Raw genomic sequence first — 72,089 nt, forward strand, 5'->3', positions numbered from 1 at the left:
TAAAATAAAAGATATTTTATTTTGTCTCATCATGAAGGTTAGTCAAGTAAAATACAAGTAGTCATCATATTAATATATCATTTTGTACAGTATAGTCACTTGATCCACAGATTTAAATTATATCAATTCATCTGTCTTTGACAAAAGGAGAGAATAAGCAAGTCAAGGAGAAAAGGAAGAATGGTTAAATAACTGTAGAAGATTCTTGCCACCATTCCAGTAGAGGAGTATGAAATGTCATAACTAGCTAGAGATGAGCAGATGATTTGGCTCTCCATTCAGTCATGGCCCACCACTAAGTGAAGCATGATTTTCTCATTTAAAGATACTTGTTTTCAGTACAATATGCCCTCTAAATTCATGTCAACCATTTCATCTGAAACTCAACCAAGGAAACAACTGTTTCACTGGTTCACAAGTCTTCAAAATGACCTTCCCCTAAGAGATTATCAATGGCTATATATATATATATATATATATATATATATATATCTTTTACATATATATATATTTATATATATTATATATATATTTTATATATTTTTTATATATTTTATATATTTTTATATATATATATATATACAAAAATATATATAATTTTCTTCTCAGTGACTTTAGAGCTTAACATATTTAATTTGTCACTGTGCTATAAGATTAAAGTATGTAACAGAAGACAACATTGTGTTATTGTTAAGAACATATAAGACAGGGAAAATGCTTTGCAAGTAGTATAAATACATTCAAACAATTTTTACTTATATTATGGAATAAAGAGTGTGGAAGAGAATTTTTTTCTGATGAGTGGCCAAATTTGTTCAGTTAAATAAATATTTTCAATTCAATAAAAAATAATTTTTTATATTTGTGGGTTTGGAATTAAAATTGGAGGAGAATGTAGTTATTGAAAGTAAGTATTCATAAACATGTTAAACTTAATTAGGAATATGCTGGTCAACTGAGAAATTTCTGGAGCAAAATTCAAATGTATTTACGTTTATAGGGGAATGGGAAAGCAAAATAATATGTGCGACTTTCAAAATGAATGGTTAAAGAGGAAAGCATAGAAAAATACTTGGAAAATATGTTAACAAAACAAATCACCCCATATATACATATGCACATCCCACACCCACATAGCCACATTACTCAAGTTTTCAGAACTATAAGTAGCTAGACAATAAAAATAAATAATAGTGACAAAGATAATACTATTGGAGTAGGCCAAAGGTTAATTGAGTTGCTTGAACTCAATAATCACTCTGAGATATCAAGACCAAAGATAGACCTTCCCTTGAAGTTTGTTATCTGAAGAACCAGACAAACCTTTTGCTTTTCTGGGAACCATGTTGCAATTTATGACAAATGCCATTAAATATAGTCTTAGCCCATTCTGGCTGCTATAACAGAAGTTACATGATTTGGTGGATTAAACAACAGATTTATTTCTCACAACTCTGTAGGCTAGGAAGGCCAAGATCAAGGTGCCAGCAGCTTTGGTGTCTGGTGAGGACGGACTTCCTAGTTTATAGACAGCCATCTTCTTGCTGTATCCTCACATGGTGGAAGGGTGTGAGGGAGCTCTCTGGGTTCTCTTTTATAAGGGCTTTATCTACTAATGAGGGCTTTGTGACCTAAACACTTCCCCAAATTCCCACTTCCAAATACCTTGGATCAGGTTTTAACATTTAAATTTTGGGTGGAAGACACAAACATTCAACCTATAACAGTTATTAATCTTTGAAATTTAGTAGCATAGTCCCTAGACATTTTCAAATCACATAGTTAGAATAAGTACAATCCCTTAATTTCCATTAAAAACATAAAAGGGAAGGGGATATTTTCTAGGGCTACTGTTGTCAGTGAGTAGTAATCCTGGATACATGGAATCCAAAGTGTACTGTCCTTCACTTCACATTTAAGTCTAAATTTTAAACTGAGCCCACTGAGATGTGGGTACAGAGCCTCAAAAGAGAAGGAGGGCCAGTACCCCTCTCGAATGACTTGTCCATTCATGGGTTTGCTATTTCTTGAAGAGGGTCTGTGCAATAGTGTATGCCTCTTACCAAACCCTGTATTATCTATAATTCCTACTCAGGCAGGACAAGAAAAACAACAACAAAAGAGGGTTAACAAATACCTTTAGAGATATAATTAATACCAAAGGATATTGGGGCCTCAGGTACCAACTTCGCCATTTCATTTATTTTAAGAGTTGGATTCTGGAAGAGAAATGAGGTTATGGGCAGTAAAGAGCTTCTGTATGAAAGGGTATCATAGAACAGGTAGGTGTGTCTTAAGACTTTTGCTCAAGATATTAGAATGATAGACTAAGATAGCTGTCCAAAGAATGAGTGGTACAAGGGCTGTTTAAACTAAAAATAGAATATAGGAGAAGAAATCTTTAAATCTAGTCATTATAAAAGACAAAGAATGTGAGTCAGAATAATAATAGTGAAGAAAATGCTTGGTAATTCATAAGAAGAAAGCAAATGGAAAAAGAGGTCATAATCAATACTTGAGATCAATCAGTATAATTATACTAAGGTTTGGGTAATCATCAGAGTAAACTTACAATCTTAGTAGGAAAAGGTAAATAGTTATTATAAATATTTAATCAGTTATGTCATATGTCTCTTGCTTAGACTCTAGAATTGAAAGGTCCTATCTTAATGAAAAAGTCCACAGAAAGTATAAAAAGCAAGATAGATCTTTGTGTCTATAAAATATAAACTTGTGGGGAAATCTATGAATCAAAGAATGGCTGAAAGCTGACAGCATCTTATTGGAAGCAAAGAAAAGCAGACATGCAAATAATATTTATTTGTGTAGGATACTTAAAGCCATTAAGCCAGAGAAAAGAGAAAATGCATTATTGACATATGAAAAAACATACATAAAAGCAAAATATGGTAAGGATGTTGAACTTTGGCTATCTGGACTTACTAGTGTTCTATTGCTGTGTAACAAATTACTACAAACTTAGTAGCTTAAAAAGATCCATGTATTTCTGTAAGTTAGAAATCTGATATAGTGTTACTCTGCTCTCTGTTCAGGGTCCTACAATGCTAAATTCAAGGTATTAGTCTAAGTTTTCATCTCGAGATACTTAGAAAGGATCTACTCCCAAGATCATTCATGTTTCTGACCAAATTTAGGTGCTTGTAGTTTTAGGACTGAAGTCCTGTTTCATATAATCCTGAGGCTATGGTAAATTACTGACTTCTTTGCACAGGAGGTGATAGTCTCCCTCTACTCTGCTCTGTTCTAGCCCCTTGAGATATTGTATCCAACTCCAGTGCTGTCCTTAAAATGGGTAGCAGAAAACTGATGCATATTCAGAGATGAGAAATGTTTTTGAAAGTGTGGCATAGAATGAATGAGTAAACAAATAAGGCTTTGTAACATGAAGTGAGAAGTCATAGAGACAAGATTGTTTTTTGACTTAAAATATTTGGAATATTGCCACAGATCAATATTCACTGTGTTTTTTTTTTTTGTTTTTTTTTTACAGTACATAGTAACAAAGAATAGGTGAAAGCACCAAGGAAGCATTTCAGTTCAATAAAAGTAACTTACTATCCTGTCCAGGTGGCTCAGTCAGTTGGAGAGGAGTTCCATGTACACACACACACACACACACACACACACACACACACACACACACACATTATCAGTTCAATTTCCAGTCAGGGCACATACCTAGAATACGGTTTTATCCCTTGTTGGAGCACATCTGGGAAGCAACTGGTGGATGTTTCTCTCCCACATTGATGTTTCTCTCCCTTCCTTCCTCTCTTTTTAAAATCAATAAATGTATGGTTGGGTGAGGATAAAAGAAAGAAAGAATCGTCGGGTGAGGAAGAAAGGAAGAAAGAAAGAAAGAAAGAAAGAAAGAAAGAAAGAAAGAAAGAAAGAAAGAAAGAAAGAAAGAAAGAAAGAAAGAAAAGAAAGAAAGAAAGAGAGAGAGAGGGAGAGAGGGAGGGAAGGAGGGAGGGAGGGAGGGAGGGAGGGAGGGAGGGAGGGAGGGAGGAAGGAAGGAAGGGAGGGAGGGAGGAAGGAAGGAAGGAAGGAAGGAAGGAAGGAAGGAAGGAAGGAAGGAAGGAAGGAAGGAAGAAAGAGAGAAAGAAAGAAAGAGCTTACTAATAAAATCACATTTAAAAAAAATATCTGGGTTTTTGTACAGAGGGTGACTAGCTGCTTTATTGGAGACTTTATAATTTAGAATACAAGGAAATAAGAATTCAAGGGGAAAAAAGATTTTGTAGGAAAAACTAGATTGAGCTAATACTTTGGGATTTCTCAAAGGCTTTATTATGGCCTGTGACCCTCTAATGAAAGGGTATAGCCTGCTACATTCCCTAAATTAATTGAACACTAAACTTTTTATTCCATTGAGACACTCTTGGGACTAGTGTTTTCTAAACTTGCTTTCTAAACGGCTGTGTTTTATAGAAAATTCATGCACTAGAGTGCAGTTTGAAATTACCACTGCAGTGTCTTCCATGACTTCCTGGCACATTCGAGTACTCCTAGACTGGACCATCTCTACCAATGTGAGCTGTATACATACACAGCAGCTGTAGAAAATGAGCAATGTCTATTTGAATGCTTATGGGACTCAACTGGATTATACATGTTCTCATAGAAATCAGTTGAAGAACAGTGCTTGGAACATTGCCTCCTCAATGCCTAAGCTACAAGAAACTGAATGAAAGACCACCCATGCAAAATAAATTGTGAAAGGCTAGTTTCAAATTTAACAGAAGTTGTTAACAATAAAGGTAGAAAATGAAAAATTGTGATCTACTAATCTCAGCCAATAATTCAGAAAAATAAAATCTCAATCTTTCTGATTTGTAAGTGGTTGGAAGCTAGTGCACTTTATCAGTTCATTTACTGCATCTTTGTGATCTTGATTTCTGCGTTAAGGAAATTCATTGTTATAAAAATGTTAAAGGTTTCCCCACTGTTACTTTCACGATCACTCAACAAGTCTGTTCTCCTCCTAAATAACACTGTGACAGAACGAATCTGAAACTATCCATAGATTTGGTTAAATATTTCTAATGCTGAATCCCCAGAGATTCATTTTAGAAAATGCTGTAGTCCAATAAATTCAGCAGGTGTTGTCATCTTACAATTTCGTTAAAAATCTTGAAAAGAAAATATAACTTACTTTTTATATACCAGTACCCCAAAAATAGACATCAGTAGAAAGAAAATGGTAGAAGACTCTCTCTAAAGAAGGAATCTCACAATTGTTGAGATTAAAAAAAAAAATTCTTGCTTATCTTTAGTTCCAGCTTCACAATGAAAGAGAATTAGGACCAAGGAGGTAGCATTGATGTCACTGGTGCCATCTGTAATCTTAGTCTACTTCTCTGTATTAGGTTTTATTTTCATTACTTTGTTCTATTATCCATGGTGCTCATTATCTTTTGTGTGTATGTCAAATATTGTACCATAAATGTGATGAATTCATCTCATAATACTCTGTATCCTGCTTTTCTTCACAGTCAAATGTCCAAGATAAATATACGTAGTTACAATATCATTTCTAGTAGTGAATCTAGTATCCTCTAGTTAGTATCCTCAATATACTAGGCCCTTCTTTTTGGTAGCATCAATGTCTGTAAAGCAGGTTCTCATTTTGAGATGATAAAATTTAGTATTCTTCCTGTTAATTATTGTAGGTTTGGAGAAGAGAAAATGTGTATACACACACACACACATATATACACACACACACACACACACACACACACACACATACACATACACATATATATATATATATATATATATATATATGAAAGTTCCAAATAGAACTTAATTTAAAGAAAGAACTTGCCACCAGTATGATATCCTTAAATATAGAACATCTCAATTTATCCAAAGACAGGTAGTATCTGTATGAAAATCTCATATTAACCCACAAATGTCCTTCATCCTGTGCTGAGAGGCACCAACTCTCAGCTTGGGGAAGAGCTTAGCCTCCCACGTCCATTCAATTCTTGGCCTATAGGCTGAGATTGCCACCTAGGGAGCCAATTAGTGCCAAATACGTTGGCTTTTTTTTTTAATGTAAGAAAATCTCCCCTAAGAACTGGACTGAGATGAGCCATCAAATGATAGTGATTTTCAGTCACTAATGATCTGGGATTTAAATAGAGACTTTTAATTGGGTTACCAAGCAACCTGCAAATATTTTGGTGATACCTGCTGAGTCAATTGGGTAGTTTGTAATCCATTCTCCTTTGATTATGTTATCCTTGATATGAGTACATTAAAAATTATAAATGATATGCATGGGTTTTTTCCTTTATCATTAGCCAAGAAAAGACATCATTGAGTCTTTTGTTCTTTCCTTTCGTTATGTTTCCATATGTCCAAAAAAAGGTTGAGCAAAGAGTGGCTATAGGGAATATAGAAAAAAGTACTCATTAAGTTCTCTTCTTATGGCCCCAGATTCTCCTAAGTGGAATAAGACATCATAAAATTAGAAAGGTTACAAGGAATTGTTCTGTAAATCATAATTCCACATAATTAAAAAAGCCAAAATTTTGTGGTTGTTTCTTAGATCTGTTTTCAAAACACAAAGCATGAAATGTTAAGGATATTGTTATTATGGGTTTTGTTCCACTGGAGAGTTATTTACAAAGAAAACTTGTAGAGAAAAAATAAATTCTGCCTTTCATTGTTTCCAGATGCCTCTGTCAGTCCCTGTGGCCAAACTTATTAACTTTTTCTTACTGCTACTGTCATTTCTTTCAGTCTGTCCTGCTCAACCACCCCACCTGGGCCTCCCTCGGTTCCTTAAACTACATCTATCAGTTGCCTTGTCCCATTTTGGGGTTGGTATTATTTTTCCCAGTCTTACTGCTCGGCCCCTCTGGCTTTGGGTAACATTTCATGCTGCCTTTCAACTTGCAGGTCTCTAAGTAGAAGGTGGGCTCTTCAGAAAGGCTGCTTTCTCCCTTTAACATGTGTGGGGAATAGCTCCCCCGCTGGAGATGAATCAGTGGCCAGACCTTTGCTTCTCCAAGCTTTTCTTCCATGACCAGCTTTGCCTTTCTCCTCAGTCACTTATTTGAACTCTTTTTAAGAGGACATTCCTAACAGAATGTATGCTCTGTTTGCCCAGCTTTGTGTTTCTTTGAGCACCTTTTCTTCTCCCTTTGAGAACTTGTCCACACGAAAAATAACATCAAGAGACCTAACATTTTCATTCCTAGTTCTATTCCAAATGCAAAGTGGAGCAAATGATAACATAAATTCTGGTGCTGTTTCAAAGATCACAGTAAAAAGACCCTTACAGCTTCTCCACTGTATTTTACAAATGAGGAAACTGAGAAGCCAACATATTTAAGGGCTGACAAATGTTACATACATAGTACAAATGGCCGAGAAGGAAACTCTGCCTAGTCACTCCTCATCATGTATCAGTGCAGTGCATCGTGGTGTCTGTCATTTAATCACTGTATTCTGCACCCAGTTTCATTGGATACAGGTTTTCAAAATATAAGTCAAAGTGCCAGGGCATTCTATATGTTTTATATGAAGAAATTTCACCCATAAAACACAAAATAAAGACCAGAATTATTGAGCGGGGCAATTGCAATGGAGAGATTAGGGGAAACGTCATAAGAAACATATTTTAGTTATGAGTTGAAGGAAAGAATGTTCCATGTTATTGGGGATGGTATACCTGTGGATCAGTGCCCTCCTACTTGCCAAAGTGTCAAAAGTTAAGTGAAAACACACGCACACAATTAACAGGATACTCTTCCAAAATATTATCATACTAAGAAGTTTGGGGTTGGTAAAATATCTATTGTTTCCGAATTAAGTACTGAGGCTTGGAAAGGTATCTAGAGAAATCCCATCTATTCTTCTTTATAAACTTTCCAAATGTGGTTTTTATGTTGCACTGCTTAAAAAATAATTTCTAGATTTATTTTGAGCTGAATGATCAGCTGGGTTCCCATGAAGGTCCTCTGCAAAAATAACTGTTAAATATAAGGTTGCTGCAGTGTGAGATGCGATTTCAGGTGGATTTTTTTCACTTTTATTGTTTCCCCCCTTCTTTCTCTTCTCTGACCAGCCTGAAGCATGATGCAGACCTGGCAGCCAATTACTTGTTCACAATAACGCAATATTCTAACTGTCCTCCTTTAGTCCAGCTTTCTTTTGACAGGTGTCAACTAGATTTAAAATGACTGGCTGCTGATTATTTTTTTCTTTCCCCCCTTTTTTTCCTACATTGTCATTCCTTGAAGTAGGGTTAAATGCTGACATCCCTTTGTGCTTAACTAGGGATAACTATCAAAGAAATGTATAAATTACAGCCCCAGTTACACCGATGCTTAGAGGACACATCTACCTCAAATGACAAAATGCACCCTTGACCTTGACTATTTTTTTGTGAAGAGTTGTGAAGTTTGGTTTATGAAATCTCAGGTCCCACATGGTCCTTATTCACTCTTTCAGGTACTTTTCCAAGTGGGGTATCCTAGTTAGTTATTCAATCTTTTTATCTTTTTTATGAATAAATTACAGAGTTCTGCTTCTTATCAAATGGAAACACTCAACTCAGGGAACACAAAATATTTTTTAGACCATAAATTATTCTTAAAGAAAATCTGAGATGAGTTGGCCACTCTCTGTGTTGTAAATGTGTGTGTGTGTGTGTGTGTGTACATGAGAGAGCAAGAGAATGTGTCTGCTTGGTGGCATTAGTTCAGGATGGTTATAGACAGACTTTCAGATTGCCTTTGTTATGTGACAGTCCTTAAAGCAAACTAGCCTAAAAAACAAACAAACAAGCAAGCAACCACCAAACTACTGCATCTGACTCCTTCACAACTGTGAGTGACAAAGTAAGCCCAGCTCTTCTCCTATGGCATTTTCTTCTTGTTTATTGGTACAGAATGTGATTTCATGGTAGAAGGTTGGAAAATGACCCCTTGTAATGATGGAATTTACATAAATAAATGCTGATTGCACAAAACAGATAATATGCCGTGGGTATCATCACAATAAGTTGTCTCCTACTGACACAGAGTCTAAGTTGGAAGCACACAATTATGCAAATCAAACTAATGCCAGTTGCTCATTACTGTCATGGTGGTAAAGGCAAAAAACATATCCTCCATAGACAGCTTGAGGCTGGGCCACAAGCCAAAATGTTTGGTTTTGCTGACAGAGTAACTGAGTCAACAAAAATAGGATATAATCATAATACATCAGAGGGATCCACATCAGGGAAGACCTGAAGCTTAATGGGCTGTGAATACTATATCTGTTCAGAGAGTCCTTTCACTGGTATTGACCCATAATAGGTCTGCTTCCACATTGGCCGATGCTGTAGAAATAGATTACAGAAGCAGTTTGGGGGGTGGGGGATCTGAGATGTAAGACATTCTACTAGCTTTTCCTAAAATAGATGATATGACATTTATAAATACTTAAATAATGTCATCTATTGCAGTTTAAATACTTCCCAGAATATTTCGCAGGACCTGCTGCTGTTTGATCTACGTTGTCCTGAGCTCTCATTATGACACTGGAGATGTTGCCAAACAATACAATGTTCATTTGTCACATACATATTTTTCCTATTTAAAAACAACAACAACACAAAAACAGAATCACTATGACCAGGAGAATATTTAACTCTAGAGAGTAGATAATGGATCTGTTGTTCACACAGGTAAACCTAGAGTAAATGTGGCCCTGGTGTAGAGCAATGGTTGCTGATCTACCAATTTAATTCATCTCTTTTCTGAAGGGCAACATCACATATGTGGTGGACTGATACAATAAATGGCCTAGATTCTTCACTATCATGGTATCCATGATGTTTTTCACGAAGACTGTGCAGTCCTTCTCATTAATAAGTGAGCATATTTTCTTGCCACCGGTTCTGAGTTTAGCCATGTGACTTGCTTTGGCCAATGAGATGTAAGCAGATGTATCAGAAGCAGAGGCACAGCAAAGCACTTTGACACATCTGCTTATGCTATTCAGCTTCTGTCTGGGAATATCTGGTCTTGCTTGCTGGAGGACAGGAGACACATGGAAGATACCTGAGTTGTTCTGTGAAGGCCAGCCTAGATCAGCCAACAATCAGCCAACCCCAGACACCCAAGTAAGCTCAGACCAGAACCACCTAGCTGAGCCCAGCATAATCACAGATTCACAGACTAATAGATGCTTAATGTTTCAAGTCCCTGATTTATTTATATATTTTTCTATTTGTTAAGCAGTGTTATTGCATTAATATATGATGTGAGTTTTCTCAAAGTTCTACAAGATTAAATATATGCAAGAGAAATATACTAAACTAGAGACCCAGTGCACAAATTTGTGCACCAGTGGGGTCCCTCAGCCTGGCCAGCAGGATCGGGTTGAAACTGGCTCTCTCACATCACCTGAGGGGTCCCAGATTGCCAGAGGGCACAGGCCAGGCCAAGGGACCCCACTGGTGCATGATTGGAGCTGGGGAGGGACGCAGGAGGTTGGCCAGCCATGGAGGGACCTCAGGAAGGCTCCAGGGCATGTCCGACCCATCTCACTCAGTCCTGTTTGGCCAGACCCCAGCAGCAAGCTAACCTACTGGTCAGAGTGTCTGCCCCCTGGTGGTCAGTGCATGTCATAGCAAGAGGTTGAATGGCCTTAGCATATCATTAGCATATTACACTTTGATTGGCTCAACCAGACAACCAGATGACCAGACACGTAACTTATTAGACTTTTATTAGCCTATCTAATAAAGAGGGAATATGCTAATTGACCATCACACCCTCACAAAAGATGGCAGCTCCCACAGCCAATAAGGAGGGAATATGATAATTGACTGTCACACCCTCAAAGATGGTCACACCCACAGCCACAAAATGGCTGCACCCAGTTCCCTCAGCCATGCCGGGGTGGCAGACGCGCGGCATGGCCGGGCCCACCCCCAGGCGAGTCCGGCCGCTCCATGTGCCTGCCTCCTGAGTCCCCGAGTCCTGTCAGCCCCCCAGCCACCCAGGCCCAGCCTGAGGCACAGGCAAGCCTCAGATGTTGGCTGTCCAGCCGCACAGGGCTTCCCAAGGCTCAGGTAACCAGGGCTGGCCAATGCTTGTGCTGCTGGCAGTGGCAGCAGCAGAGGAGTGATGGGGCCATCACCCTCCCCTGATCACCAGGTCGCCTCCCACCCCTGAAGGCTCCCTGAATGTTAGAGAGGGCAGGCTGGGCTGAAGAACCCCCGCTCCAGTGCATGAATTTTCATGCACCGGGCCTCTACTTTAGGATAAATAATAGGAAAGAGATTATTGAGTCTCCAGATTTAAAGTATAAACATATAGGAATATGCACACCAAAACTATAATCAGATACCACTTTACACCCACAAGGATGACTGTAATCAAAGATAGGCAACAGCGAGAATGTAGACAAATTAGAGCCCTTATACATTGCCAATAGGTGTGTAAAATGATGCAGCCACTTTGGAAAACAATTTAGTAGTTCACTGAAATTTAAATTATAGCAATTCCACTTCTTGTTATATTACTAAAAGAAATGAAAACCTAGGTTCATTTTTCAAAAGTACTCAAATGTTTATAAGAGAAGCACACAAATGGCCAAAAAGTGGACACAATTCAAATGGAAATCAACTAATAACTGAAAAACAAATTTTGGCATATCCATACAATGGAATATTATTCAACCATCAATAGGAATTCAGTGCTGATATATGTGACAATATATGAGTTTTGAAAACATTCTACTAAGGGAAAGAAGCCAGTCACAAGAGACCACATATTGTACAATTCCATTTATAAAAATGCCCACAATGGGCAAATCTAGAGGGTGCCTAGAGCTGGGGTAGGTGTGGTAGAAGGGGTTTATTGGGGGCATGGGGTTTTTCCGGGGCTAATGAGAAATAGAGGTTTCTTTGGGGGCAACAAAAATCTAAAATTAGGTTGTGGCATTGTTTGCACAATTCTGTGAATATACTAAAACCCATTTGATTGTAAATTTTAAATGGCTGATTTTTGTAGTATGTGAATTATATCTTAACAAAACTCTTTAAAAATTGATAAACACTATCCCACATCTGACCAAAGCATAGCTTGCTTTCTATTTTAGCCTCTTTTTCTATCCCTCTCAAATTCCTGGACCTTCATCATTTTTTATTTGTTAGTAATATTTGTATTGATTGGAAGATCGGTATAGCACAAATAAACTTCATATTGTTTCTTTAGAAGCACATGCTTATTTACATATTTGACATCTTTTAAAAATTAATAGAGAAATTTCCACATTCAGTACTAGATGCCAATTTTCACAAATCTCTGGCTCTGCCTTTCCTTATATCTCATGTTCTATGATACTCATGCTTCACTTGCTCTTAAAACTGATCTGTGAAAAAGAAAGGATATGTATGACTCATCATTTCTTAGGCTTTGCACATGGAGGCCAACTGTCCTGAGTAAACTGCAGCCAGGTCAGCAGACCCAGAGCTGCTCCTGAATTAATGGTCACTCCCTCTCTTCCAGCAGCAAGTTTGAGGTTTAGTATGTTTTGTCTCGTGAAACTGAGAAAAAAGAAAGTCTACAACCTGTCACATGTCCTGAGCCCTGGGCATTCTTTCTCTCCTGGGAGCCTTTTATACAGCTCCTCCCTCAAACCCACAGAGACCACTCAATGCCTTTACTCAGACCTTCATTTGTCCCATTTACCACTTTTTCCAGAGTGGTTCAATGGTATCTGGTTTTCCACTCCTCTTGTCCACCCTCCTAACTGACTCAGGAGTGATGGTTGTGAAGTGGATATCTTGACCATCTGATGCCCTCCTCCCTCCCTAAATATCATTGGCTTCCTTTTGCTCCTGAGGAGCAAAATCAAATCTTAGTGTAATTAGTAAAAGCCCTTTATGATCTGACAATCCCATGAAATCTTGCTAGCCCTCCTCTTTGATGTGGTAACCTACTTTCTGCTCTCTCTCATGCCTTTAAATAAGTGCTCCCCAGTTATTGTGAGTGGTAGAGGGGATTTAAAAATGACAATCCACAAATATACCAGGGTGGGGATGGGGAGTTGGTGTTCAATGGGTATAAAGGTTCAGTCATGCAAGATGAAAAAGTCCAATGATCTGCTGTTTATATTGACAGGACTGAATTGCACACTTTAAAATGTATTAAGAAGGTAGATCTCATGTGTGTTTTACCACAAGAAAAAAATAGATACATACATATCAATCCTATCTAATACAGACAAAATATGCAAATTGACCATCACTCTATGACAAAATGGTGGCGCCCACAGCCAATAAGGAGGGAAAATGCAAATTGACGCCACAAAGATGGTGGTGGCCAGGTCGGGATGCTTGCATCTTTGCCATGGAGATGACACAGGTGTTTCCGCCCCGCCCCAGCCGCTCTGGGCCTCTGGGCAACGCACACGAGCAGGCGCGGAGTGGCCGGGGCGGGGTGGGACGCCTGCTATGGGGGGGTGGGAAGGGGGGGAGGAGGGAGCTACAGGAGCTCGGCAGGGTAGAGAGAAGGCAGAAGGTGGTGGCCAGAGCGAAGACCCGGGTCCCGGGTGCCGGAGGGAAGCCGGTGCTCGCAGCCAGGGGAAGGAAGGCCTATTCTTGCACAAATCTTCATGCATCGGGCCTCTAGTATTCATATAGGTACAGATATATCTTCACTGACCTCTCTTCACCTGATAAGCCCCTGATCATCCTCTGGAAATTCCTTTAGTACTACCTCTTCCAGGAGGACTTTCCTAACCACATCTCAGCTGAACATCCCCTTCTGTGTTTCTAGAAGCAATGTATTCACACACCACACAGCATTATAATTTCTACTTTTTTTCCCCAAACTCAGTTTATAGCAAAGTATTACTAGCCCACACAATGTCTTTTTTAACAGTCATTCATTCATTCATTCATTCATTTCCTTGTCCCCATGCTTTCCAGCCACTTTCTTCCCCCATAGATACCTGTTGTAATATGCTCTCTGGATCCATAAATGTGTATGGATTCTTGATTTTAGAAAAGTCTTTATGAAAATGGTGTATGGTCATGTCTATGTGTCTTTTTCATACCTGTCTGTCTCTGCCACTGAATCATAACTTACTTGATGGCTGTAAAACAACCACTGTCCAATCTGACACCTTGCAAACTGTCTGATACACAGTAAGAACTCAGTGTGTGTTTATTCAAACCATGTATTGAATAAATTGATGATGTAAAAGGCTTACATTTAAACTGAATTTCTAATGACCCTTGGTGGACTTTTCAAGTTTCATATCTCTTGTCAATAGCCTAATGATAACTCACAGGAAGAATTAAAATTGTAAAATATGAAGCCATTTGGCTCTCAGCCTCTTTTCCTATCCATTTCTCCATTCTTCATGGTGTTACTTCAGCACTCTACCCCTACTGATGCTAGTTGGTATTATAGACCATCTTGTGGACAGTGACTTAAGTGTTGGGAAGATTTCTACTTCTTTCTCACAATGTTTGATGATTAATAGCTGAAGTAATCAACCCCAGAAAGTACTTGTGGTTCCCAACCAACCCAAAGCCAGTTTCCTCATTCCCATGACCCACTAGAGGACTGCAAAGGTTTTCCCCTGACTTTGAGCCATCAGTTGGTTTTACAATCCGCTTGCCTGTGGTTTAGAAACCAAGCATGTCAGCACTCCTTTTTACTGCCTCGGTATAGCAGCAAATGTGTTTTGTTCACTCCTTTCAAAAATAAAGATTGTATTTTAAAATCACTCTCTCCCCTAGGGAACCACTCACTCCTAAGTCTCTGACAGGCCACGAGCACCTCAAAATTAAAAAAGATGTTCAGAAATGTGAGTATGTAGAGAAAAGACTAGAAAACCACCCAGACATGTAACGACTCAGTTACGCGCCTGGCTTCTGTCAGGAGAAATGTGTGTGAATTTTCACGCTCATAATAGACATGTGCAGCTAACTGACTTTTATCATCTTGCCTCTGTCATATTGATCTATCAGTGAATCTATAATAGAAGATGGGAGCCTGGAACAGTAAAAAGTAATAACCATTGAGATGGATAGCCCGAGCAAAAATGTAGTTTCATTGGGACACTTAGTGCAAAGAACTGTAGATTCATGTCAAGGGGGCATAAGTATCCCCTTCAAAGCCAACTGTTAAAAACACCTTGTGCACAGATGACCTGCCTTCAGAATATAATATGTTTCCGTATTGATTTTCAGAGTTTCAAAACAACAGGAAATGGCCAAGTGAAAGTTTCTTTGCAGAGCCCTAAAAGTAATTTACCTTCCTTCTTTGATTTCAGCTTCAGATTTTGTTTTATGGTTCAAAGTACAAGTGCTTATTTTTAAAAATTCATTTCTAACTCATGGTAGAAAACAGCACTGGAGACCGAGGCAGTATGGAGCAGGAAATGAGCCACGAAATGAAACAAAACAAACACCCCAAATTGCATTAATGGAGTTCGTGGTAAGTGAAGCTTACCTTTTAAGTACGGGCCCATTGATGGGAGGGCAGGGTTTTCCCATAATCAGAGTATTCTGAAGAGGAGATTGAAGAGCCTCTAAAATGATCAATACTGTGGCTTTGGAGTCATCTGGTGTTGGCTTCCATATTTTGTATATCTCTGCATGAAAATGTTAGCATATTAAAAATAGAAAACTGGCTTTCTAGGACAAAAGAAAACCAGTACACTTTTCAGTACAAATTGGTACCATTTGCATGTTATTAATGTATGGCAAAAGCTAAACATAGTTAAATACTAAAACTTTAAAATACCTAGCTTAGATGGGATCGGGCCTAAGCTGGCAGTCAGACATTGCTCTCACAGTCCAGGGCTCTGGCAGTCCTGGACCCCTCACTCCTTACCGATCAGCTGCAGTGGAGGAGGGAGAGGCTCCTGCCACCACTGCTGTGCTCAGCAGCCATGAGCCCAGCTCAGGGCTTCTGGCTGAGCAGTGTTCCCCTTGTGGGAGCTCACTGACCACCAGGAGGCAGCTCCTGCATTGAGCATCTGCCCCCTGGTGGTCAGTGTGCATCATAGGGACCAGTCTTTCCTCCGTTCAGTCGATTTGCATGTTGGCCTTTTATTATATAAGAAGATATATTTGTTCTACGCAGTATAATGAGATGCAGGAAAACAAATTTCAGCTTATTCAATGCCCAAATTTAATAGTTTCCCAACTGTTTTCTTTATTTTTGGCCATAGGAAGTTGTATTGGTCAGAATTCTGGCAAGAAATAGATGGCACACACAAAAGATGTGATTTAAGAGAGGTTTAATGAAGACATAAAGGGTGGGCAAGGTTAAGAGAAACCAATCAAAGAGGGTGAAGCAGGCATTCCTGAGCCTCCTATCATCACCAGGGTTGAAATGACAAGAAAGGGGAATGTTAGGAAATAGGGTGAGACCTGTGTGGAAGGTTGTCCTGAATGAATAAACTGTGGCCATTGAGAGAGGAAGCCAGACACTGCCAATCCATGAACCAATGGGAGTGAGAGTCAAGTGAACAAGTACTCAATTTTTTCTTTGCTCCTGTCCTCTAGTTCCCTACTGGGGTCTACCACTGGCTGCGCCTCACTGAAAGGCAGAGGAAAAGAGACTTAGTTTCACAGTTCCTTCACATCAGCCTCCTGGGACATAGGAAAAGGGGATAAACCTGGAGAATGACCTGGAGGGGTATATAGAGTCATATTTTATTTTAGATATATGTTCTATGCCATAGAATTGTCAATATAATTGGCAGTTCTTCAGCTGCATTAGACATGGAAAGTACAGCTCCTATACTGTTCCTTACAACCAAGTTAAGAGGGTTCTGTGGCTTCCAGAATTATGAGTACAAAATAATATCTATAAGCATGGGAGAAACTGTTAAGATCTTGAGGAATAAAAGTTAAACAAAGGAGTACAAAAGAGGAGTCCATTAACCTCTATCTTCTACTTCTTAACAAATACAACATTATGGCAAGTAAAAATATTGTGATAATGTTCCCAGGAGCCATGGGAATGACCAACCTCTTTCTTACCTACTCCAGTACCCCCATTAGAAAATACTTTTAGCCCTAATAGGTTTGGCTTAGTGGATAGAGTGTCAGCCTGTAGCCTGAAAAGTCCCAGGCTCAATTCCGATCAAGGGCATGTACCTTGGTTTCGGGCACATCCCCAGTAGGAGGTGTGTAGGAGGCAGCTGATGAAGGTTCCTAACTCTCTATCCTTCTCTCTCTCCCTTCCTCTCTGTAAAAAAAAAAAAAAATCAATAAAATATATTTTAAAAAAAAAGACTTTTAATTCAGACTATGGAAATAGTCCCCTTAGCTTACAAGACAAGCAACAGGAAACAGAATTTTGCTTTAAAAACATTTAATCATAAACCATATTTTATAAAAATGTATTGTAGACATTAAAAGAGAAATATCAGTGTCATATGTTTGCCAGAACAAGGTTAAAATGTATATGAACTCTAGGCTATTTTTTCTAAATCACACTCTCATAAGGAGACCATTTATTATAAATATTTGAATCTGTTAGCTATTAGTTATGGGCTAGGTTATTTTTGTTTTGTGTATTTTTTTTCATTCTTAGATGTTTTCGTTGTGCCTTCTGCTATCAAATGGCTGGGGTTGGAAGATTAGAAAAACAGTATCTCACTTCAAATACACAAAGTTATCTATTTTCATTAAGAGAGTGACATTCTGGGCCAGAAAATTTACATTTTACACAGAATCCAGGTCTTATGTTTACACATATTGGTTGTGTTTTAAAAGACAAATGTAATAGCTATTTCCCTATGTAGATAAATTATCTATTTATCCATTATCCACCTATCTAGGAATCTAAATTTATAAAAATTGAAGTGCAAAAAGTAGCCTATTTGCAGAATTCTCTCTACAAATTGCCTTTCTCTGGAGAAATATTTACAGTTTTTAAGTCCATTAGGATGGTTGGTTCTCACTTCAGATCAAATGATAAGTATATGCTGCCTGAGTTTGCTTTGCTTTCATTCTTTGCTTGTACTCTATCTCATTAAAGACAACTTTTTAAAGCTTGGATATTTTACAAACAGCTTTTAATGGCTTGAATTGTTCTTTTCTTTTTTTTTAAGTAAAGATAATGATAAGTAAAAATATAGCTAAAGGCTTCTCTCAAAGTATGTTGACATTTTGGTTCCATTAGAGCAGTATAATAATATGTACCCACATGTGAGCTGTAAAGAAAAGCCCATCTCCAGAGTGATAAAAATATATGTGAAGGACTCATTTCAACATATGACTATACACACACAAACACACAGACACTCACAAACACACACATATGTGCTGAGCTTAGAGGGGATTGTGATGAAAAAAGATTTGAAATCAGAAAATCTACATTCAGATCCTGAATCAGCCCCTTAAACCTCTCCTACCCCTTACTCCACCCACTGTCTCTCTAGCCACATCCCCAAATCCTGTGTTCTCATCCATAATGTATATGTTTATAATTCCCTGAATTCCCTTTATGATCATCTATCATTACTAATTTACTCCCTAAATATTGTTGCTCTAACCTCACCTGTCATTTGATTTAATTAACATGGCCTTTCTTTCAAGACTCAGCTTAATTTCCACTTGTTCCAGGATCTCTTCTTGAACTCCTGTCATCGCCCTACATACCACAGTGCTTATTCCATTGTCTTGTGATTTTCTGTTACCTTGCCTGTCTTCTCCATTGGATCAAAACCCCTTAGAGAACAGGGGTAGTATCTTATTTACCTTTGTATGTTCAACATCTTAATAACATGTGGCACATTGTAGAATTTCAATGAGAGTTCTGTGAATGAATGAATCTTGAGTTCACTCAGTTTAACTCTTTGGTTACTATGACTCCATAAATAAGTGAGGTAAAATAAAACTCCAGTATTTTCCGTAACATGGCAAAGTAAGAAATAGAAAAGTGCAGCAGAAATGGAATGATAGGTTATCTGACTCCAAAGACCATGATTTCCCTCTTATGCCATTTCCCCCTTCAGGAAATTTTTCAGGCCTCTGTTTCTCAAAGAAATGAGGCAAAGCAAACTATATATTCCACAGGGTTGATAAAAGGAAGGAGGAAAAATATGTCAGTACATAATATGGAACATAGTAACAGAAAAGTCTAACACCTTTACTTTTAGGGAGAAATCTATCTTTAACACAGAGAAGATGCAAATTCTAAGGGTTACCTACCCAAATCTCCTTCTCCCACTCCACACTGAATATTTTCTTCAGAACCAGCTAAGCTCTACCTACTCATGTTAAATTAGTCTCTCTTAGCATGTGTAACAAGCTTAATTTCACTCCTTGAGTTTCTAAATCCCAACATGGACAAGAAAATGGATAGTAGCAGTAGCATAATAAAAAGAGTATGAGACTCAGGAAGGCTGCCCAGTCTATTAGTCTGCAAAATGCCATCAACCTACAATTTAAAGACAGAAAGACACAGGGAGAGGAAAGTTCGATTACCCTCTAATTAGCCCTCATTAGCAGAGTCAAAGCTGTTTGTATGTAACAATAGATACCTATTTGGGGGGTTTAGCTGTTGAAATGAAGAGTCCAAGTGTATAGTAGCTTCTTAGAAGAAAAACCAATTTGAGTACAAGTATGCACAAGTTCAGTGCTGTTTTATGAGAAAAATAATGAGTTTAAAAATAAAATAAAAATATAAGTTTTTGTTTGTTTGTTTGTTTACCAATTGAAGAATAAGAAAAAAATTCAACAAACACGTATTACTCATAACTGTCAATAGGTGATAAAATCCAAAGCAATCTAGAGAAATTAGCACAACCAGCAGATTTTTACAAAAGCAATTTAGGAATCAATTTGTATTTTTTTAAAGCTCTGTTGAAAGAAAGTACTTTAAAAACCCAAAATGCATTATTTCATATGAATAATGTCACACATAGTGACAATTTAATTTCTAAAAGCTCTGACTGGAGTCTGAACACAATTTTCAAACAAGGATACTTTGGAAGTTTGCCATCATCCCTGAGAACATCCTCTTCTCTTCTTCTTCCCCGAGCCTTGGGTCTGTAACTTAGAGGAACAAAATGGAATTTCTAAGGGCATAGTGCTTGGATTAATACAAGATCCTTGGGTGGAGCTCTGAAATGAGAAGGAATCAAATGAAGTTGAGGGGTTAGCAATGAAGGTCGGGAGCTGTGTGCTTCCATTTTCACTCTGTAGCTATCAGTAGTTTTCACCTGATTCTCAGTCATTTTCAATCTCTTATAACCAAATTCCCAGCCAACTCAGACAGAATAGGTTGGCCTTGAATATCACTTTCTCTACTAAATTCTTTCTTTCTGAACCGACATTTTGTGGTTGAATAGATGAATCCCAGATGTGAAAAGAATAGTTCGCATTCACAGAGAATGAAGTCCTGGCTTATTAAGAGAAAGATACAGTTCCTCCCTGACTCAGAATGCCAAGATAGCATTTTCTAGAATTGAGAGGGAATTGAGAACTTTAAGACAAGCCATAGGAAACTTCCTGGGTCATCGGGAAAGTCATAGCAAGAGAATACAATTTAATATCCTTCCCAGTTTTAAGCCCTCCTCTTAGTCATCTCCCACATCATCTGTTTTGAGACTTAGTTAGACCTCCTGTTGGCCCCACAAAGGCTGGCACAGAAAAAGCAGTATTGGAACCTCTACATCTTCTAGGAGTGTTGGACTGAGAGAGATTAAGGATTAGAAGGAACATAAAATGGGTGCACACTTAACAGTCTCAGGACTTGGTTACAGTCCTCAAGGGGGAAGAGATTAACCCTGAAGTTACTTGAGGAAGAAAGTGCCACCATATGCTGCAGCCATCATCAATTTTGTAACAGCTGAGAATGGTCTGAGCTTGTTTCTCCAATTATAAAGAACTCCTTCCCAGCGCAGGAAATCTCAAGAGCTTGCTAGCTGCTCTATTGCCATTTACAGCTGGTCTTGCTCAGAGCATCGCTGACCTGCTGACTTCTCACTTACTGGCTAAAAGAACATCCTCAATGGGGTGTCTTAAGAGAAAAACTTTTTGCCTTCTTTGCCTCTCATTTCTTGATAAAATCCAATGATTTAAAAATGAGAAAACAGTTGACTAAGAAGGCCTAATGAAAAAGAATCATCACAAAAACATGTTTTTAACTGACCAACAAGCTTCATTTTGATTCCCCAATTTTCTGGAGTGCAGATTTTCTCATAAAATAGCCACACCGCCCGATGAGGGTAAATAGTAAACTTTCCAATATCACAGCATGCTCTGAGATGGAAATGTGTGAGAGAAGGAAGTTCTATGCCAGGCTTACCCAGACTGGATGTAACACAGATTCCCAAATCAAGGTCTGGTGAATGACTAATTCTTTTCTCTGTGATTAAAAGCAGATACCTTAAAATGTTTTATAACACCCATAACTGTTTTTCTCTATATACTTAAGTCCCGTTGCCTCATTTATATTTTATTTGTTTAGTTAGAGGACTTTCATTGGGAGAGGGTGACCAGATAAGTATGAGCTATGACCAAAGTCATAACATCCAAATAGATGTTTATTCTACTGACAGTATGAAAACATCAGGACATTCATAACCCTAATTATTGAATAAGGGTAATGTCCAACAACAAAGAGGAAGGGCTAAATGAGATTAGAGATTTGATAAAAAGTCATCAAACCCACAGATGTGTCTATTACTGCATCCGTTTTTAATGTTTCGGGTGAATACATTTCGGTTTCTGAATTAAGCAGATAATGACTTGTTTTAATATTTCATTCCACTCATGTGGGCCTAGTCACCAGTTATTTTTTCCTACTGTAGAATCTACTGGATTGCTATGAAAGAAAAATCTGATGCTTGAAACAATCATAACAGAAACCAACATTTTATGCTTTGTTCTTTTACAGGCCTCATCAAGCCCCAGGAACAGGTGCTTTAAATTAGGCTGCCGAAGGCCAGCAGGACCTGGCTTTATTGTACTTTGGTAAATAACAGTCACTGCTGTCATCGGAGTTTTCTCCGCTTCCAGAAAATGTCACTAGCCACATGTCAGCAGGGTTCTTTGTCTAATTTCTACAACGAAGGTGGCAAGAAGGTTATTAGAAGTAATAGCAAATTTAAAGTTTTATTAGCAGTAAACTGCAAAAGCTAATGGTGATGCCAACACTAGATAAAATCATTGTCACAGTTAATTCTGAACTCTTTATTTCAAGCTTAATAATAGGAAACTCAATGGAAAGGATATTACACGCCCCATATCACTCATGAGTGCCGCAGGCCTGAGTAACTTGTTATTTTGCTCCTGAGTGAAATAAAATGCAGATTATACTGGCTGCTATCAGGGGCATTGTTTTAATTGAGGGTGTATGCATGGTGATGAGGGGGGCTCTGAGTACATTTTCATTTTTTATAAATGTTATAAGAATGCTCTGCTCATTCCTAACTGTGACTTGGCACATCACCTTTCCATTATTATTATTATTATTATTATTAGTTGTGTTTTTAACATCATCTCGTTTCAGTTCTAGAAAAATGAAAGCATGCTGGACAGAAGGGTAAGATAGCATTTGGGGGTTCGCATCAGCATTTCCACAAAAGTGCTTCTCCAGCATTCTAGCGCCTTTGTCTTCAGCCCCTCCATCTACAGAGGCAAACAATGAAACATTTGTGTTGTTCTGCTTGTCTCGCTCCAACCATGTATGCCAGCACAGAAAAAGCCCTTCCACTCTGGCATACACGCCCAGGCCAGGAATAAATAATACAAGATGCACTCCTCTATGCTGTACATTTACAAAGAAAATGGGTGTTCCCAAGAAACAAAATCACACGGGATTTTGTGTTTTGTTTGGTTTTAATATGTTGCTCTTTTCTTTCAAACAAGCGGAAGTGATTTCTGATCCTGTGCCACAAATCATCCAAATGTGCAGCCTTGTGAGCCGCGTGCGTTCCTGCTTTCGGGGGCGCTTCGCACTGACTTGGCAGGGACTGTCAGTGATGATGCAGGTCTAACTTCAGGCTGCAGTGTGTGTGGATGGGACTACTTTTAAGCAGGTCCTATTCCCTTTTATTGGAGTTGAACTCCTAAGATGTCCACAGACACTATCTTTGTGCTTCGCTAAATTGCAAATACTCTTTTTGAAATGTTTGTGTGATGATACACGGTATGGACAGAGCTGCCTGTGCTTCAATTTCTGAGCAACTATCACTCCATGGCAACTTTGACTGTATCTTGGAATGGAGAACTAAAGTAATTAAGGCTGTAGCCAGCGTTCCTCACAAAGTGAAGGACGCAGATTAGGACAGGGAAAAGCAGTCAAATCCCTGCGTTAAGTCTGTTAAACATACAAAAGCTGAATTCAAAACCCGAGCAGTTGTGAATGACTTATTTGTTAGCAGGTGAAATTAGCCCCCAAATTGCAATCGTGATTGGTTCAATAAAGCTGTTAAACTAGTGGGGAGATGAGTTTCATTTTCAATAATTTCCTCACGGCCGTTTCTCTGCATCATATTTCAGTGTGCAAGCTCTGTCCTTTAGGTGGCATTTCCTTTTTGCCAAAGCACCAAGCTGTGAATTTATTGAGAAATGTTTGTATTCACAATAAGATGATGCCATTACAAACAAGTCCTATTAGTATCAGGAAAAATGAAACACTATATTCCTAAATTGTAAACAAACAGTCCAACATTCCAGAGATTGTTAATACCAAAAATGCAAAGTGCAGGTCTGAGAGAATTTATAAATATGCACAACTTCAGGAGATCCACATGGACGATGATGCACACCGTGCTCATCTCCATTTATTTCCTATTCACACACACCCTTCTTATGTTTGGCAATGAATATGGCACTGTGACACTGAAAATCCTTTTATTATTAAAAAAGAAAAGATGTCAGTCAGTTAAATATGATATTAGGATATCATCTCTCTCTCTTATTTTTTTTTTTTTTTGCAGCCACAAATTTAAGAGAACCATCCGTTCTCCTCAAAGATACTTTTAATGAATTGTCACACCTAATTTTGCATGGATGCCATGATGTCTGGCTTGCTTCAATTTGGAGTCCCTTGGGACCTGTAGAGATTTCTAAGGGTTGTGAGAAATTGTCTCCTCCTGTGGATTATAGATTTGTGTTCTGTGATAGTCAACTATCTGATTATCATAGACCAGATTTGGCTCTGGAAGTTCTTCCACTGTTCTTGGTCATTTTTGATGATTTATTAACACATTTAATTCTGCTGATAATCACATGTTAACATAAATAGCAAACATTAAATGCAAATGATATTTTCAGAATAACTTTTGTGGCTTTTTTTCACAACTGTTTAAACATTATGCTTTAAGCTCTTTAAAAACTTTATCTAAGTAGAAGTCTTATTCTTGAAGTCACTTTTGGAATCTTAACTGTACACAGTTTGCTTCAGAGCCAAGTCCACATGGAGCCTTCACTATGCCACAGGCTCAGTTAGCTATTGAATGTGTAATATGCATACTTCCTTAGTGTGTGCATATTCATAATTTTCCATAAGACCATAATTTCACTATGGAGAAACAGCAGTGACCAAAATTGACCAAATACCTGTCCCTAGGGAGTTGACATTGTAGCAGGGCCATACAATACAAGTAGTATGTTGGTTGATGATAAGTGTTATGAATAAAAACAAAGGAGAAAAGAGGGAGTGGTCAGTGAGTGTGTGAGAAAGCTGAAGGAGTAAGAAAGCAAGCTATGCAGCTGAGTGTTGGGAGAGAATGTTCTAGGCAGAGAGAAAAGCAAATGCAAAAGGTCCAGATAAGAGCCACCATGGACTGTTTGAAGAACAGTGGAGAGGTCAATGTGGCTGAGGCAGAATTAGAAAGGAAGGGAGGGCTGCAGTTAATGAGGTTAGATATATGGTGATAGTAGGGTGTGTGTGTGGAGGGTAAAAGAGGTGGGGGGTCCATTGAATGGCTTTTACCCTGATTTATATGGGGAGCTGCCAAATGATTTTAAGTAGGAAAGTGACATGATCTGCATAATGACTCAGAAAGGGTCACCCAAGCCACTTGAGAGTAGACTACTGGGAGTAAAAATGGGAGTAAAGACACTAGTTAAAAAGCTTTAGAAATAATCAAGGTAAGCGATAATGCAGGGTGTGTCATTCCTGGAAGTAGAATGAAGAAGTCTGATTTTGAATAGATTTAGAAGTTTGAGCATTTGTTGATAAGCTGGATTTAAAATAATGTGAGAGAAAGTAAAAGATGATTCCAACTTTTTAACCAGAGCAAATGCAAGGATAGAGTTGCCATTCACTAAATGGAGAAAAAAAAATGGGAGAAGCAGGTTTTGATGGGGGTAGATGGGGCAGGAGTTTGGACATTAGGCATCTAGGAGTAGGGGGTTGAGCAAGCAATTGTATATAGGAGTCTGTGGTCAGGCAGGTACTCACTTGAGATATCTTAAGCCTTACAACTCTGAGGTCATGAATGTAGACAGAGAAGTCCAAAGACTGAGTCCTTGGGCACTAACCAATTAGAGTTTAAGGAGATTCCAACAAATGGGACTGAGAAGAAGTGGTCAGTTAGGAAGAAAATAATCCAGGAGAATGAAGCGTCTACAAGAAGAAGAAAAAAAAAGGTGATGATTAAAGGTATGTATTTATTTCTTTTTTAAAAATAATTAATTTATTTCTCTAAATGTGGCATTTTAACATATCAGTGAATATAGTTAAATGTATTTAAACAAAAAATATACTTTGGAAAATAAAACATCTTGAGTTGTATAATCATTAATTAAAACATTCAAAAAATTATAGTGAAATATCTTTATTTGGAATAGGGTCATGAGCATTCAAAAGTTTGTCCCAATTCTGTTGAGATTCCAAACTCTATTTTCAAATTTATCTTTATTATTCCTGTCAATTATTTGATTTTTATTTGTTTTTCGTTTAGTTTCCCTCATGCTGAAGGTTTCATCTTTGGAATTCCTACTCTTGATATGGTTTATGGGAGCTTGGGCTTTGCAATATTTAGGCCACAAGAAACACTGTGTAACTTTGGCTTTATTTACTGCCTATAATTGTATGCATCGATTTTGGAGTTGTGTCAGTACCATTACAACTCAAAGTACCACCAAATTGGAGCCAATTTTATCTAAGAGAGCATTTATATTTAATCTGGTTTTGGTTTTACTGAGGACATCGATGTGAGTATGAAGATAAAGTAGGAGGAAATAATTTGGCAACTTTCCTATTAGTTTAATTCCAGATTAAAATCAACTGCATAATTCAGAACCCAAGTTGAGCCTCCGAGCAGCCTTTCTTTAAGGTGCTTCTCCCATTACAGAAGTCCTCTGTTGAGCTTCCTCTCCAGGTTCCTTAAGGGCATATCTTCCTCCAGCTTGAATCACTATCTTATTCCGATTATTGGTAACAGACTTGAAGTGGCAAGATAAGTGGACAAGGAGGAACATAGTACAACAGAGACTCACAGAATCACTATGCCCAGTCAGTCCTTCTGTTAGTAAATCCTCTGACCTTCGTACTTCTCCTTTTCCTCAACTACTTTTAATAGCCTCACCCAAGATTCTAAGCTCCATGAAAGCTCAGGTCTTGTATGCTATTATATCCTCAGTGCCTGCTACCACACCAGGCACACTCAAATACTTAGTAAAGGAAAGAGTGAAAAGCCCAAGCTACCTCCGTGAAAAGCATCAGGTAAAATTTTGTGGAGAAGAGTGACAAGGTATAAATACTTCCCAAATCACAATCATAACAATTTTTACAACCCTATAAAATTAAATATTTCCTGGCAAATAAATTAGTGAATGGATCGCCTAATTTCACAGTACTCGGAAGAAGTGACATTACTAGATGGAAAATGAACAGATATTTGAGGAGGCAAAGTGTGGAACAGGAAGTAGCTACATGAGAGATTATAAAGTCAGTTGCTCTAGAAAGTGTCAAATAATTTACACATGTTCTGATAAGAGTTAACTTACTCACCTATACCTTATTTTATCAATAATGGTGACTCACATCTTGTTCATAGCCAGAGTGAAAAGAATAAAAGAATAATAAGAAACAAGATTCAACAAAGTAAGAACCTTCCTGATACTAATAATACATAGTAGGGTCAAGGTCCCCACAAGTTTTATAGGCTCTTTTTAAGAAAGTGCATCATTAAGGTTTTGGCCCTCTAAGTGTTCAGGATGTAAGTTTTCCTTGCAGTAAAAAATTTTTAGGCTAACAGATGACAGAGCTACTGAGGCTCACGGGAGACACAATGAGAAAAAGGGGCAAATGGTGTAATGTGACATATACGTAGATATGAGAATGCCATTCCCTGAAGGCTCTCAGTTCAGTGCCTTTCCATTGCTGCCCATGTCCATAGTAGGCTGTATCTATGGGTTTTGTGCTATTTAGAGGGGGAGCTGGAAGAGAATGAGAGAATTAAGAAGTGAAATGTAGATCAATTAGATAGGTAGGTGATAGATGATGATAGATGATAGATGATAGATAGATAGATAGATAGATAGATGATAGATAGGTAGATGATAGATAGATGATAAATAGATAAGCAGGCTAATTTCTTCCAGACATTATATTATCTTGAATTCTTCCTAAGACCATGGGATGTCAGCATTATTATCCCCATTTATAAATGAGAGCTCAGAGATTCTAAATATGCTGACATTATACACTAAAAGCCTCTATTCCATCTGGCCCAATTGCCTCTATAAAATTACTTCCTATTATGTGCTTCTTCATTCATTCTACTCCAACTACACTGACCACCCTGCTGCTCCTCAAATGTGTCAGGCAAACTTCCACAGGGTCTTTGCACTTATAGTTCCACTGCCTTTGATGTTCTTCCATTGAATATCCACATGGCTATTCCTTTTTCCTATGTCTCTCCTCAAGTGTCACCAATTCCTCTCTTCTTGATACTCCTATACCCTATTCCCTGCTATACTTTCCTTTAAAAGTCTTTTAAACATCATTTCCAATATTACCTCTCTCCCCCAGAAAAAGAAAAAAAAATAGCCCAAAACTGAAACTTGAATTTAGGTAATTTATTTTGGGAAGTTAAGCAAGAATCAGAAGTTGAAAAATAAGAAGTGTGACATGGGAAAGAAAGGAAAGCTAATATATCCCAGTGCCTTATCAAGTTGGTTACTAGAGTGGGTAATTAAGACTTAATGTCATTGGAAATCCTCTGGAAAGCCTTGTAAATATAGTCAGAATTGTCTACCTGAGTGATATATAGGCTCTTATTTGAGTATGATTAATTAGTCCCATAAGTGGTCCACACAAAAGAGCCCTAGGGCAAAAGTTGGGACTAGGTGCTAGGTTCACCTGCAATCAGCTAGTTGCTGCATCAATTGATGTATTAAACAGTTTGAATGAGAAAACGCGAGGAACATAGAGGTTTCTGACAGAACCTACCTCTTGCATCACTCAGACCTTTCACAGACACTTCAAGGCAGTGGCCAGGAGCAAGTTCTACAATAGACTCAATATAGAAAAGTTAGTGGGAAAAGCTAGGTAGAGTCCCTGTTGTTGCAACTGGTCTCTGGGCAATAACTGACTTGACCATCTTTTCCCTTCACTCATCCCCATTCAATGTTTTCCCCATTCTTACCACTCCAGTTGGTTTAAATTCATTTGGCTGGTGAGATGACCCAGATTTTCGCCCCAAGCGGTTAGAGTATTTAATTACTATACCCTGGTCAGAGCATTATCTTTATAATGGTCCACTTTCTGTTATTACTAGGAAGGCTCCAGTGCAGTGCCTGGGTTCTAAATATGATCTCCCATGGCAACATTATGCAGCAGCAATCAGAGCTGCTCATGGTTATCAGGTTCAATTATCCCCACCGACATAGTAAATTTCTTCTCTGCCGTTGGGGCCACTTACATAAAAAGCTCAGGATGACCAAGCAGTAGTCATAGTTCCAGGGTTGTATGAAGTGCCTTTCTGCTCCTGTGGTAACCAGGTTTCTGAATAGCAGAGCCTAGACTGTGCAACATGGGAAGCACAAACTCCACACGTGAGTCACTCTGAGTGCAGGATAGCAAAGGGCTGTTAGCATTAGCTAAGCTTTTAATATGCCATCATTCTCTGAGGCAGCCAGACTATTGTAAGGTAAAATCTGTGCCTTTTCACCATTGTGCTTCCAGAACATAAATTAGTAACTGGCTTATATCAGGCATGTAATATACATCTCTGAATAAATGAATCAATCAATCAATCTCTGAGAACATTCAAAATCACAAAACAAGAGATTGAAATAATTATAAATTGGTGCCTCATATGATGAAACAATGAGGAATGATCAAAAATTCTATACGTGTGCATAAAATATATATACTGAGTGGGCAGATTATTTTGCATTCAGAGATCATAATAATCTGGCCACTCAGTGTATATTAGAGGCCTGGTGCATGAATTCATGCATGGGTGGGGTCTGGCCAGCCTGGCCAGGGGGAGGGGACATGGGCAGTTGGCTGGCCTGCCTGCTAGTCGAACTCCTGGTCAAGGGGACAATTTGCATATTAGCCTTTTATTATAAAGGATATACACTGAGTGGCCAGATTATTATGCATTCAGAGATCATAATAATCTGGCCACTCAGTGTGTGTGTGTGGCTGCTAGTATATATATATATATATATATATATATATATATATATATATATATATATATATCTCCTACCTTATAATAGACAAATATGCAAATTGACCACACCTTTGATGCGCCCAAGCCACGCCCACCAAGCCACGCCCACCAACCAATCAGGATGAGTATGCAAATTACCCCAACAAAGATGGTGGCTAATTTGCATATCAAGACAGCGTAGAAAGAAGCCAAGAGATGCTGAAGGGAGCAAAGCTGTGGAGAAGCAAGCAAGCTGGGGGGAGGAGAAGGGAGGAGCAGAGGCGGGGCCGGGGGAGAAGGAAGGAGAGCGGGGCGGGCTGGTGGAGAAGGCAGGCCGGGGGACAAGGGAGGAGCGGAGGCGGGGTGGGCTGGCGGAGAAGGTGGGCCGGGGGACGTAGAGTGCAGCAGGAAACCCAACTGCAGGATTTTTCCTGCAATGGGAACGCTAGTATATATATATATATATATATATATATATATATATATATATATATTATTTACACACACACACACACACACACACACACACACACACACACACACACTGAGTGGCCTCTAGTGGTACCAGTGGGGTCCCTCAGCCTGGCCTGTGGGATCAGGATGAAAACTGACTCTCTCATCCCCTGAGGGGTCCCAGATTGTGAGAGGGTGCAGGCCAGGGTGCACAATCAGGACAGCGGAGGGACTCGGGAGGTTGGCCAGTGGGGAAAGAGCCACGAAAGGCATCCAGGGTGTGTCCAGCCTGTCTCACTCAGTCCTGATTGACCGGACCCTAGGAGCAAGCTAGCCTACCGGTTAGAAAGTCTGCCCCTTGGTGGTCAGTGCATGTCATAGCGAGCAGTTGAGTGGCCTTAACATATCATTAGCATATTACACTTTGATTGGTTGAACGGCCAACTTGGTTGACCAGATGCTTAGCATATTAAGCTTTTATTATAAAGGACTAGTGGCCCGGTGCACGAAATTCGTGCATGGGGGATGGGGGGTGTTCCTCAGCCCGGCCTGCACCCTCTCCAATCTGGGACCCCTCGAAGGATGTCCTACTGCAGGTTTACAGGGATCAGGCCTAAACCGGCAGTCAGTCATCCCTCTCACAATCCAGGACTGCTGGCTCCTAACTGTTCACCTGCCTGCCTGCCTGCCTGATTGCCCCTAACCAGTCTGCTCGCCCCCAACTGCCCCCCGCAGCTGGCCTGCTCACCTCCACCTCCCCTCCTCACTGGCCTGCTAGCCCCCAACTGCCCCCCTGCTGGCCTGCTCACTCCAAACTGCTCCCCCGCTGTCCTGATCACCTCCAACTGCCCCCCATGCCAGTGTGCTCACCCCCAACTGCCCCCCCTTGCTGGCCTGCTCGCCCCCACCTTCCCTCCCCACTGGCTGCTTGCCCCCCTGCTGGCCTGCTCACTCCAAACTGCCCCCCCCCGTCCTGATTACCTCCAACTGACCCCCACTAATGACCTTCTTGCCCCTAACTGGCCCCCCTGCTGGTCTGCTTACCCCCACCAGCCCCACCCCCCACCAGCCTGATCACCCACAACTGCCATCCCATCCTGGCCTGATCAGCCACAACTGCCCTCCCTTCTTGGCCTCTAACCACCTCTACCTCGACCCCGCCACCATGGCTTTGTCCAGAGGAAAGTCCGGAAGGTCTACTGGAAGGTCTCCTAGTCTAATTAGCATATTACCCTTTTATTAGTATAGATAGAGGCCTGGTGCATGGGTGGGGGCCAACTGGTTTGCCCTGAAGGGTGTCCTGGATCAGGGTGGGGGGTCCCCAATGGGGTGCCTGGCCAGCCTGGGTGGGGGGCTGATGCCTGTTTGCAGGCTAGCCAAGGGGCAATCAGGCAGGCAGGCAGGCAGGTGAACAGTTAGGAGCCAGCAGTCCTGGATTGCTAGAATCCCCAACGGGGATTCTCACCCCATGGGGATGTGGCCAGCCTTGGTGAGGGGCTGTGGCTGTTTGCAGGCTGGCCACAGCCCCTTCAGGCTGGGGAGTCCAAGCTCCCAGCCCCTCCTTTTTTGCTTTTTTTTTTTTTCAGCACCTCCTTGAGCAGAGGCCAGGGGCGGCTGGAAGCAGGTATCTGGGATTTACTTATCTTCTATAATTGAAACTTTGTAGCCTTGAGCGTAGGCCAGGGCCTGCCAGGGAGGGCAGGAAGCTTGGCTTCCTCCATCACCGGGGGCAACCCAAGCCTCCTGCTCACTCCAGCTCTGTGGCCTTCACCATTTTTGTTGGGTTAATTTGCATACTCACTCCTGATTGGCTGGTGGGTGTAGCGGAGGTACGGTCAGTTTGTATGTTTCTCTTTTATTAGATAGGATACTAATTAGAGGCCTGGTACATGGGATTTGTGTACTGGTGGGGGGGGCGTAGCCTGTGGGGATCAGCCCACTATGGGAGCACTGCTCATCCCGATCAGCCAAGTGGCTGTGGACCCTCCTTCTGGCTGCTCCCTGGTCTGGCATCTTCCGTGGAGCCAGAGCACTCACCTCTCCAGGGGACCTGATTGGGTCCGGTCCCACAGACAATAGCACTGTGAGGCAGCAGAGTAGGCCTCAGTCTCACAGTGGCCACAAACCTGCCTCCCAGCCTCTGTGGTCAGCTCTGCCAGCCCGGCAGCAGTGCTTCGCAACCTGTGGGCATCTGAAGGAGGCGACAGGGGGCGAGGAGGAGGAGCCTGGGGTGAGGAGGCAATAATTGCAGCTCAGGTTCCTGCCCATTGGCCCAGGGTTTGCAGCGGGAGCAGCCGCTCATGCAGGTCAGCCAAGCAGCGCTCCCACTGTGGTAGTGCACTGACCACCAGGGGATAGCTTCTGCGTTGAGCGTCTCCCCCCTGGTGGTCAGTGTGTGTCATAGTGCCTGGTTGACCGGTCATTCTGGTCATTCTGCCATTTGGTCACTGGGCTTTTATTATGTAGGACATAATATATTATATATTTTGCAGGCTAGCCATTTTGTACTATAAAATTAGTACAAATGCTGTTAAAAATAAAATTTGAAAAATTAAATGTCACACTTTTATAATATATGCACAATTAATCTATTAGTGTAAATGCCATATTTATTTAATTTATATAGCAACAAATCATAAACATAACAATATAGAAGTACAGATTCACTTATTTTTCTTTTTCCTCAATACTAATAAATTTCATTTATGAAAACCTTATTAAGAAGCATTATGTTAGAGAATAAATTGCCAGAGCCTTACTCTACCAGATTAAATGTATAATAAAATATTTAAAATTACATTTATTGTATCAATTTTTTAAGTAAAGCTAGAGAAAGCTGTTAACATAATTTAATAGCTCCAAACCTTGCTCTGTGTACTTTTGTAGCATATTTATCCAATAATATACATGGGTGGGCAAAAGTAGGTTTACAATTGTAATACATATAATTAATACAATAATTAACTTAAAAATATAAGAATAAACTCTATTTCGCATACTCACAACTATAAAACTACTTTTGCCCACCCCTGTATTTTGCTTACTACTGCCAAAACATCAAATAATAATGCCTACACAACTACTGGTAAAATCGAGTTTTGTAGAATTAAAGGAGAAGCTGAAAATGTGTAATGTTTTATACTAATTTTAGTTTAGCACATGATATGTTTTATTGGGTTTCCTGCCAGAGAGATTTCAAGTATAATCTCATTTTTGAGGAAATCCCTTTATTATTAACTGGAGGCCTGGTGCATGACATTCGTGTACTGGGGGGTGGGGTCCCTCAGCCCAACCTGCACCCTCTTGCAGTCAGGGAATGTCTGACTGCCAGTTTAGTTCTGCTCCCCGTGTCCTTAGCACTGCCACAGAGACGGGAGAGGCTCCCACCACTGACACTGCACTTGCCAACCATGAGCCTGGCTTCTAGCTGAGTGGCACTCCCCCTGTAGGAGTGCTCTGACCACCAGGGGGCAGCTCCTTCATTGAGTGTCTGCCCCTGTTGGTCAGTGTGCATCATAGCGACTGGTCATTCTGCCATTTGGTCAATTTGCATATTAGGATTACTAGAGGCCCAGTGCATGAATTCGTGAATGGGTGGGGTCCCTAGGCCTGGCTGGTGATCAAAGCCTATTGGGGAGCCGGCCAGCCAGGGGGAAGGACCCTAGGCTGGCCTGTCGGGGGAAGAGGCCACGGGAGATTGGCTGACCAGGGGGAGGGGCCGTGGAAAGTTGGCCGGCCATGAGAGGTTGGCTGTGGGAGTGCAGTGGCCACCAGGGAGCAACTCCTGCATTGAGCACCTGGTGGTCAGTGCACATCATAGCGACTGGTTAACCAGTCGTTCTGGTTGTTCCAGTTGTTTGGTCATAATGGTGGCTTAGGCTTTTATAGATATAGACTAGAGGCCCGGTGGACAAAATTTGTGCACAGAGGGGGAGTGTGTGTCCCTCAGCCCAGCCTGCACCCTCTCCAGTCTGGGACCCCTCAAGAAATGTCCATCTGCCCATTTAGGCCAGATCCTGGTGGGATCGGGCCTAAACGGGCAGTCAGACATCCCTCTCACAATCCAGGACTGCTGGCTCCTAACTGCTCACCTGCCTGCCTGCCTGATTGCCCCTAACCGCTTCTGCCTGGCAACCTGATCACCCCCTACCCACTCCCCTGCCAGCCTGATCAATGCCTAACTGTTCCCCTGCCAGCCTGATTGCCCCTAACTGCCCTCCCCTGCTGGCCTTGCCACCCCTAACTGCCCTCCCCTGCAGGCCTGGTCCCCCCCAACTGCCCTCTCCTACAGGCCTTGTCCCTCCCAACTGCCCTCCCCTGCAGACCTGTTCCCTCCCCTGTAGTCCTGGTCTCCCCAACTGCCCTCTCCTACAGGCCTTGTCCCTCCCAACTACCCTCCCCTGCAGACCTGTTCCCTCCCCTGTAGTCCTGGTCTCCCCAACTGCCCTCCCCTGCAGGCCTGGTCCCTCCCCAACTGCCCTCCTCTGCCAGCCTGGTCACCCCTAACTGCTCTCCCTTTCAGGTCTGGTCCCTCCCAACTGCCTTCCCCTGCTGGCCTGATTGCCCACAAATGCTCTCTCCTGCTGGCCATCTTGTGGTGGCCATCTTTTTTCCACATGGGGGTGGCCATCTTTGTCCACATGGGGGCGGCCATCTTGTGTGTTGGAGTGATGGTCAATTTGCATATTACCTCTTTATTATATAGGATTATATAGGATGGGTCAACTATTGAGCTAAAGTGTTTAAAAAATCAGAGAAGAAGCATTTTTGTCTATTTATGAATTATAAATTGGTGACAAAAAATAAAACCTATTTACCTACCCTAGTGTTAAAGCTTAATATTAGCTTAAGTGTGGACATATATTAGTCTCTGTGCTATTTCACAAGCATCCAAATTCTATGGGGTTGAAAAAATTTTTTTATGAAATCTTAGATCCTTGGAAGAGAAAGGTCTAAGTTTTATACACAAATATAAAAGTAGCCTCTCCTAAAATATACTTATCACAAGTATAAGAAATTCCTAAAACTTGTTTTCATTTTTTCTACTTTCTTTCAAATGAGCAACATGGGAAGTCCAATTAGGTAATGTGAAGCCCTCCCTTCTCTCCTGCCAGTTTCTCTCATTTGAAACCAGTTATCTAACTAGAATGCTGTCTTCCCAGTTAATGAAGTTATCTGCACAATTTTCAAAATGTGACTTGAGTTTGACTATGATTCTATTAATATTATTTAAAAGATAATTTAAAAAATAGTAATAACTACTGAAATACCAAATTTTCTGGCGTATAAGACGACCAGAAAATACAGTAACCCACCCATCATTTGGCAATAACTCACTTTAATTCTAAATTGTAAATACCGTATTTTCTGGAGTATAAAACCCCCAACTTTTGAGAAGATTTTCCTGGGTTAAAAGGTTGTCTTATATGCTAGAAAATACGGTAATCATATAAGGCACTAACACTCCCTTTCTGAAACAGGAAAACAGTTACAAAACTTGGTGCTTTAGATTAACTCAGGGTCATACTAATCTCATAAAAATAGTAGGATTAATTTTTCTTGGCTCTTGCACGACACTAATGTTATTGTGTTTACCTGTTTGAAAGATAGCCAAGTTTCTAATCCAGACTACTTCAAAGCACATAACCAATGAAGACAGAAAAACTAGGAAGAATGGAGATATGCTGAGATCCAGCACATACCTGAAACTCAATTCTATTTCTTAGCCTAATCAAAGCAACTTTGCTCAGTTAGAGTCCCAAAATGTGCTGTTGACTCAAAGAACTAAATACATTTTTAAACTTTTGAATGATAACTCCCATTTTCTTATGGTCCCCCTCTGTTCCAAATGAGTATGCATTTCTAACTTCATCTAATTAAGAAATGTTTGTGCTTTAACAAGTTCATATTCACTCCAAAAAATAGTGAGCTGGGAATACCCTGATAGGATGCTACTATTAAGTTAATAACATCTTCGGTGATCAGCTATCTTCAACTCTCACAAGTTCGAAAGGATTCTTTTTTAAAATAATCTTTATTGTTGAGAGTATGACAAATGTCCCTCTTTTTCCCCCTATTACCCTCCTCCACCTGGTTCCTGCAGCGCCCCAGGCCTTGGCCATCCTATAGTCTGTGACCATAGGTAATGCATATATGCATATAAGATCTTTGTTTAATATTTCCCCCCACTACTCCCCTTTCCACTGAGAATTGTCAGTCTGCTCCATTTCCGTGCCTCTGATTCTATTTCATTCACCAGTTAGAAAGGCTTCTTTTGTTACTGTCATATTATACTTTATGCAAAAATATATAAAATCAGCTCTGGTAAAATTGAATTCTGGAAACTTCTGGGTCTCTTTTTCTTTAAACATTGTATGCTTGGAGTCTTCTTTCTTTACATTTTGAGTGATAGAGAAGTGGAAAATCATTCTAAGTTTTTACTGTAGCTCTTCTCTCTAAGGGCTTTTTGCAAAGAATTCACCTATTGTAGTAATACCTCAAATTAGAGGTTGTATGTCTCCCAGCCTGGCCAATGATAAGACCCTTCCCCTCACCGGAGAACACAAGCTCTTGACTCTGCAAAGGTCTGAGTCAACAGCTTATTGGGCTTTGAAGAACCTCGGCCTTTTTTATAGCTGGGTCTTTTTCTCCTTCTGCGTGTTTCAGGACCCGTGCTGTGTTTCATTCATCTCCATTCATCGGTTTCAGGTGACATTTGGGGCTGAAAACATAATGTGTCAGAGATAGCTGTAGCTTCCTACTGTGTTAGTTATTGTTTCCTTTGTCAGCACGTGAGTGAGCACAAACATTTTCCAATTGCTTTGATTTTCAGACAGGTTCAGATCTACTGAGCCATCACTGATGCACACGCCTATACCATTTAGAAACACTTGATATAGATTTCAGAGACAATTTCTAAGTTCAGTCCTATACAAATAAAGGTACTCTCATTTATTCTTTTTCCAGAAGAGGAATAGATTTCACATCCTCTCCTTGGTTTACTCCTGTTCAGTATAAAAGGAATAGAGGCAGTGCTTCTAAAAGCACTCACCTTCTTGCTAAAGGCAAAACATTACCGTGATCAACAGAATCTGTCTCTTGGAATTCAGTTCTGCAGTCCTTTCTTGGGTAAAATTCCCATCAGAATCAAAATTAAATCCTTAGTGAGCACTTAAATGACATTACAATATTCAGCTTTGTAATTTCTACCAAGGCTTTGCCAAAGGCATTGAATGATTTATGATAAACTGCAAAACTTCCATCCCCTCGTCCCAGGGTGTCTTCAATTATTTCTTTGATGAGCCCTGCTCTTGATTCCTACTGACCTGAAGTAATAAGGGGTTTAGTGCCTTTATATGGTTCCTCAAAATTTGTCTTTTTAAACTCAGAATATCTGCAAGTGAAATATTATTGAGTAAATCTTTTAAAATCATGGTTAAAATGATCTTACTCCAACAGAATTTGCAAGACTTGTAAATATAAATTTTCCATAATAACATTTTAGTTGTAAAAATTCTATTATTAGAAATTACTCAAATTCATTATAGTTCAGCCTGAAGAGTTAGCTAACAAATAAGTTCTGATAAAATATCATATTGGATTCTATTTGATTCCCTTGTCATGTGGGATAAAAATGCATAGCATTGGTCATGTGAGAATTGGATGTGTGAGTATAGATAGACTGTAAAATTTAAAAGTTTGATTTGTCTCCTCATATGGAGAAACTGAGTCCTGAGAAACTTGAGGGACCTATTCAAAGTCACACATTTCATTAAGAACAGTGTGATCCTACTTTCTGTTGTAAATTCTGAGGTCAGAAAAATGTGGTATTAAACATCGCATACCCTACTTATGGTATGCCTTATATAAGTCAAGGTATATACTACTTAGCTAGGCTATGAATAAGTCACTGAGCTTCAAATTCTTAATCATTATAAATGGATATACCTATCTTCTAAGATGGTTAAGAGAATTAGACATTACATATGTAAAAATTCAGACCCAAAGTAGTCATTAAATGAAATGGTTAAAAAAAAAAAGAAAAAAGAAAGAGGGAGAGAGAGAGAGAGAGAGAGAGAGAGAGAGAGAGAGAGAGAGAGAGAGAGAGAGATCCAGAGACATAGAAGCATGGAACAGATTGTGGACTCTCAGTGGGAAGGTGTAGGTGGGAACAGATCAACCAAAGAACTTGTATGCATAGATGCATAATCCATGGATGCAGACAATAGGGTGGTGAAGGCCTGGGGCAGGGAGCTGGGAGCTGGTTAGAATGGTCAAGGTGGGGAGAGGAAGGACATGTATAATACTTTCAACCATAAAGATTAAAAAAAAAAAAGAAATGGCAAAGATTATATTTATTAGTATTTTCATACAACTAACCTACATCACCATTCTGGCCTTTTCTCTGTTATCTCTTCATGCAGTTTTCAGGACATTTCTCTAAAGCACAAGTCATAGTATGATTCACTTTATTTTGAAACCCTCAATGACTTCCTATCATCAATAAAATTAAGTCAAAATTTCTCCCCTATCAAAAAGACCCTACACATCAGGCCACAGCTCACCTTTCACTTTGCCTCAATTATTGTTTATTAAGGGTAGGAATTATGTGTTCATCTCTTGTATAGTACCTTTATAAGAAGGTACTAGAGAAAAAATGCTAATGAAATACCTTAAAATACAACCCAAAACACCAAACCAGCATTGAAAAACATATAGTGTTATCTGCATATCATCATGTGATTTTGTAAAAAGTTCAAAAGTAGAAAAATAATTACCAAGTGCATTTTTTTCGAATGAATGTATCTTCCAGCATATTTCAGAAAATGAGAGTTGTGCTGAGTTGAACAGATGCGTTTACTGAAGGAATTTGATTAATTAATTATCAGTCCTGTGTGTTTTTATGGTCACAAACTGCCACTTTAAAAACATGCATCCATTTATTTACTATTATTCATGTAATATAAGTTGAACATAAATGTTTGGATGTAACTGATAAAAAACAAAGACTCACAAAATGCACTTTAGAGAATAATTTCACATTATTGGTGTTTAGAGCCTCAAAAATTATAAAACCGACATCTCAGCCCTTCAATAATTCCATTAGGTACACTAGCCTATAAACCCCAGGGCAAAGAAAATGGCTGTTTTGCTCAACAAAAGTTGACTCACCAAAAATAGGTTTTTCAAATAAATTAAACTGAGTTTCAAAATGGAGACCAGCCTTCATTAAATCTTAATATCCTCCGAAATGGAAACTTATAAACTAACAGTGAAAGTAGTAAAAGTTCACATTAGGACACGGCAAACAGGAAATGGAAAAAGATGTTTAGAAGGGACCCACAGTTCATCATCTGAGTGCAGAATAATGGATTCTATCTTTTCAAGAGATGGGAGATGAACTGACCCCTTTGAAGAGAGTCCCCCACCTTTTCATGCCCCCAATGGAGGGGATACAGCCTGCAAGTACTCAAAGAAACAGTGAGTTTAGATTCTTTCCTGATATCCCTTTATTTGTCTTTCTTGTTGTTGTTGTTTTAATTGAACCAGGGTCTCTCTATACCCTGGGAGAACTGGCATTAACCCTTCTAGCTCATTAAGGTACCATTTAGGAAATCACTGCAATGCTTTAGTTCACAGCCTACAAGTCAGCAACTAGGAGAATTGAGGTCAATGTATTTTATACCTCTGAAATTTGGGAGCAATGGAAGAATGCTTTGGTTACAAGCTTGTGAAGTCCACATTTCGCATCACCCTGTAGGCACAGAAGAACCCCTTTTATGAACCCAAATTGGGTGATTTAATTACAAAGTCATTAAACACAATTGTAAGATAATTCAGGGGGAGTTCCTGTTTTTGTCAAAAACCTTTTTTGTGTTCATCCAACATATATTCTGGCCTCTTGCACTCAGTTTACAAGGTTTCTAATTAAGCTCCAGAGAAGATTATGTAGTTCACTGAACTGAGTCACTGTGTTACAACTGGGAAAGGAGAGGCACTTCTATTTTATCAGAAAAATAAACACTTTAGTTTTATTTCCTCTGCCACACATGTTATCTCTTTGTCCTGTCACAGCATTTTTTATAGGTTTTTATTTCAAAGAATTACCTTGAGATTACTGTCAATGCAGCCAGAGGAAAGTATCCAACAAAATATAGCAGGTGGTTTTGCCTTCTAAAATCCTCACTCTAGACAATAAAATATTACATAATGTCATTGAAATAATCTCCTATCATTTAAGAACAAAGAGACAGTTTTTCAATAGAACTTTGGTAAAAAAAAAAAAAAAAAAAAAAAAAAAAAAAAAAAAAAAAAAAAAAAACTTGTGAAAAATAAAATATTTACCGGTGACAAAAGCACATTTTGCCAACTTGATTCTTAACTCAAAATGTTAACTTTTTAAATTGGTTCAGGAGCTTCACTGGTTTCTGCTGTTCCTAATAACATCGACAGGCAAATGTCAGGTGCTGGGTCACAATTCATAGCAAGGCAAGAAAAAGCTGCTAAGAGCATAAAGGGTGTTCCCTTTCTTACGCAAGGAGAAAACCCTTTAGTTATTATTCAACTCAAGTAAATGCTTCATATCCGTGGAATTAAATATTTCTGAAGAGTTCATTCCTGAGCTTTCTGGGTTGAATTAGATCCTACTCAGAATTACACTTCATGTCACCCACATGTCTTAAGAACTGGTGCCTTCTGCTCAGCTGTGCATTTTCCCCCAGACATGCCGGATGTCTATGCAATAAGCACTTGGAAAGTTCAAAGAGACACAGCACATTCTGTGCTTTCTCTTCCCACCATTCCATGTAAACACCATTAATAACCAGACCTCTTTTATGCCAAAGGCTCTGATGGCTTGACTTTAGTCTGCTAATTGTTTGCACTCACTCTCTGCCTTTATTGTGCTCAGTAGGACCATCTATCTGGGGCCAAATTCAGTCACTTGCTCACATACGTGCTCCCACAGGAGCACAGATACTGACCAGAGCCTAGAAGAAATATGCTTGTCACCCCAATCTCGTTCCCTTACCTTACCACAAACCCCCTTTGCATTAGAGTTACACTCAGAAATTAAACAAATCTTCAGTCTACCATTTATCAGGCCCTGGCGATGATACCAGACAAGGTCAGTAAATAAGAAGAAAGACAAAAATCCATGCTTCCAATGAACTGACATTCTGGTGGGGACCAATGCAGAGATAAATAAGTAAATGAGCAAGATGACTTTGGATAGGAATAAGTTGAGAAAGAAACCCCAGGATAATGTCATAGAATGTGACTTGGGGACAGGCAACACCAGATGGGGAACTCATGGAAGGCCTTTCTGAGCAGATGGCATTTCAGCTGAAACAGGAAGGGAAAGAAGAATCTGGACAGCCTAGACACCAGATGAAAAGGTTTCAAAAGAGGAGACAATAAGAACAGAGCCCCAAGGAGTGTTAGAGCAACCCAGAGGAGACTCGTAGGATGGAAGCGAAAAAGCATTCATATATTGTAGAAAATTGTGAAGCCAGACAGTTTTAAGCCTGTGAAAGACCCTTATGATTCACCCATATTTCTTTTAAGCATATTAATGACACATTATTTGTAATAATTACCCACCAAATGAGACTTTTTAGATGCAAACTCAATTCTTGCAACTTATTTGAAAGGTTATTTAACTTTTTTAAATTGTTCTTCATAGAAATAACACCCATCCCCTAGACTTTTGTAAAACTGCTATGTATGGAAGACCTTATCTATTTCCTGCTCAAGAGCTAGTCTCCCTTTCCTTCAATTATAATCAGTTTCTGGCAGTGATCTGTTCTCCCTAAAAATATAAGCATACATGCATGTGTACATACCTACCTACAATCATAGAAGTCCAATTTCAGCCTCCCTTGCAGCTAGAAAGCTGTACTCTGTATTTCCCCTTACAGTGGGATGCTGAGAGTGAAGCAGACTTCTTTTGAATCTGAGGTAACTATTAGAATAAAGCCACATGTTTAGGATAGTTAAGTGGAAAGCTTATAGGAGCCTGAGTCACTATTGCCATTACTACATGAGCCTTGCACATCCTTCTGATGATCTCTTGTTGATGAAAATAACCCCCCACATATTTCAATCATATTTCTAATCTTTTTAATCTTTAGATTGCTTAGTAATATGACCAATAACTTTGAAAAAATGTAGCCAAATTCAGAATCACTCTATGTGAAGTGCCACAAAACAGATATAAAATAAATTGCACTTTAATATCTTCATCACCATCTATACAACCGGTGTGCTTTAACAAAGTATTTATTTACAGAAAAGGACATGTGGAGGGTAGGAAGTGCTAAGTTCAGATATTTCAAAGTCAAGCTATAAAGAAAATTCCAGTTATTGAATATGAAATATTTTCATTTATTATAACACATCCAGTAGCTATTTAATTCCACAATAATTATATTATGTTGTTATGCCTAAATATCTAGACTTCTACACCTGCACAATTAAGTATTATTCATTTGCTGACTTAGTTTCTTGCCAGCAAAGGAGAACAGGGAGGGAGAGTCTGTTCTTGTTTCTTTTCACTAATGACTGGCACCTGGCATTACTTTTATTTTTCAAATAAGTAATAAACAACACTCTTGCAGATGTCTAAGAAATTGGAAATTCTCTTAGGATTTGGTAAGAGCAAGTAGATTGACCTGGCCTTCAGCAATAAGACAGAAGGGATAGTTTGTGGACTAAACTTGGAGCAAGACAAGTCTGAGAAGGTACTGCCATGAAAGAAGTTTTCCACTGAAACAAATGTCTACTGCTTGTCAGTGTGTTCCCTCTCCCACTGGAACTCCCCAAAGGCGTCTTTAGTAATCAACTAGACAGCACTATCTAGAATAAGCAGTTGTTATGTATTAATGACCCAATATTTCACCAAACTTACAGCACTGAAATAATAATTGCTAGGTGCTTCGATGAAGCATAATGTGCCCAGATCAGTATGTACAGTGTACATACATTATCTTTAATCTTTAGATTGCTTAGTAATATGACCAATAATTTTGAAAATCTGTAAATAAATTGGCATTATGGCATACATAGGAGAAATTTAAATGTATTTTGAAATGTCTTCTATATCACATTGAGCTAGATAACTATGTAATCAAATTGCTCTTATATACTACCTACATGGAATTATTGGTTAATGTGTGTAGATGCTTTGTCACTGGGACACTTGTGTCTTCATGATGCATCATCATGTGTGTGGTAGTTTTGCACATTGTTTTTTCATGGACTGTGAGGCTCTGTTAAGGTAAGGTATGTCACTCAACATGATCAGATATAGTGGAAATTACTCATCTGGTATACCCAGTCTTTTTAATAATGCTCCAGGTTTATGCCTAAAATAACTCTGATAAATTCTATTTTACACAGTTCCCTTTAAAATATTATAAAATCATAATACAATTGTATACACTGCAGGTGTATGCCTAACCACAATCAAGGATGCCCAGTTTTGAGGCTGATACATCAGAATACATGTCCAAGACTTGGTAATGATTAGAATCTGTACCCAGGCCAATAAACGTCTCTTAATGTCCCACATAAAAAGGCCCATTTTGATGCCAGAACATGGCATGGGAAGGGAGGCAGGAGGGAAATAGAAATTATTCTTTATGACTCTCTAACAAATAACAAATGCCGATGTTAACAGTTACTGTTTATTGAGCGCTTCCCTGTGTGGGTAGTGCCACCTCATTCAATACGTGAAACAAGTCTTTGAAGTAAGAACTTTATTATGTCCATTTTTTAAAGTCAGATTTATTAAAGTATAATTTATTTGCCCTTTTAGTAAATAAAGCCTTGCAATCAAGTTGAACAAGTCCAACTTTGTACTTCTTTTTCAAAATTGTTTGGCTAGTCTTGGACCTTGGCTTTTCCATATAAACATTTAAATTAGCCTGACATGTTCTCATAAAAAGCCTTCTGGGGCTTTGATTGAGTTGCAATGATTTTATCACTGAATTTGGGGAAAATTAATATTTTAAAAATATGGAGACTTCTGAACCATGAACATATCATGTATCCTTATTTATTTGGGTCTTTAATTTCTCTCAGCAACATTTTGTCATTTTCAGCCTACACATTTTCCAGTTATATTGTTAGATACATCCCTAAGTATTTTGTGGTTTTGAAGGAAGGGGGGGGGGGGGGGGCGTCAGAGGTGTAAACTGTCCTTTTCCAGGGAGCTTATGACTTTTCCTTTGTTTTAGAGAAATGTAAAGATGTCCCATTGAGGAGAGTTCACTTAGTTCTTCTACCTTCCCTGAATATTTTTTTTGTGAGTACCAGTGGGAGCCTGGGAAAATACTTTTGAGAAAGTACAGACTCCACTTGTATCTGGAACTCCTGGGGATTTTACTGTCATACTAACTTGTACTTGGCCTTTAAAAATGTGTTAAAAATTTGGCTATTTTCTCCTTACCTGCTGTTATTGGCAGTCACTCTTTCTTCCATGTTCTTCCAAGGGTGAAACCGTTTATTTGCTTCATTTCTCTTTGGAGTGGGTTTCCCAGGCTTTGGAAACTGGTTCATGTGAGTAGAAGTCTCATTTCTCTAATGCTCTTCAGAAAAACAATGCTTTCATAAATTTTTAAAAAATTCTTATTGTTATGGTGGAGTGACATGCTTTTGCATCTTTCTACATTCTAAGCAAAAATGTAAGTCAACCAGACCCATTTTATATGAGAAAACTGAGCCTTGGGGAGCCAAGTAACTTGCCCAATATCATAGATCTATTAAATATCGTGGCCAAACCCCAAACTCAAGTTTTTCTGAAATAAAAGTCTATTGTGTTAAACATTATACTGAAATATACGCTGTAGGATCATTTCACCAAAAGACCATATTTTAGCTGTCTATATGATATCAGTCAGACTCAAATATTTTCCTTTTTATTTTAATGGAGAACAGGAAATAATGCTACATAATTATCTGAAGAGTCATCAAGGCTTCTACCCCACATGAGTCTAAAGTTTTTTTCAAATATATTTTTAAACTGAGTATGCCTAGGAAATCTCTACCCTTCTTCAGAGGCCTGAGCCATTTTGTAAAGTAAATGTTCAGCATGTCTGCCTTTATTAAATAGCGTTGGGTCTTTCTAAAATGTGTATGATCTGGTACCATTTAGGAGCTCTGGGGAAAGCCCCATGAAAACAGCATGTGACCACAAGAGCTTGGACTTGAAAGGAGGCATTAGCTTCAGGGCAGAAGAATTCTGCATCAAATTGGGGGAGGTGATCGAGAGGCCACTTAGATCGATTTGCTAGCATAAGCAACCTAATCGGATTTGCCTCTCTACTAGTTGCTTTGGAGGAACCAATATTGTTACTAAAAAGGTATCAAATTCAAGAGCAGAAACAATGATAGAAACTAAAACAGAGACAACAATTTGAGAAAGGGAACAGCATTAAGCTTTTGAAACAGGTGGAAAAGTAATTTGGTACAGAATGATGACTATGAAATATATACCTGTGTTCTCTTGTGGTAAGCTATAGGTGCTATTCTTGTAACTTAAAATCCTGTGAAAACCAAAGGACTTTTATGCATGCATATAAGCCTAACTAAAGGACACAGACAACAGAGGGGTGAGGGCATGAGTGGGGGTGGGTGGTGGTGGTGGGGTAATGGGGGAATAAGTACACATATGTAACACCTTAATCAATAAAGAAATTAAAAAAAAAAAAACCTGAGAAAGTCTGACATGTGACCAAACGGTCTTCACATCCTAGCATTTGTGTACTCTTTGTATAGTCTATTTTACTCGTGTTATCTTATTTGACATTCATGACAATCCTATGTAACAGATGAAAACCCTGAGACAGAATATTCAGAATATTTCAGATTCTACAATCATATGTACACTCATAGATCATGATACAGACAGCTGTTCTATAATTATGTCATCTGAACATGCAAATGTTTGTGTGTATATTTACTTCCAATGTATATAGAACTCATACATCCTCTGAATATTGCAAAGATATTTATAAATGTGGTAAGTTTAAAAACAAACAAACAAGAAATCCATTAATAAATCATTCTATTTCACAAATTGCAATATGATAAAAGGGAAGAAATTCAAAAGGGAAGAATACTGTCCAAAATTTAAGCAACAAAACTTCATGTGTTGCTGGTAAAAGCAAAAGGTGTTATAGCTTTTAGAGGCATAAATAAAAAACTTCCCATCAACACTTGCAACCATTTTCAGGTTTTCTTAAGGTAAAAATTATCTGAAAACTAATTACTTAGAAGATTGATAGGATTAGATAAAAGAGAAAAGAACTGTATGTGACAAGTAAAAGGCATTGGTGAATGCTTGAAACATATTTTTCTTAAGCACTTAAGATTTACTTATATTTCCCATTAAACTGCATTTATGGATTTGTGAGTCTCTTTTCCTTAGTAAATTGTGATTTTTATGAAGGCAGGGACTGGGAAAGATTCATTTTTTTTATATTTTAAATGTCTAGCAAAGTGCCTAGATTCAATAATATTTTGATGAATAAGAGAATGGTGTCTATATGTACACACATGCAATATGTGTATATTATAGAATATATATTGTATAATATGGAATTATACAAGTGTTGCTATTATGAGTATATGAATGTGTGCTCATATGTGTGTTTTATGCATGAAAATCATTTGACCTTAGAATATTTCTCATCCATGATTTTTAAATCAAGCAAGCTTTAGTCAAAGTGTGTTATAAAAGTGAGAATAACTGATGTTAGTCTTGGCCTATGAGAGTCACAATTGAATCTGATGCATAACATGTCAAACCTAATACAAATGATTTCCCAAGTACCTGACACTTTGTTTTGCCTGACCACTCCTGGAATCACAGATGATTGAAAGTTACTAGAAACTTATGATCAAACTATGCAGTCCTGAAACGACAAGAATTCCAACCTGGCAATTAATTGGTTAAAAATACTTTCTGATATACTGTGTATAGTGACCTTGGCTGAGTCCTGGTTCCCTGCAGCCAGACACTGCCCCAGTGAATGATTTAGTTGTGCCATCTTATGTGGTCTGTGGCTTGACTAAGGTCTTCTTGTGATTCACAGGGGAGTGTTGAATGAAATCTGTCTGGAATAAACTATGGATGCAATGTAATTCTCATTCATTCATTCATTCATTCACTTCCTCACCCTCAAACATTGAGCATCTGCACTAGATAGGCACTGCATTGAGCACTGGAGGCACAAAGGTGAATAAAGCACAGGCTCTCTCTAACTGCTGCCAAGTTTCGCACAGTGGCACTCTTTTGAGCTCTAATTGGATAGGGTAATTTCAGAGTGGGGTTGTATATGTTCCAAAAAATGTATATTGATCTAAAACCCAAGTGATTTGATTTAATAATTTTGACCATCAAAAGTCCAGTTTGCATGGAATACTGAAATGATCACTTGAGGAGGAGACCATAGAACAGGATTCCAGCTCTTATTCTGAGACTAAGTACTTGAGTGACATGTGCCAATTTCTGAGTCTTCCTTCAGTCATGATTTTGCCCCAAAGTTTCTTTTCAGCTCTAGAATAGATTGAATCCCCCAGTTTGTTTTAGAAGGTTATCCTGAATATCTATATATATGAAAGCCTAAGCAACCACGGAGGGCTGACCGTCCGGTAGCTATGACATGCAATGACCACCAGGGGGCAGACACTCAACACAGAGGCATGGAAACATGGAACAGACTGATGAATCTCAGAGGAAAGCGGGGAGGGGAAAAGGGTGGGAAGAGATTAACCAAAGATCCTATATACATACTAGAGGCCCCTCAGCCTGGCCTGCGGGGATCAGCCTGAAACTGGCTCTCCAACATCCCCCGAGGGGTCCTGGATTGCTAGAGGGTTCAGGCCAGGCCAAGGAACCCCCAACAGTGCATGAATCCGTGCACCAGGCCTCTAGTTTTATATATTATCCTATTCTTTTAGAAAGGGCTTTTGTACCGATAATTTCATTAGACTTCACAATAACCTGGTGAGGTAGGTAGGCAGATCAAGTTATATCTGCATTCATGGAGTCTTTGTGGGCTCTCTTTATACTATTCTTTATGTAATTCTAGCTAACTTGCCCTACTTTTCCTGTTTACATTCAGTCCCTCTTCCATCAACTCACTTGGGTTCCTCTCCAACTTCTCTCCTCTCTCTCTTCTGCAGTCTATCACCACAACCAGCCAGTTTATGTTTACTAATTTTCAGGTTGGTAATCTAAAACTGTTGATTGCTCTCAAAGAGGATTTTAATAAATGAGTATTTGTGTGCATATAAAAAAATCCAGCTGGCACATCAAACTAAAAAGCTCTGCACAGCAAAGGAAAACATCAACAAAATGAAAACGTAACAAACTAAATGAGAGAAAAATATTTGCAAATCTTATATTTGATAAGGGGTTAATATCCAAAATATATAAAGAACTCATACAACTCAATAGTCAAAATAGAAAACATCCAATTAAAAAATGGGATGAGGGGACCTGGCCAGTTCAAAAGCTCAGTTGGTTGTAGTATTGTCCCATATACCAAAACATCAGGACTCATACTTGGATTGAAGGTTGATCGCTGGCTGGAGCCATATTTCCAAAGAATACATACAAATGATCAACAAGTACATGAAAAGTAATAATAGGGAATGGAAATCAAAATGACAGTGAGATATCACCTCATACTTGTTAAAATGGCTATTATAAAAAAGACAAGAAATAACAACTGTTGGCAAAGATGTGGAGAAAAGAGAACCCTTGTGCACTGTTGGTAGAATAAAAATTGATGCAATAAGTATGGAAAATAGTGTGAACGTTTTTTAAAAAAATTAAAAGTTGAACTACAATATGATCCAGAAATTAAATGTTGGGCTATATATCCAGAGGAAATGAGATCCCTATCTTAAAATAATATCAGCACCCCATATTTATTGCAGCATTATTTACAACAGTCAAATATGGAAACAGCCTAAGTGTGCATGAGGCACACATGCACACATACACAATCGAATATTATTCAGCCATGAAAAAGAATGAGACCTTGACATTTGCTACAACATGGATGGACCTTGAGGGCATTATGCTAAGTGAAATAACTCTGACAGAGAGAAACAAATATCATATGATCTCACTTACATGTGGAATCTATACCCACCCAAAAAATAAAACATTGAATACTGAACTCAAAGATACAGAGAACAGATAGGTAGTTGCTAGAGGTGGGGATTGAGGGTGAGTGAAATGGATGAAGAGAGTCAAAAGATGCAAAATAATTGACATGGGGATGTAACATATAGTATGGTGATGATGGTTAATAATACTATTTTGTATATTTGAAAGTTGTTAAGAGAGTAGATCTTGCCTGGCTGTCATGGCTCAGTAGTAGAGCATCAACCTATGAACTAGGAGATTCCCAGTCAGGTCATATGCCAGGGTTGTGGGCTTGATCCCAAGTGTGGTGCATGCAGAAGGCAGCCAATCAATGATTCTCTCTCATCATTGATGTTTCCCTCTTTCCCTCTCCCTTTCTCTCTGAAAAAAATAAAAATAAAAATTTAAAGAAAGATTTTAAAAGTTCTCATCACAAGAGAAAAAAATAATTATTATGGGTGATAATGGATATTAACTACAATTATTTCTCAACTAGAGGCCCAGTGCATGAAATTAGTGCACATAGGGGGTGTCCCTCAGCCCAGCCTGCACCTTCTCCAATCTGGGACCCCTTGAGGAATGTCTGACCACCCGTTTGGGATCGGGCCTAAACAGGTGGTTGGACATCCCTCTCACAATCCAGGACTGCTGGCTCCCAACTGCCTTCCCCTGCAGGCCTGGTCCCCCCAACTGCCCTCCCCTGCTGACCTGATCTCCCTCAACTGCCCTCCTTTGCTGGCCTGGTCACCCCTAACTGCCCTCCCTGCTTGCCTGTTCGCCCACAACTGCCCTCCCCTGCAGGCCTGGTTCCCCCCAACTGCTCTCCCCTGCTGTCCTGGTCCCCCCCAACTCCCCTCCTCTGCTGCCAGGTCACCCCTAACTTCCCATAACTTCCCTCCCCTGCAGGCCATCTTGTGGTGGCCATCTTGTAGCGGCCATCTTGTGTCCACACGGGGGCAGCCATCTTTGACCACATGGGGGCAGTCATCTTGTGTCTTGGTGTGACAGTCAATTTGCATATTACTCTTTTATTAGATAGGATGTATACATATATTGAACCTTTATTTTGTACACTGAAACTAAAATAACATTATATGTCAATTATATCTAAAAAATTTTGAAAAATGAAGCAGGATACAAATATATAATTTTAATGACAAAGAAATAATAAATGCATAAAATTTGTAATGAAATATTTCATCCTCTGCACACTCAGAGCGGTCTGAGTTCAAAGGTGATGTGAGTGTGCTTTAACTACAACTATGCACTACAGAATCTGTACTCAGCTTCCTCCTGGCTACAATTTTAATTCCCTCATGTCTAAGCTAATTCCAGAACTCCAAGGCTGAGGCTTGACATAGGTACACTATAAATGAAGTGCTGATGAGATGGAAATTCTCCAGGTTGCTTTTGAGTCTCGCTCTGCCTCAGTGTGGACCTGTCTGAAATGTCTAAGAGCTGAGAATCATTTTGGAATGATCCCAACCTCTGGAGTCTAAAAGCTTAGCTGGGAATTCCTTTCCAAGAATCTTGTGGGTTATTTTGGCACTTTGGTTTATAATCCTAGCTGGACCCCATCTGAAGTTCTAAAGCCAAATGAATGGTCAGTGTAAATAAGCCAAACTTGAGAAACTTCAGACCTTGCTCCACAGAATGTTTCTGTTAATCTACCTTGTCTATACTGGGTTAGCTCCTTCTGGCTAGAACTTCTTTTCTGTTATAATTCCTCTGCAAATAAGAAACTCTCTTTTTCATCACACAGACGATCTTTCTTTCTGAAGGCTGTGATGCATTGTACTGTATTAAAATTAAATTGTTTGGATATGTTTTGTGTCTGAATACTGATAAAAGTATGAAGTAGACTGCATTATCCTTAATCAAAGGTTACTTTTATTTGTAGATTTTAAGGGCAACTAAAATTTTTATTTGACAGGCTCCAATCGTGCTAGCTGGCATACCTGCACCGTTTTATTGTATCTGAGATCAGGCATAAATCAAGTGATTTCTCACAGACAAATAAAAGCGGTGGAGTAATATAGTTCCTGGAATTTAACACTTCATGGTCAGGAGGTCACATATGCCAAGTTGCTTATTTATACGCCTCCTAAAGTTTAAGTCTGTGGGCAGGAAACATAAAGCAATGTGACTGACTGTATCAATGAAGAATGTATTGTTCTTTTTCTCCTTGTAGATAAAATTAGCAGTGTTAGAACAGCAGATCAAACCAGAATATCCTCAGAAACAGTGTTTGCCATTTCTTGGAAATGTGCTTGTTTTATGATTTTCTTTTTTATGACAATTGTCAGTTTTGAACCATGAGATTTATTGAAGTTTTTTTTTTTTTTTTTTTTTTTTTAATGTGGAAGATAGTGTGCACCAGTTATGGACATGCTTGCTGACACCTCCCTGGCTAACCCCACAGTTAGGTGGGACCACTGTAGCCTGAATGGAGGGGATGCCTGTCATTTCCGAGTCCAGGCATGGCCAGGAGCCCTCGTGCCTCCTCCAGCCCTCTCTCTCTCTCTCTCTGCCAAAGTGACCCCAGATGGTGATTGTAAAATGGAAATAGCCCTTTGACCCACATTTCACTGTGATATCAGACAAGAGATGGACACTTTTACAACTTTATACATAAAGAACTGTAAGGAGAACAAAGACAGGTATAAACATAGTTTAATGGAATAACTAATTCATTTATGCAATGCAAATATACTGAGTTCCTGACACATAACTAACTACTAAACATTTTCTTCTCCATTACCTGGTTTTCAGGTTTACCCCACTTAACATGTCACCGTGTTCTTCAGATCATGATACCAAAGCTCAGAAAAGCTTTGACTCGCTCAAGGCATAGAACTAGAAAGGACATGAATCGGGCAGGATTTGAACCCAGATCTCCTAACTAGGCATCTCACCTTCTCTGAAAAGTGCCTTAAAAGCCTAAAATGATCATATTCCACTAAATCTCAAGTCATTTTTATCCAAGGGCTCTATTTTTCTCCTTAGAAACATATCTCTCTTCAAATACATCTGGAATTTATAGGAGAAGCACTGGCAAATTAATAAAGGGAATCACATCAATGCCCTAAGAAGGTCATGGTAGAAACTGTGCAGAAACGGAAACACCTACAGCTTTATCACAGCCCACATGCAGTTACTTAGTGCATCATTAGAGGTTTGAACACGTGTCCCTTACCTGGTGGCCACGCCAGCTCCCAGCAATCATAAGGAAGGAGGCAGAAGGAGGGGCTTCTCCCCACTCCCTGTAAAGGAGGGCAGCTGCATTGCCGGGATCTCCTGAAGGCAAACGGGGGAAATGAGGCTCCTTTTGATTTTCTATGAACAGAACAATGTAGAACTGGCATAATGCAGTCACGTGTCTCATTTTTGCATTCAGAATATTGTCTTTTCGTAGTCCTTCAGAATATGTTAAGCATAGTTCACTATATATCACAAATCATGGTTAAATTTCAAAGCATTAGATAAAAATGGCCTTACACTACATTTGTAGATGTCACTCTCAAGCCATTTCAGTGTAGTTTCCATGGGAACTAATGGACATCAAAGGAGAATGAGAGAGAAAGAAACCGTAAGAACAAATTTTCAGTGGCCACCTCTTCTTTCTTTAAGAAAGCCTAAATGAGCACATTTTAAGTGCTGATGAAATGAGACTCTGCATCTTACTTTCGATGTGAATGCAACTTTTTCTCTTGAAAATCTAATCTTTAGAATTTCACACATGATTAAGCAAAATTTTTCCAAAGGTTTCTCCAGTAATATTTAGAAATTGTATCCAGAGCCTCAGAAGGCACATGTACCTATTCAGGAAGAGGGTCACCATTGCTACTGCTGTTATAACATTCTTTTCATAATTTGTATTACTATATAGATTTACCACTTCCTGGTAATCCATTCTATGCCAGGCACTCAAATGGAACCATAAACATTTGCAGCACTATCACATAAGAGCACATGTCAAGAATAGATGTTCTAGCCCATCTGATGTGGCTCAGTAATTGAGCATCAACCTATGAACCAGGAGGTCACAGTTCTATTCCCTGTCAGGGCACATGCCCGGGTTGCAGACTCCATCCCCAATGGGGGTCGTGCAAAAGGCAGCTGCCCAATGATTCTCTCTCATCATTTATGTTTCTATCTCTCTCTCTTTCCCTTCCTCTCTGAAACCAATAAAAATTATATCTTAAAAAATTTTTAAAGATTGTGTTCTATTGGAATATGTATAGTGTCTTTCAGAGTGATGTGAGGCAATATAATATGGGTAGCTATTATTAATTTCCTATCACTAAAGAGCAATTACCAAACAGCCCTGTTAAAAGGAGCAAGTTTCAGCTGTTATACCAAAACCCAACACTCACTTAAAGGCCACCATAATCTTGATTCTGTCTCATGGGACTCACCTGAATTGTAAAATAAATTCAACACTTTAATGTTGGGGTGTTTGGAGAGAGACAGTGACATATTACAACCCCAACAGTAATTGAGCATAATGCTATACAATGTATTTCTAACCCATAGATAATTAAGTAGGAAAATAGTTAAAGAGCAAAATTTTGGGCTATTACAGCTGAGAAAAATTTGACCATGTGACACAAAATGACAGCTATGTTAATAGCTTCAACAAGATTTTCTCCAGACTGGAAGTTATTCTTATCTTACCCAAAAGCTAAAAAATAATTTCATTATCGTCAACATCATTTCATCCTCATTCAGCACATCTTTATTGATAAATAATTTAGGTGAGGCACTTGGCTTAGGCACAAGAGTTATAGCAGTAAACAAGACAGATAAAACTCTAATGTCTATTTCACTTACAGTTGATCCAAGAAATAAATAAAGAAAAAAAAGAAAAAAACACTGGGCGACTAGGGTGCAAAGGCATAGGGTAGGGGGTCCAACCATGAGGCAGCAGTAGCTAATCGACTCAAGAACAGCTAAAATCTGAAAAAGGAAAAACTAGGACTAGAAACATAGAAATGGTTACTTTCTTCTTAAATGAAAACTGAAAAGAAAATGTTTTGTAAGAAAATGATTCAATAGGAACTGCCATGGCATAGAGAATATTTTGAAATTCGCATGAGGATCAAATTTAATACCAAGCAGAATGATAAAAGAGGATTCAGGAGAACAGTTTCCTTAGCCACAAAGACCCGCAGTTTTTCCAACTTGCTATGATGACATGCAAGCTAAAAAATTCACACTGGGCCTGACCGGTGTGGCTCAGTTGGTTGGACGTCATCCCATGCACCAAAAGGTTGCTGGTTGCATTCCTGGTCAGGGCACGTGCCTGAGTTGTGGGCTCACACTCACATTGATGTTTTTCTCTCTCTCCCTCTCCCTTCTTCTCTCTCTAAAAATCAATTGTAATTTTTTTTGAAATTACATTGGATATTACCTGTGGTCCATTGTATATCTTTGTATACATTTGCATGTACCTACTAATATACTGTGTAGGATGTGAGGAACAATCACTTTTAAGCAATACTTTTTGTTGCCATTATAGAAAACCAAAGTTTATAAAGTAAAAGAAATAAAATCCTTTCATATGTAGATATAAAGACATAATTTAATATTGTTAGTTTTTGAAGGGAGAAAAGGTAACATACTATTATAGAGGACTTTGGATTCTGTTTATGCCTCTTCTACTTACTGTGAGGTTATTTTAGGTACTAATTAACTTTTAGGGCCATGGATTCTTCATTTTTAAAACGAGGATGATAATTACACCTATCTCACAGATTTGTTTTGAAGATTAGAGATAATATATGCAAAACATATGGAATGAGGAGGTCAGTTACACATTGAGGGATACTTATCCTCCCCCTTTCCTATTACTCCCACACAGACTAGCTCCCTGGGCCTCGCTCTTCACTCTCTTTCATACTTTGAGACAATGGAGGGGGGAGCACAGAACAGAAGGGAGAAGTGAAGTATCTGACTGAAGGGCTGGGAAGGAATTCGGCATACGTGGCTTTCTTCCTTGGAACTAGATGTCTGCAGAAAAACCATGTTCTCAGCTGTGTCAGGGACTGGGTAGAAAAGTTTGGTTTTAGGCTGAAGCATTGGGAAGCCCTTTTTGCCCAACACCTAAGCCATGTTCTCTGACAATTTTATCAGAAATAAAAGTTTAATTTTGTCTATCGTATCATTATATTGGTCTTTGGTTTTACTCTCTGGTGAGAAAAAAAAAGTTTATTTACTAAACCTCAGAACCACACATTATATAAATCTAGTTAAACATGTGACTAATAAGAATAATAGTAAAAATAGGTAAAAAGCTAAGAGCCAATAAATATTAACCATATAATTTGTATCAGACACTGCTCTAAGGATTTTTAAAATTTTCATTTTCACAATAATTTTATAAATTAGAAACTCATATTCTTTATAGATAAAGACGTTGAAACACAGTGAATTTAAATAAATGAATCAACATCATATAACTTCTATTTGAAGCAGGTTGGTTCTAAAACCTGGCTCCTTAACAACTGTGGTAAAAATATCTGAATGAAATAGTTATATTAACTCATTTCTAGCAAGTTTCCACAACTCTTAAGGAGCACAAGAAAGAAAAAAAGATATGCAAAATCAATTACCAAATAGTTTAGTCTTCTGTGTAATAATGTTTTCATCAATATTTATTTACAGGCAATATGTACCAGGTACTGGGAATTTTAGACTGAATAAGAGAATGGCACAATGTGACAACTTCTATACTAGCAGCACAAACAAAGGGTTATGAAAAAAAATTGGATGGATTAATTCATTTTTAGGAGAAAATGGGGCTTGGATGAGCAAAAGTACGAACATATACAAGGGCTTGAACGTTCCAACAGGGTTAGGCTTGCAGTAGGACTAACAAAGCAGTAGGACTAACAAAGCAGTAGGAAGTAGAGACAAGATGGTGGAGCCACAAAGAAACCCGTAAATGGTAATAGAGTGTGCCCGTGAATTTCTGTAGCCCTCCCAAACTGTGGCTAGGTCTCATTAGGAATGGACTCTTAGGAAGAAAGGACCTTTGGGAGTTTCAGTTTCCCCACCAGCTAGTTCAGCACTAAAAGCTCAGAGGTCTGGCCAATCTTGGGGTTTAAGAGGGAAAGTGCAGGACCCTAAACTCTGGTCACCAAGCAGGGGACCTAGATATAAAGATTGATGTTGGTTTGATTTTTCCATCTTTCCATATTCCCCCCAATTTTCAGTAAACTATGTAGAAGGATTTATTGAAAGTGAGAAACCGGAAACAATACATCTAACCTACTCATCCCAAGTAAGTTTGGAGGTAAGAAAAAGAAGAGAAATGAGAAAGTTGCTCAAGTGCGAGGCCAGTGAATCAAAGAGTAAAAGATCCAAAGCAGCAGAACGAAGCTTCAATAAAGAGATATTGTTACTTGGAGAGATGGCCTTTTGTCCTTTGTTCTATTACTGGTCAGAGGACAGAGAGAAAACCCAAGCTTGAGACAACAGCTCTGCTAAGTGCCCTTGAGAGGGTCCATCGGGGTCAGCAACAAAGCCAGACCACTAGAGAGAAAAAGAAAGAGAGTATTAGAGAGGAGAAATAAAAATGTTGGGGGGAAAATAATTGTTTAAGCCAAAAAGAATCAGAGAAGAGCAGAAGTGCCTCTAGAAGAAAGCATAGCAGGTCGTTAAGGAGAAAGGGCTGTTAACCTCTGACTACATTAGAAAACCTTACAAGACAGCCATTGCTCTCACGAGTAGGTAGAGAAACTTTCCTGTCTATTATTCCTCTGGATTATAAATCACTGGCCGCTTTGTGATTTTTAAAGGGAAAATAACTTCAACCTTCTTTAAAAGTTTCCCCCAAAACATTCTCTGCACTCAATATGGGGAAACCTGGGTCTCTGTGCGTTTTGTCTCAGTGATCTAAAGCCTCCCATCACCCTCTTTCATTCTCTACTGATCGAGTAAGGGGTGGTCAGCAACAAGGATCAGTGGGAGAGTGAAAAACCCAGAATAAGATGAAGAAAGCCTTTAGACCACACAAATGCACATATTATGACATTGAGGATTCTGACAACATTCTAACAATAAACATAAATATACATCCTCATTGGATTATCAAATTTTGTCTATTATCTGAATATCTGGTCTAAACACATACATTTTAAAGCTAGGTGGAAATAAAAATAATAGTGATTTTTTAAAATTTTACAAGCATGTGGTGTGTTTTTTTGCCATGACAACTACGTCATAACATAAATAATTATCACACATATATGCTAAGTGCCTTGTATCCATGCTTTTAACAATAGCTCTATAAGATCATGAACTTTGGGGTCATGTAGGCCTGAGTTCTAAACAAATGTTTAATTGAAATATGACTGACATATAACGTTATATTAGTTTCAGGTATACAACATAATGATTCAATATACAGTATATATTGTGAAATGATCACCACAATAAGTCTACTTAACATCCATCACCACATATAGTTAAAATCTTTTCTTTCTCATGATGAGAACTTTTAAGATCTGCTCTCCTAAGAACTTTCAAATATATAATACAATATTAATAACTAGAGGCCCAGTGCACAAAATTTGTGCACGTAGTGGGGGTCCCCTCAGCCCAGCCTGCACCCTCTCCAATCTGGGACCCCTCGGGATCAGGCCTAAACCAGCAGTCAGACATCCCTCTCACAATCCTGGACTGCTGGCTCCTAATTGCTCACCTGTCTGCCTGCCTGGTCGCCCCTAACTGCCCCCCCCCCCCGCTGGCCTGATCGTCCCTCACTGCCTCTGCATGCCAGCCTGATCGCCCCTAACTGCCCCCTCCCTGCCTGCCTGGTCACTTCTAGCTGCCCTCCCTGCCAGCCTGGTCACCCCTTACTGCCCCCCCAGCTGGCCTGGTCTCCCCCAGCTGCCCCCCCTTCCAGCCTAATTGCCCCCAACTGCCCCCCCTGCTGGCCTGGTTGCCCCTCACAGCACCCCCGCTGGCCTGGTTACCCCACGCAGCCTTCTGTTCAGTTGTTTGGTTGTCCCTCACTAACCCCCCTGCCAGCCTGGTCGTAGGCAGCCATCTTGTGAGAGTGTGATGGTCAATTTGCATATTACCTCTTTATTATGTAGGATAGTCACTATGCTGTACATTACATCCCCATGACTTAACTATTTAATAACTGGAAGTTTGTACCTTTAGGTCACCTTCACCCATTTTACTCATCCCCATTCCTTTCCTTGCAACTGTGAGAACTTGAATATGTTTCTTTTTGTCTCTAAGTCTCAGTTTTTCCATAAGAACAAAAAAAAGATGACACTAGTACTTTCTGTGTAATGAACACTATGAAAATTAAACCCCATTACCCTTCTTTGTGCTTAGCACAGTTCTTCAACATAGGAGGTATTTAGTGTGTGTTTTATGAATGAGTGAATAAATGAATAAAAAATTTATCATCAATGCTGGACAATTAAAATTTTGTTGCATACAACTTTATAGTATTTAATTTTATGCACATGTACTTTTTCTGTCAATCAAACTAGACTGTATTCAGAGAACAAACTATGTGCATTTTACTTCTTCATTTAACCCAGTGCTCTGGAAAGTTAATGAGCTGCTCAGTAACTATAACCTCCCTGAATGAGGCACTTGCTATGGCCCAGACATTGCATTAAATATGTGATCTTGTCCAGCTGGTGTTGCTCAGTGGTTCCTGGTAAGGGCACATGCCTGGGTTGCAGGCTCTATCCCCAGTGTGGGGCATGCAGGAGGCAGCCAATCAATGGTTCTCTCTCATCATTGATTGTTATATCCCTCTCTCCCTCTCCCTTCCTCACTCTGAAATCAATTAAAAAATACATGTGATCTTCATAGTATTCCTATGTAAGAAGTACTAATACGAATTCCAGTTTACAAACTAGGATTGTGCCTTGTACAGAGATGAAGTGGTTCTCCAATAGCCACATAATTCACCCATGCCAAATTAGGAATTAAATCCAGTTCTATTTATCTCCAAAACTCTTGATCTTAACTACCACGAATACTGACTCCCTAAAACTTTGATTGCTGAGTAATTTGGTAATGTCAGGGTCCATCCTGCCTTTGGAAAAGAATTCCCTGCATCTGTGGTTCTGGTCTGTTTGGCAAACTTGGCTCAGTCAACCTCCAAGTTCACAGCTATTCTGTAGGTCCCTCCTTTCAGAACTCAGGCACAGCCCAGAATTAAGAGACAGAGAAGACACAAAAAGAAGTTGTACATGGCCTGCCAGGTCACAGAGGCAGGAGCACTCATGAGTTTCCTCTGCCTTCTCAGTATGTGTGGCTTCGGCATTTCCTGTGCTTGATAACCTCTTGTTGATCCATTGTTAAAATTTAGTGCTCAATAATCCTCAGCATTTCTGATTTTATACCTGTTGTGACATGACCTTGTGGCTGATCACAGAGAGCACCTTTAAAGCTCACAGTGGGAAAGGCCTGGCTCCTAACCTCATGCAGAATTGTTTTTAATACTTCCTGCAAGCTGCTATTGGTGTCTTTATTTAGGCTGTATTTCTTCATTTCAGTGTCTATGTTTAGCAGATATATAAAGGAGCAAATGGGTTTAATGGCCTGAAGTGGCAAAGCCAATGATATGTGGGCCTCCTCAGAGCAACAAAAAAATCAAAAGACCAAGGAGGAGACTTCCTGTTTCCTGGTGTCTAGGAGTCAGTTATTTTACCTTTCTGTGAGTCAGGGGAAATTCATGCCCACACTGTATGCTTTGAATTCTTCCTTTGAAAGTCTCTTCTTGCAGACAGAGCATGACAGAGTGGGGGTGGAGCAGTACCTTGGTGGGCCATGCTGATCATCCTCTCATGATCTGATTTGTGGGTGGAAAGGACTCACATTCTCTTTATGGGCACTGGAGGGTTTTAATTAAACTAAATAGATCTCTCCTGGGTCTGAGATCTATCGAAAAACCGGGCATCCAGCATCCCAACAAGTACTATGGGCACCAGTAGATCCATCTTGTAATCATTTCCCTCTGCTTTTCCCAGGCTTGCCATCCCTCACTCCTGCCTCAGCATTCCCATCAGGCAGTGTGAGGCCTGAGACAGGCACTCTTGGCTCTGATTCCAGGTTCTTTCTCTTACTGACTATGTGCTTTCAAATAAGAGATTTTACTTTCTAAGTTTTCTGACTTTATTTAAAAATGGAAAACTTTGTTAGTGCCAACCTTATGGATATATGGTGAAGTGTAGAAGAACTAAGTATATAAACTTTATTTGGTCAATAACTGGTATACACTAAGACCCCAATGAATGGGTGCTATTAATACAGAGAACTGGATTATTTTCACCAGACTATCAACTCTACATTTCTGTTTGAAGGCAGCTAGAATAAAGTCTAGGAAGCAATTCTGATCTTATTCATAATAGAACCAAAATAAATAGGGGGGAAAGTATTCATAAACTCTTTAAGCTTTCTCTTATGTCCACCCTGAATCAGTTAGAGCACTAAAACCACCTTTTTGCACTTTTCTATTATTCCATATATTTAACTAGTAGCCCGGTGCATGAAATTCGTGCACATTGAAAGGGAATTAATTAGATGAAATATTTTAATATTGCTATTTGCCCTTTCTCTATAATAAAAGTATGAGAGATAAAAGGAAATGAATATAATGTATATGAAAATAATACATAAATTTATTAATAAGTAAACAATAACAAAATGATATAACAATAACAAACTCATAATATAAAAACAACATTGATGCAAATAATGATTGATAAAGTGATTAAACTTATTCTAATATCTCCCTGTATACCACAGAGTAAAAACACTTTCAGAGTGCTTGACTAATTTCCCTTGAGATAAAGTATTTACAACTTTAACTTTAACGTAACATGCTCTTTGAACTCAAGAGAAAGCAACAGCCATAACTGGTTTGGCTCAGTGGATAGAGCGTCGCCCTGTGGACTGAAAGATTCCAGATTCGATTCCGGTCAAGGGCATGTACCTTGGTTGCGGGCACATCCCCCGTAGGAGGTGTGCAGGAGGCAGCTGATCGATATTTCTCTCTCATCGATGTTCCTAACTATCTATCCCTCTCCCTTCTTCTCTGTAAAAAAAAATCAATAAAATATTTTTTTTAAAAAGAGAGAGAGAAAGCAACATATAACTGACCATGTCCAAAAATGGGTTCAGGTAGGAATATTCCTACTCTGTCTAGAGTTTGTCCTTGTGATTTATTAATAGTCATCACAAATGTTGGCATAACAGGAAAATATCTTCAAATTAATTTAAATGGGTGGCCAGTGTCAGATGGGGAAAAATCAATTCTTGAAATCAGAACAATCTCTCCCTCTGCAGATCCTGTTAATATTTCAGCTTTGATAATGTTAGGTCGCAATCTTTTGATAATAAATCTGGTACCATTACAAAGACCCCATTTACTATTAAGATTTCTCAATAGCATGATGATTGCACCCACTTTCAATTTTAATTTATGACACGGCATTCCAGAAGGAGTAATACTATTAAGAAATTCAATAGGAAAATTTTCCTTTTCAGCATCATCTGTTGAGTCAATGGAATCATCACTCAAATAGGTGTGAAAATCTCCATCAAGTATATCCAAAATTTCTTCATTTAATTTTTGAACGTGCTCATTTTTTGAACAAAGAATTGCATGTTTAGATATATTTTTAATATTATCTATAGATATACTATTTCCAAAGGTGGCTTTAATAATAGATCCATTAAAAATAATTTCATGGGGAATTTCAATAATATCCATTCCTAAATGAAAACTGCTATCAAGTTTGCCATCTCCAAGTTTTACTAACCATTCACTATAAGCAGAATCCTCTGATCTCATATTTGTTTTAAGAGACAACTGTCTGAAACACCTCAACACTACAGTACTTTAAAACTTATTTGTACTATGGCCAATCGGTATAGCATGGCAACACAAAAATCCCCTCTGAAAAGAACTTTCCCACCAAATGCAACATTCAAATTAGCGCCAGCGAGAGCTTTATATTTATGGCACGTGTGCGAGTCAAAGTTTATTTTTATATTTCCAGTGCGTCATATGTACCGGTTAGTCAGACAGATGGACAAATGTCGGTCACTTAGCCTTTTATCTATACAGATTATGAGTCATGATTTTAACTTTTTAAAAATTATCCTTTAATACCTCCAAAGCACAATGAGTAAGAATCTGAAGGTTTATGTGGCTTCTATTTGGTTTCTAGGACAAAGTTCTTTCCTTTACCCACCACTCACTTCTCTCCTTTTATTCTTGAATGTTAATTCCAACATAATTTTTGTAACACCTCTTGAAAAGGATCCCACCAAGTTTTTGATAGTCCACATGATAAAACTTACAGAAAAATACAGCATGAGACTTTCATTCTCTCACTAAGTTCTTCATATAACTGTAATTCCTCAGCCTCTAAAGAATGAAAAAGGAAAATAAAAGTGCCTTCTCTCATTCCAAGGCCTTTCTCAGTCAGGCAACCACAAAAAGAAAGAATGAGCCTACAATTCATGCCATGTAATCTCTATTAGGCATAATTCAAATCAAATCCCATCATGCAAAGTCTGGGATAATTAAAATGTATAAGAGAACAGTGGTGACCTGGGGGAGAACTTATGAAACCTTGTCTCCTGCTTTTGCTGACTATTCTTTTCGTTATGCTAGACTCCAAGTCACTATCGGGGACCTGGTCAGGCAGCTGTGGGTGCTAACCCACGCTGCCTGCCCTGGTACGTGATCCGTGATAGGGGCTTTGAGTCAGCTGCTGCTGGCAGGGGCTAACTCGAAGCCCTTATCCTGGACCTGGTCAGGTGGCTGCCGGCGCTAACCCACGCCGCTTGCCCTGCTCTGAGATAGGTGATCATGGACCTGGGCAGCCGGCTGCAGGTGTTAACCCATGCCGCCTGCCCTCGTCCGAGATCGGTGATGGCGGACCTGGGCAGGCAGCTACGGGCACTATCCCACGCCGCCTGCCCTGGTCCATGATCCCTGATAGGGGCTTTGAGTCAGCTGCCACTGGTGGCGGCTGACTCGAAGCCCTTATCCGGGACCTGGTCAGGCAGCTGCGGGCGCTAACCCACGCCACCTGCCCTGGTCTGTGATTGGTGATGGACTTGGGCAGGCATCTGCCCTGGTCCATGATCAGTGATTGTGGACCTGGGAAGCCGGCTGTGGGCATTAACCCACACTGCCTGCCCTGCTCCGAGATCGGTGATCGGGGACCTGGGCAGCCGGCTGCGGGCTTTAACCCACGCTGCCTGCCCTCGTCCATGATCCCTGATAGGGGCTTCGAGTCAGCCGCTGCCAGCGGCGGCTGACTCAAAGCCCTTATCTGGGACCTGGTCAGGTGGCTGCAGGCGCTAACCCATGCCAATTGCCCTAGTCCATGATCGGTGATGGCGGACCTGGTCAGCCGGTTGCTGGCGCTAACCGCCTGCCCCAGTCCACCATCATGGCTTGGATCTCACTAGCATGGGTGCTGCCCTCTCCCCCCGCCATCTTTGCTGGTTTAACGTGTATATTTGCTCCTGATTGGCTGATGGGCGTGGCTGGTGGGCGTGGCTTATGGGTGTAGCGAAGGTACGGTCAATTTGCATATTACTGTTTTATTAGGTAGGATGAGAACAAAATTTTTTTACTTCTCCAAAAGTAGTATCATACCTTTAAATACTCTTTAAAGTACATTTCTCTCTTCCTATCTTTCTTTATTTCATAAACAACACACTTCAAGCATGGAGCAAAGGAACTTCCTTTTGATTCTGCCCCTTAACCTCCTATGCATAACTCACATGTGTAGAAACTTATCTAAAGCCCCCAACTCTGATGGCCTTTCACCAGCCCTGACTGTTCTAAACTGCCCTGAGCCATGCTACCTTTGAGCCATTCTACCTTTGAGCCTCCCTCACTCAACCTGTGTGTGTGTGTGTGTGTGTGTGTGTGTGTGTGCATGCAATCAAGGCCACATCCTTTTCATCATCACAGTTATTTTTTTAGTATTTTAATTTGTAAAATTCGCCATTCTCACATCTGCCCTACTTCTAAGCAGATGCCTGGTCATTAAGGAGAGGAGTTCAGATATGCTAGTACAGTGGTGGGCAAACTCATTAGTCAACAGAGCCAAATATCAACAGTACAACGATTGAAATTTCTTTTGAGAGACAAATTTTTTAAACTTAAACTTCTTCTAATGCCACTTCTTCAAAATAGACTCGCCCAGGCCATGGTATTTTGTGGAAGAGCCACACTCAAGGGGTCAAAGAGCTGCATGTGGCTCAGGAGCCGCAGTTTGCCGACCACGGTGCTAGTATATTCACAAATGTACCTACAACTCTCTTTAATGCCAAAAATAATCCTATGCCTTTTGAATTCACAGATGTTTTAAATTAACATCCAGATTTGGTATTGACCCTCTAGAAAGTACGTTATCTTCACCATGACCATGACAGAGTGCTACTGGCATATTTGGATGGGCACAAGGGATGTTAAATATTTTACAATGAGAATATTAAGACAATAAAAATGTTATGTCCTATGCCAACACTTTTTTTGTTGAGAAAAGTAAAATGACTTGTTTCTTCACTTTTTCCTATTAAAGAAATTATCAAGTCTGAGTATCTCACTAATCAGTATTCTGAATCCTGTATAATAAAAGCCTAATATACTAAGTGTCTGGTCGCCAGTTGTTCGTTCAACCAATCAAAGTGTAATATGTTAATGATATGCCAAGGCCATTCAACCACTCCTTATGACATACACTGACCACCAGGGGGCAGATGCTCTGACCAGTAGGTTAGCTTGCTGCTGGGGTCTGGCAGATCAGGACTGAGCAAGACAGGCCAGACATGCTCTGGAGCCCTCCTGCATCCCTCGCCTGCCCCAATCGTGTACTGGTGGGGTTCCTCAGCCTGGCCTGTGCCCTCTTGCAATCTGGGCTGAGGGACACCCTCCAAGTGCATGAATTTTATGCACTGGGCCTCTAGTGTGTGTGTGTGTGTGTGTGTGTGTGTGTATTTATATTTATATTTATATTTATATTTATATTTACATATGCCTTTGGAAATCTCTAGGTGAATTTATGTCTATGTTGTCATCACAACTTTCAATTTAAACTCATTCCTTTATATATTTTCTCATATCTATTTTAATTAAAAGGTTAAATATCATGAATATATTAAACTTTTATGCAATCCCCCTATTTGACCCTCTGGAATACTGCTGAGTAATATGACATTCACACAATTACCACTGTGTCCACTGACATGATTTAAAATGTATTCTCAATAGTTAAAGTGTCCTCTTGGCTCTTTGAAGCTTAGCTATCCTGTTTCACAGGGCCTTTCAAACCACTTTACAGACATCTTTTTATTCAACTTTATTTTATAAATTGGGAAGTAGATCAAATAGAAGTTAAGTGGCATATAGAGGTCAATGGCAGATTACCGGAAGAACCAGGGAAAGACATCACCCTGAACTCACCTGCAGTTATCACTCAGAATTTTGACATTTCTTCAGAATGTGAAGTAGGAAGCAGATTGAAAAGATTATTTTTTCATGAGGCTTTCTCAAGAGGATTCACAATTAACTATGATTCAGCCAATATCTCCCTTCTCCCTGCCCTGAAATATCTATATTAAAATCAGATTGACTGCTTATTTTTTTCTTCCTATTTGTTACAGATGCCAGGAATATAAAGATAAAAATATTGAATTTTTGGGTTCAATATAAGTTCCTATATTCAATTTCTGGATACAATGATTTTGTAAGGAAGCAAATAACCAAAGTATTTTTGCAGTGTTTTTGATAAAGGAATCCCTTTTCCTGGTACGCATCTCTCCCCTACTAACTGACAAAAAAATATTAAGGAAATGACCACTATCTTAAAATTATTCATAAAAAACCCTAATGGCATTAAGTAAACATCACTGTTAATAAAGATTCACATAGTCATTTGTCTATTGCAATTCCAGTGTTAGACTGGAAATTTGTAGACCAGAGATCTGCAAACTGTGGCCCTAAGATCAAATCCAACTTCTGTCTGTGTAAATAAAGTTTTATTGGAATACAGCCTCCTTGCACATTCATTTGCATATTATCTATAGCTGCTTTCAGAACTGAATAGTTAGAACAGAGACTATGGCCTACAGCATCTAAAATAATTACAATCTAATCATTTACCGAAAAATTTGCCAGTAACTCTTCTAGATTAAACAATGTATCAGTCCTGGCAGGCATGAATAGTAACCCTGACTATCTCATAGAACTCATCAAGTTTAATTTCCAAGGTTCCAAGCAAAACTCGCCAAATGTCCTTCCTTATGACCACATACTTTGGAATCAGACACAAGTTTTGATTCTTCTCTACACAGGGTCACTTTGCATATTTCAAACCAGTAATGCAAATGATGACAATTTTGCTGAAATACCATTCTATGAGTGTCAGGGGAAACACGCTAGTGGGAACATATTTGAGGATCTCAATTTTCCATAGTTTGCTCTAATTACTAGAGTACTGCAAATGCATATCTCTGATTTGTAGTCTGCCAAGTCAAGATTACTGAATTTCTTGGCATGAGTTTGGGCCTACAGTATTACTTTGATTATGGTTTCTTATATCTTGCATACATATATTCCCTTTGTGCATATTCTTTTTAGATGCAGTACAAGAAAAAGCATGACTCTTCCTTTTTTCCCCTCTCTTTCTCTCTCATCTTTTTCTTTAGGAGAAGCAGCTGTGAAATCATAATTATGTTCACTTTCCACTGGCAACTGGCAAGCCCTTTATTTTTATATATTTGGGACTCCCTAAGTATAAAGTCCATTCTCTCCTTGAGGAGCTGTTCTGCTATTCCAGCTAGGGTTTCACAGTTTTTCAATTCCTACAACATCTATTGTTATAAATAGCTTTGTGCCCTCAAGAAGTGGGGCCTTATAAAATGAGGTGCGGAAAATTTTTGAAAAAAGTCAACATCATCTCTAAAATATCGCAACAAATTTGCTGGCTTTTAAAAACTTAAAATTATTGTTGTTGGTTAATTGGTGCCACAGATTACACAGTACTGACATGTAATTTTCTAAAACAAAGAGGTTTTTATCATGTTAATTGTGCTGTGTAATTAGGAACTTTTTATTTTATTTTTACATATTGAAGAAAAAAGGGTGAAAGTCTTGAAACATGCAAGGATTTAGACAATAAATTGCATCCTAAATTTAGAAAATATATCAGACAATACAGAATGATTCATGGTAGGAATGTGTGATCCTGCAAAGGTAAGTCATTGAAACTTTTGTTTATAAAGAAGCCAACTTCTCTTGGCTCAGATTTGGATGAGCCATTTCTTCCAGAACATTTATTCTGCTTCACAAAGACTTCCAAAAAGGTCAGAACCAGGATAAATTATTTATATTTTATGGGAAGATATATTTAATGTTTGTAAATACATTTGGATAATAAAATTTATTTTGTTTTTTAATATATTTTATTGATTTTTTTACAGAGAAGAGGGGAGAGGGATAGAGAGCTAGAAACATCAATGAGAGAGAAACATTGATCAGCTGCCTCCTACACACGCCCCACTGGGGATGGGCCCACAACCAAGGTACATGCCCTTGACCAGAATCAAACCTGGGACCTCTCAGTCCATAGGGCGACGCTCTATACACTGAGCCAAACTGGTCAGGGCATAGCATTTATTTTAATAGGCTGATAGATGTATTTGTCTTTTAATGTCTATTATAATAACGATTGCCTAGAACCTATGAAAAAGTCAACATTTACTTGTTGACTAATCTGTTTTTTTATTCATAGATGCAATTACCTTTTAACTGAAAAAGGGTTCACTAGCTTCTCCTAAAAAGGTAACCCTATTTGTTTGAGAATGTGAACAGACTGTAGATTCATTATTCTGGCTTCATTTTCTGCCCTGAAACCCTGCTTCTGGTATTTAATGTCTTCTTGGCTGTCTAGTCTGTGAAGAAATGCTTCTGAGAGGAGACAGATGTTTGTTTCAGACTCTATTGCTTAAAGAGCTGGGATCTTTCTGAAACAGCAGGTATGAAGGTCAGAAAGAAATATTGGGAGTCCAAATTAAAGCATTAGTGTTTTGTAAACATAGACCTCAGCTCCCAGTCTGGATTGGATTGATGGTAATGCTGCAAAGGAGCATGTAGCAAAGAAAACTTGGGAATAAACCCCAAAGACACAAAGCAAATGCAGACCTTTAAACCCTCTGCATGTAAAATGAATTTCTTTTTTAATATTATTCCTTAAAAAGAATAACGCATGGGATTTATATTCAATAATTGATGACTTTGGACATTTATTTCTAACTAGAGGCCCGGTGCACAGATTCATGTACTGGGGTCCCTCAACCTGGCTTGTGGGGATCAGTCTTAAACCAGCTCTCCAACATCCCCTGAGGGGTCTTGGATTGCAAGAGGGTTCAGGCCAGGCTGAGGGACCCCACCGGTGCACGATCAGGGTTGGGGAGGGACACAGGAGGGCTCCAGAGCATTTCCTTCCTGTCTCACCCAGTCCCGATCTGCTGGACCCCAGCAGCAAGCTAACCTACCAGTTGGAGCATCTGCCCCCTGGTGTCCATTGTGTGTCATAGCAAATGGTCAAAAGGTAAAACCATTGGAGAGACACTTAGCATATTAGGCTTTTATATAGAGAGATTTTCTTTTAGTGGAAATGGCACAACTGGTTCTTTGGAATTACTTCATAATTAAGCAGATGTTTGGGTGCATGATATGTAAACACCAAATCTAAGGTCATGTATCTTACAGTTTTTTTTTGTTTTTTTACATTTTAACATAAAATCTCAAGTTTTACAGTGTTTTAACATTTTATTTAGATAATAAGACAGTGAAATATAGACAGTGTCCATTTGAAATACAAAATAGCCTCTGACCTAGATGATGGCCCATTCCACTGGCAGCTGCAACCAGCAGCCTACTCACAGCACCAAGACCAGCCGTAATAGCTGATGGGTTGGTCAAACCACAGTAGGCTTCACCTGGAATCAATAGACACAGTCAGAAGGCAAATGAAGAAAACACACATAAAGACAATGGTCAATAAAGTAAATGAAATAAATAAATGCAATTGTAAATAAAATAAATTAATAAAAGTAATGAGAGCAAAAGGCCACAAAGCACCAACTTTCCATCTAACTTACATTACTCACACTTTTATACTAGTTTGCACTAACATGGGAGGTATAAATGTTCGAACTGGAGCTGCAGTCACCGGTTAAAACTTACGAGTAGGAATATTACATGGTAATCCACAAGATCACCTTGCTTTCCTACTTCTGAAGTTCCCTTCAATTCATCCATCCATTCCTTCAGTAAGCCTCCATTAAAAGTCACCTAGGATTCAAATTTTGAGTCCCTGCTTAAGAATGAAAAATTATGCACCTAAAAGATAAAATTTGAAAACAAATCATTGTAATTGTCGTTAATTTTTTAAGGTATTTTATTTCTATTAAGAAAAAGAGGTGTGCATTTCTTTTCAGACACAGCTAGGCTCCTCTGTACATTTTTTACTTTGACAGGGACATTCTGGAATGTTTTGTGGGAGGACAGACCTTATCTTCATGTTAACTTCAAAGAGTCAGGTATGCACCTCAATCTTCATCTGTTCCCATTACCAACATGCTAGGAATCCATACGCTTATATAAACTTTCAAATATCCTGAGACTTGGTGAGCAAATCTAAGTCCACCCTGTTCATAATCTTTATTCTATGCCAAACACCAATCTTCTTCGTTTTGTGTTTTACTTAAATTCCACAAATAAAGGGACCACCAAAAAGAAGTTCACAAATTGGCAAATAATCTTGCTTTAACCTGATGAACACTCATAGTTTCTTTTTTGTTTTTGCCATTATTTGTTAAAGAAAATGATCACATTGGATTGTGTCTTCCATCCATGAATTATCTGTGAACCTTATTATTTAGTGGTTGGAAGAATGTTGCTAAAGAGAAATTAAATTTTTCTGGAAAGGCTAGACATTGTGACTGCTTGCGAGGGAAGCATGTTATGGCTGAAAGGCCCATATTTTAGTGGGTAACCCAGTCAAGTTTTATTGGTTTATGTATTCCTTGACAATAGAAACAGAGTGTTACAGACACAATTCTTTTGTCTTGAATACAATTAGTTTAGCTGTCATTTAGAAACAAAAACAAACTGAAAATCAGAGAAAATGTTAACAAAGTAAGAAGTCAAATGTTGGGCTGTCAATCTAGTAGAGGCAAAATATTTCTAATCGAAATGGCAAAGTTTTACTAAGATATTTGGTTTGAGCTCTGCTCAGAATAGTCTCTGAGGGACATTCAACTGGGACAACATAAAATGGAAGCAAAAATCCCTCATGAAATAAATATTGTTTCAGTTATATCCAGTGTCCCCAAATATTAAGTACTAGAATCTTCCAGAAGAAGCTCAAACTAAGAACCTTGTCTATCGTCATTTATTCAGTAAAAATATACCAATGACTATTTCAGCTAAAATCTCTTATTAAGTATCAGGTATTTGTTATTCTAACTAGTAAAACAAAGAAGAGAATTTATATTTAAAAAGATCCTGTCTTCTGGCTAAAGTCACTCCAGATCTGGTTATTTAGTCTCTTTGATACGCTGTTTGTCTCCAGAACAAGACTAACAGGTGTTTTTCTCTGGTTTGTCTCATAGAAAAAAAAATGTAAAGTATTCAGAATAGAGTGTACTTGTTGCCAGCTTCCTATTCTGAGTTTCTTTCTTCCATGCACTCCGAACTAATTTTCTACTTATCAGCAAGTATGACTCAGAGAAAGTAAAGAAACATTGCATTTCCTACCCCCAGTATTGTGGAATAAATTCAAATCAGCAAAAGTTGTTTATTGTGTACCTGTAATGGGTAAGAGAGCTAGGGACTGGAGATTGAAATATGACAAACACAGTTCATGCACCTGAGCAAATTTGCAATCTCAGGATGGGGCAGAGATAATCAAATAATCCCAATGTGATTTGCTATAATTTAGGTCATAAAACATGCTTTTAGGGTAGAGAGGAAGGAATAATTCCAGCACATGGGATGAAAATGGATGGGAGGTACTGAAGCAAACTTCTTGGACCCACTAGCATTTGACCTGATTTGGAAGAAACATTATAAAGGTTTTCAAGTGAAAGAAAGCACAGGTGGAGGAAACTGCATAAGCCAATGCAGAAACATTCTTATATCCTTAGCCTTTTATACTGTCACATGACATTATCTATAGCAATGTAAAAAGGAGTACACAAGGTAATAAACAAAGTTTATGGTGATCAAGAGAACATGTTCTGAGAGTGAATGTTCTGCCTTCAGTCACTAACAGTGTGACCTGGACCAAAGGGATTAACTATTCAATGAAATCACCAGCTATGCAGTAAGGACAAGAGCACTTCCTCCATGGGTGCATTCTTTATCCTACCTAATAAAATAGTAATATGCAAATTGACCGCACCTTCGCTACATCCAAGCCACGCCCACCAGCCAAAGCCACACCCACCGGCCAATCGGGTCGAGTATGTAAATTACCCAACAAAGATGGTGGTTAATTTGCATACACTGAGAGAGGGAGGAGTGAAGACTGAAGACAACTTAGAAGGAAGAGGGAGGAAAAGCGGAAAGCAAGGTGGCTGCCAGAGGGAAAGCCCAGGCGGGGCGGAGCGGGGTGGAACAGGGCAGAGCGGGGCAGGCGGCAGTGGCGAGCGGGTGCAGGTATGGTGGCTGCAAAGGCGGAGGCAGCAGCAGCGGCAGCGCACGCGGCCGCAACATCCGCTTGCAGGATTTTCCTGCAAATGGGCTACTAGTCCT

This window comes from Eptesicus fuscus, chromosome 9 (assembly GCF_027574615.1).
Source record: "Eptesicus fuscus isolate TK198812 chromosome 9, DD_ASM_mEF_20220401, whole genome shotgun sequence".
Taxonomy (NCBI): domain Eukaryota; kingdom Metazoa; phylum Chordata; class Mammalia; order Chiroptera; family Vespertilionidae; genus Eptesicus; species Eptesicus fuscus.